At 45.7% G+C, this 63391-nt stretch overlaps 1 protein-coding gene across 1 annotated transcript; it reads left to right on the top strand.

The window, feature by feature from the left end:
- Positions 1 to 31813: 31813 nt before the first annotated feature.
- On the top strand, positions 31814 to 42419 carry FGF6 (fibroblast growth factor 6; the record flags this gene model as incomplete). Its single annotated transcript, XM_082849889.1, has 3 exons — positions 31814 to 32159; positions 33107 to 33210; positions 42243 to 42419. 3 exons carry the CDS (start codon positions 31814 to 31816, stop codon positions 42417 to 42419), a joined length of 627 nt encoding a protein of 208 aa, XP_082706015.1.
- Positions 42420 to 63391: the final 20972 nt, after the last annotated feature.

Below are 63391 nucleotides of genomic sequence, written 5' to 3'. Positions count from 1 at the left end.
TGTTTAAAATGCCCCCCAAGTGTAGTGCTGAAAGGCTATCTGGGGTTCGTAAGTGCAAGGAAGGTGTGCTGTGCCTTGTGGAGAAATACAGGTGTTACGTGAGCTCTGTCCACTTAGGCATCAGTTGCGGCGCGGCTGGTCGTGAGTTCAGCGTTGATGAGTCAACGATCTGTATTAAATAGGAGTCTTTAGAAAGGAACACACATAAGAAAGGTTATGTATTGACTGGCAGTGAAAATGCGATGAGAGGCTTGCAGGATTTGCTAACTCAGGGTCCACAGCGCCAGAGTCGACTGTCTGCCTGTCTTCTCTCGCAGGCAGGAGAGCATGACGAGCTCTCTGCGGATGCCTTTGGCACATAGAGAATGAAACCCAGAACACAGTACCCAAGAAGCACGCAGATCCTTTCTGGAGATGTCGAGGGATGAAGCAGAAACCGTGCAGTTTCGGTGTGACACCTGTGTTAGTGGGTCTCTCCCTCCCTCTGTGTTCTCTTCTGCTTTCTATCCTTCTTTCCTTTTCTTTCTTTATGGGGAAGTCCTGGTTCCTTGTTATCTGCTCCTCTGTGCTCAAAACTCTCAGCGTGACAGTCTGACATCAGAGATGGGAACCCAGTTAAACAAATCTGCCTCAAAGACTGCCTCCCTGATTTACTTGCCATGGCTTGTCTCCAGGCGTATTAGCTACCCTCGGAAGCGTGTTTCCTCAACTGTAAGCTAGGAAACATTAATAATAGTATCTACCTCACTTAGTAGTTGGGAGGATTAAAGAAGAAAGCGCACACGAGCTGGCATATAACCATTCTATAAATATGTGCTGCTATTATCCTTCCTTCCTTTCTTCCTTCCTGTCTGACCTTTCTCCTCTTTTCCTTCTTTCCTTTCGCTGGATTGTAGGGACACGAAGTCACTTACCTCACTGCGTCCTGAGGCAGCGTGCAGCCCAATTGAGTTGGGACGAGAACTCAGGGTAACTCGCAGGACCAGTCCGCACACAGGAAGGTACACAGTCAGTGCAGAGTGCGATGCACATAGTTGGCTGTGGACGTCCAAACAGAAACATGAGCAATGCGTTGGGCCAAGAGGGATGTCGAGCCCCTTGGGAGCAGACGGCCTGGCCCTTTCTCTCTCTGGCATGGAGTGCGTGTCCCCTGGAGCTTTCATCCCTCTCGATGGGCGAGCGCAGATCTGGCAGACACACAACGCCACCTGTGCCAGGAGTGGCAACAACTTCAAAGGGCGGGGGGGGGGGGCAGGTGAGAGTGTCAGGAGGAAGTCACAGGGTAGGTGACTGACCCTGTATTTGATGGAGCAGGAAGGACTCTCACATTTTTGTCGGGTGAATCTGGATTTTGGACGTAACGATAGTGTGAAGTAGTTCGGAGGTTTAAAGCCCGCTGCCCCCGGAGCAGGAGCACGGAATTTGCCCCTGTGATGCTTTCTTCCCTGGTTCGTCCCTGAGGATCTCCTGTCTGTGAGCTGATCAGCTATGTGCTGTTGTGCAGATGACTCACTGAGGCCAGAGGATTAAATACTGGCAAAGGATTCAGTTCCAGGACGGTTAGGGAAGACGTCCCAGGGATGAGAGAAGAGAATGTGAACTCAGAAATCCCTGGTCCACTCCTTCGGCTCTGCGTGTGGTGACGGTGAAGTAGGGAGGGGGCACGAGAGCAAGTTCATCTGTTTGTTCTTCTCTAAAACCCTCTAGGCCACCTTGTCTGGTGTGGCACATTGGGCGTTTACTCTTCTGTGTAAATTTTCTTTGATTGTGAAATACTTCACACATACAGAGAAGCTAGGAGAATTAGACAACAAATCCTCATTTCTCTACTACCTATGTGCAATCTCAACATTTTGCTGTGTTCGCTTCGGGCCTCTCTTAAGACATAAAACATCAAAGACACAGTTGAACCCTTGTCCCTTTTGCCCCTCCTGCATTCCGTGCTCCTCCTAGGTCAGCTATTTCTCAGTAACAGACCACCTGGAAACTTAGTGGCCGCAACAATAAGCCCTGTTACTCCTCATGACTCCTTGGTCGCCTCGGCTGCTCTGGTCTTACCCGGGCTCCGTCTTCAGATCCGCTTCAGGAGGTCAGGTGGCTGGCTTTGATGATCTTGGCTTGTCTCTCTCAGGTGGTTGGAGGTCAGCTGGCTGTAGGCTGGAATAGGCTGACCTCAGCTGGGACACCTGGACTGTCCTTCACTGGGTCTCCTCCTGCAGGAGGCTGGCCCCAGCCTGCTCAGGTGCGTCAGTAGTTCGGAAAAGACAGAGGGATCGTGCGATGCCTCCGAGGCCTAGACTCAGAACTGACACACATCACTTGTATACCACATTCCGTTGGTTAAAGCAAGTCCCAAAGCCATCGCATATTCCAGGAGTGAGGTAATAGGCTCCCTGTTTGGATGAGAAGTGCTACTAAAGTCCCATAGCGAAAAGCATGGACACAGGGTGGGGAGAAAATGTGGGAATATTTCTGCTACCAATGTGTCAGTCTGTCCTCAGTAGTGATTGCTGTCTTAACTCTGATGTTCTTCATTCTCCTGGGTTTATTTATAGTTTCAGTGCATATCTGTATAGTGTACATCCATGTCTATATAGTGTAGCCATAAAACGTGTCGTATTGAGATGTGCCAACGGTGTCATACTGAAAGCATTATCTTCTGCATGTCACTCAACAACTTGCTTTTGCTAAACCCCATATCATGCTTTTGAGATTTAACCATACTGATACAGACAGAGCCACTTCGTTCATTTTAGCTGCTATATACTACTTCTGAGTACTCTGAATTATATGCTTACGGCCCAGTTTGTTTATTTGTTTACTCTCCTGTTGATGGACAGTGAGACACTTTGCATTGTGCATGCACGTTAGCTTCTCCAGGGTGTGTCTCTGTGAGTGGAATTGGTGGATTCTACAGTATTAACAACTTCGAATTTGTTAGTTCCAAATTTAACTCCAACGTGTTTGTCCCAAATAACCCTCCCACTGACAGCATATGAACACTCCTTTTTTCCTCCATATCCTTGTAGAAACCAGGTAAGAACGTTCAGAAATTTTAATTTTTGCCATTCCAGTAAGAAATAGTGCCATTTGGTTTTGCATTTCTGTTGTCACTGGTGATGTTGTGTAGCATAGCATGTTCGTTGGCCATTTTGATTTCCCTGGTCATGAACTGTTTGAATAACTTTTGAGGAACCTCCAGACTGTTTTCCACAGTGACTGCACCTGTTTACATTCTCATGAACCGTGCACAAGGGTTCCCTTTTCTACACATCTTTGTCAACACTTGTTGTCTCTTGTCTTTTTGATAGTAGCCATTCTAACAGGTGTGAAGTGATATCTCATTGCACTTTTGATTTGCATTTCCCTGATTATTAGTGATATTGAGCATCTTTTCATGTACCTATTGGCTATTTGTATGTCTCTTTGGAAAAATGCCTATTCAGTTCCTCTGCCGAGTTTTTAATTGAGTTGTTTCTTTTTTTTGTTATTGAGTTGTATGAGTTCCTTATATATTTTGGATAATAACCCCTTATCAGATACATGATTTGCAAATATTTTCTTCCATTCCATACATAGGTTGCGTTTTCATTTTGTTGATTGTTTCCTTTGCTATGCAGAAGCTCTTTAGTTTGGAATAGTCCCACTTGTTTATTTTTGCTTTTGTTGCCTTTTAGTGTCAAATCCAAAAAATCATTGCCAAGGCCAATGTCAAGGAGCTTATGCCATACGTTTTCTTCTAGGAGTTTTATGGTTTCAGGCCTTAACATTCAAGTCTTTAATACATTTTGAGTTGAATTTTGTGAGTGGTTTAAGATGAAGGTTCAGTTTTATTCTTTTGCTTGTGACTGTCCAGTTTTCCCAACACCATTTATTGAAGAGCCTGTCCTTTCCCCATTATATATCCTTGGCTCCTTTGTCATAAATTAATTGACCATTTGTGTGCGGATCTATTTCTGGGCTCTCTATTCTGTTTCACTATTTTATGCCAATACTATACTATTCTGAGTACTATGGCTTTGTAATGTAGTTTGAGCAAGAACTGTGATGCCTCCAGTCTTATTCTTTCTCAAGATTGCTTTTGCTATTCAGAGACTTTTGTGGTTCAATACAAATTTTAAAATTATTTTTTCTATTTCTGAGAAAAATGCTGTTGGACTCTTGACAGAAGACTACATTGAATCTGTAGACTGCTTTGGGTAGTATGGAATTTTAATAATATTAATTCTTCCAATCCTTGAGCACAGAATATCTGTTTATTTATTTGTATCTTCTTCAGTTTCTTGCATCAGTGTCTTAGAGTTTTCAGTGTAGAGATCCTTCACCTTCTTGGTTAAATTTATTCCTAGATATTTTATTCTTTTTGATGTAATTGTAAATGGGATTCTTTGCTTAATTTCTCTTCCTGATAGTTTGTTGTTAGTGTGTAGAAATACAAATGATTTTTATATTGATTTTGTATCCTGCACCTTTACCAAATTTGTCTATTGGTTCTAACTTTTTTGGTGGACTCCTTACAGTTTTTTAACATATAATACTATGTCAATTTTACTTTTTTTTTTTCTTATTTGGACACCTTATTTTTTTTCCTGCCTAATTGCTCTGGCCAGGACTTCCAGTGCTATGTTAAATAAAGGTGGCAAGAGCAGGCATCCTTGTCTTGTTCGTGGTCTTAGAGGAAGAGCTTTCAGCTTTTCACCATTGAATATAATGTTAGCTGTGGGCTTGACATGTATGCCTTTTTTGCATCTATTGAGACGATCAAATGATTTTTATCTTTCATTTTGTTAACGCAGTCTATCATGTTGATTGATTTGTGGATGTTGAACCATCTTTTCATCCCTTCAATAAATCCCACTTGATCGTGGTGTGTGATCCTTTTTATGTATTCCAGTTTGCTAATAATTTGTTGAGGATTTTTGCATCTATGTTCGTCAAGGATATTGGTCTGTAATTTCCTTTTCTGATTTGTTATCAGGGTAATGTTGGCCTCATAAGATGAGTTTGGAAGTGTTCCCTTTTCTTCTATTTTTTCGGAAGACTTTGAGAAGCATTGGTGTTAATTCTTTAAATGTTTGGTAGAATTCACCAGTGGGGCCTTCCTATCCTAGGCTTTTCTTTGTTGGGAGATTTTTGGTTATGGCTTCAATCTCCTTACTATTAATTGATCTGTCTGAGTTTTCTATTTCTTTATGATTCAGTCTCAGTAGAGTGAATGTTTCCAGGAATTTACCATTTCTTCTAGGTTGTCTGATTTTTTTTGTATATAATTGTTCATAGTAGTTTTTTATGATTTTTTGTACATGTGTAGTATTAGTTGTAATGTCTCCTCTTTCACTTCTAATTTTGAGTCTTCTCTCTTTTATTCTTGGTAAGTCTGGCTAAAGGTTTATCCATTTTGCTTATCTTTTTTAAAAAACAGCTCTTAGTTTCACTGATCTTTTCTATTCTCTTTTTAGTGTCTATTTAATTTATTTCTACTCTGAACTTTGTTATTTTCTTACTTCTGCTAACTTTGGGCTTATGTTGTTCTTTTTCTAGTTCCTTGAGATGTAAGGTTCAGTTGTTTATTTAAGCTCTTTCTTTTTCCCTTAATGTATGAATTAAAGACCATTCAATTATCTCAGGTTCTTAGGAATCTATTCTGTTTATGGAGTCTGCATGTTCTCATACACTGTTGACTGTGTCCTTGTTTGCTTTGTAATTTTTTATTATGAAGTTACCTTCATTGGATCTTTGTAGTAAGTCTGTATAAACTGGTTTGAGAATTTGTCCCTCCAGAAAGGTTTAATGTATTTTTCTTTTAGGCTACCCAAGGATATTCTTAGCCTAGGACCAAATTTTATGTTAGTTTATTAAAAACTGGTTGTTCCCAAAACACATGGATAGTGTAAACTTGAACTCCAAACCTACTCATGATATGGACTTCTTCCCCACTTTCAAATCAAGCTATGTCCATGTTAATGAATGAGGCTTAACAGAAACATGCAGATTATACTTACCAATATCTTACCAGTATTAAACACTTACTCTCTTCTAAGCCCTACGCTCCTTTACCTACTGCATAAGTTTAAGATATAAATTCAACTTCTGTGACCAAGTATCAAGGTTATGTTGGTGAAGGAAAGATACAATTTTACTTTACTTTTATATTCAAGTCCAAGTTAGAGTGCCAGCTCTGCTCTGGAAAGGTATCAGTGTTCCAGGACTTCATCTTTTGTTCAACTATCACTAAGGTGCTGCTCTTATTTCATGGCCCAAGAGATCCTGCCACTATGTCTGCATTCCACTCAGTAAGAAGGGGAAAGTGGTAACGGGATACAATCCAAAAGTCGTGCATATCACTGCCACTCACATCCCATTGGCTAGAACATAGTTACATGTTCACACCTACATGCAAAAGAGTTGGGAAATTGAGTCCCTTTTTTGGGTGCCATGTCCCAAATAAAAACTGGTATTCCTATGTCTATAGAAGAAGAAAACAAATATTAAGGACAACCAGCAGATTGCCTTACCTACATTATATCATTTTAATCTTTAAGCAAGCCTATGAGATAGATATTGTATCTGTTTTATATCTAAGGAAAAGTAATTTGCCCAAGGTAATACAGTTACTAGAGAGGAGTTTAGACTCAAAGCCAGATGTCTGTGACACCAAAATTCTTCAAAGTGCTGTTGAAAGTCAGACCTGAATGCATGGCTGGTTACATTTGATTAGAGCTCTCTGTCAAAATATTGAAGGAGACTTTGGAGTCAAAAAGACCTGAACTGATCCACCAGCAGGGCCAAGGCTAAGAAGAGGTAAACAAAATGCCAAGAGTGAAATATATAAGAAAGCATTCACTCTCAGGGTGTGCAAGCATTCACAACCCTGAGAGTAAATGCTCCTTAAATTTGGTCCGTAGCCATCTCACTTGCCTCACCCTACTACCAACCCTACTCATCATTTCCATTACTAACCAGATATGGCCTTGGACAAATATTTCATGTCTTTGACTGTTTGTTTACTTGTCTCTAAAGTACATTTTCCCCCCTCTCAACTTCATAAAATCAGGCAAGAAAAGAAAAGGAAATGTGAGAATGCTTTACAAATTATAAAGTTACGAAAAGATAAGATTTAATTTGATTCTTGAGAGCCAAAGCCATTTTTGTATATGAGGATCTTAATATCTTTTGGGGGGTGAGGCAGGACCTGGATGGGTGGGTGCGAAGATGGAAGGAAATTAAATAAGTGAATAAGTATGTGTTGAGTATGTCATAAACTGTTTTAAATATAGAAATATTACATAAAGGTGAACAAGACACATCATCTCATCTCCTGTCCAGTAGGAGAGCTATATTAGATCAATAAACAAATACATATGTAAGCGTATGGGAAGATAAGGGGAACATAAATGATATGACAATAAGGGAAGGCTTTTAGGATAAAATGACATTTAAGCTAAGACCTGAAAAGTTAATATTAGTTAGCCAGACAGAGTACAGGAAGATGCTTTCCCAGGTTGAGGAAATAAAATGAAACAAATAAACAAAAATTTTAAAAACAGCAGTTGCAGTAAGTACACTGAGTAGGGAAACTAAATTCCCAGATTTCTGGTACAGGGAATGTACCAGGGAAATCATAGAGAGAGAGAAGTTGAAACCTACACCATAAAATAGTTGATGAGCTCCTGGGCTTCCTCCAGAGATGTGCCAGCATGGACCTGATCCTAAACCTCATACTAAAAACTTTGAGAATGGAACGACGTGATAGACCACCACCCAGATTCCAGGCTGTCCACTGAGAAGCACCATGCAAGAAAACTTCTAATAGCACTGCAAAGACTTTGAAAATGGAACTGTCATTCAAACCATAACCCACAACATGTTTGTCTGAACTTGTGGCCTGAAACAAACCGGGTTGATTTCCTGCTAGGAGAAAAATATCAACATTCTCCATAGGAGTTGAACAAAACCTAGAATCTGATAACATAATGTTTTAAATGCCCTGAATACAATCTAAAAACACTTGCCGTACAAAGAACAAGAAAAATCTCAACTCCCAAAAGACAATCTAAGATGGCACAGACATTGGGATTACACCACAAAGCTATTAGGAAAACATGCCTTATGAAATAAGTACAGACTCTCTTGATGACTATAAAGAATTCTTAGCCAAGAAATAGATATAAAGAAGAACCACATGGAAACATTAGAGCTAAAAAATTCAGTCCTCAAAATAAAGGAATCCTGAATAGGATCAGAAGCAGAATGGAGATGACAGAGAGAGGAATTAGTGAACTTGAAGACAGATTGATAGAACGTCTTCATGCTGAACAACAGAGAGAAAAAAAGGTTGGTGAAAAAATGAGCTGAGCCTCAGGGGACTGTGAGAAAATAGAAAAATGTCCAACACTCATGTCATTAGAGTCCCAAGAGGCGAAAGAATGTGGTGCTGAAACAATAGTCAAAGAAATATTGGCTGAAAACTTCCCAATTAATGAATGATATAAACTTACAGATTCAAGAAGTTCAGTAAATCCCAAACAGGATAAATTCAATGAAATCTACACCCAGACACATCATAATCAAACTGCTGAAAACTAAACACAAACAAAAAACATCTTGAAAGCAGCCAGAAAATAACAATGCATTACCTACAGGGCAACACCAATAGGAGTGGCAGTAGATTTCTCATTAGAAACCATGGAAGCAGGAGGAAGTGGAAAAAGACCGTCAACCCAGAATTCTACCCAGTGAAAACATCTTCAGGCATGAAACTGAAATAAAGACATTCTCTGATGAAGAAAGACTAAGAGAATTTGTTGCCAGAAGACCTGCTTTAAAAGTATTGCTAAAGGAAGTTCTTCAGACATTAGAAGTTCAGGAGGAAACTTGGGGCATCAGGAATGGAGGAAGAGCCACAGAAATGGTAAATGTCGTGTACATATGATAGACTATTCTCCTTTTGAGTTCTTTAAAATATACTTGACCGTTGACAGCAAAAATTGTAACATTGTGTAATGAGCTTTTCAATGTATGTAGATGGTATGCACAAAACAACTACAATGTGAAGGGACCTATATGGGGATAAGGTTTCTACATCCCATGAAAGTGGTAATACTGAGCCTAAGCAGACTGTAAAAACAAACAAATCCTGAGACAAGGAATTTGATGCATTCAAGTAACGAATGCAAAGAAGTCAAATTTTACCGAAGGGCTATTGGGTCATGATTGCTTATTCCTCATCTTAGAAAAATTCCAAATAGAAGCTTTGCCTCATAGCCCATCCTCTCACACACCCTCATATCTAATCAATCACCAAATCTTGCGTATTTTTCTCAAATGTTTCCATTTCTCTCCATCCCATTGGTGCCTTTATAGTCCAGGGCATTATTTCTTACCTGTATACCATCCCCGCAACTGTCCTCCCTAAGCCAGTTTTGCTTCTTCTCCTCTCTTCATCCCACCCCAATTATCTAAAATTCAAATATCATCACGTTGTGTTCCTGCTGAAAAGACATCCGTCCCTCCCTCCTAACTTTTAAAATAGTGAACCCTTTAGCCTGGTTACAAGGCCTTTCATTGTCTGCCTCCCGGTCACCTCTCCAGCCTCATTTCCTGGCACTCTCCAATCTCTCCCCTGAACCACAGTCTCTCGACCAGCATAGTAAATGTTTTAGGCTTTCTGGGCCATATGTCCTCTGTTGCAATGACTCAACTCTAGCTGTAGCACAAAAGCAGCCATAGGCAATATGTAAATGCATGGGTGGAGCTGTGTGAACATAAAGCTTTAATTACAGAAACAAGTGGCTGGCCGAACTTGGCTCTTGAGCCACTACGTGGTGACCCCTGCTTTAGACAACTGAACTACATGTGGACGGGGCATTTTCTTTCCTCTTTTGAGCACTGCACAGTCTACTGTCTGGAATGCCTGTCTCCTTTGTCTGGCTACCCTTATTCATCACCAGGTCTCAAGCTGGATGCCACCTCTTCGAAGACTCCCTGGACTCCCTACCCTCTACCTCCATTGTTGCACTTACCGCACTAATGTATTTACCTGCTAGCATATTTACACAGATACTTGTCTGTCTTCTCCCACGTGTCTGTAAGCCTCTGGAGGGCAGAAACTATATCAAGCCCACACTTTAATCCCTAGTGCCTGGAAGAATACTTGGCACATGTACGAACGAATAAAACTTTAATTTTTTCCATTGAGTGAATGGAAGGCCAGTAGCTCTCTGGCTGGCCCAGCCCCAGTCTTCAAACTTCAGAACTGGGAAAACACTGCCTGGCTAGATGGTTGCATCGTCATGGAAGCTGTGGTCTGTTTTGTGTAAGCCATCCCTTCCCTTTGGCCTGGCTTCCTCTTCCAGGGAAGCAGAGGTCCAAAATTAAGGGCCAACCCCTCTATCTCCTCTCAGACAGCACCCATCCCATCCACCGGCAGCTCAGAGCTGTCTGACCCCACTTCTGGCAGGCATTCTCAGCCACTGATTTTAAAAATAAGCCCCGTGGGGGAAATTACTACATCTCTTTCCAAAGACTGTTGTAGATGCCAAAGTGGTGGTCAATGAACAATTTGTGGTTAAGGGTGGAGCAACGACCATTCAACCAGGCATCCTGGGGACTCTCCCTGCCTGTTCAGCATCCTCCCTTTCCAGCCCATCACCAATGAAATGGGAAAGGGCAACTTTCTCTGCTAAGCCATCAGGTAACTAGAGTAAGTTCCCTATGTTCTGAGAGCGTGTTCATAAGTTCAGTGTGTTCATAAGTCCAACAAAATTAGCCTAGGTACCCAACTAACACAATCAGCTATATAATACTATACTATAATAGGTTTATAATGCTTTTCACACAAATAATACATAAAAAACAAACAAACACAACAAATATAGAAAACATTTTTAATCTTGCGGTACAGTACCTTGAAAAGTATAGTAGTACAGCACAAGAGCTGGCGTACAGGGGCTGGCATCGAGTGAACAGGCAGGAAGAGTTACTGACTGGAGGAGGGAGAGGAGGTGGGAGATGGTAGAGCTGAAGGATCGCCAGCAACAGGAGACGGAGGAAGCTGCAGTTTCACTCACGCCTGACGTTGATGGCGCAGGTTCTGGTTCCTTGCTGGGCTCAATTCTATCTATAAAGATACTGTACTATACTCTATACAGTACTGTACAGTAAAAGCACAAAAGCACAACCACTTGTAGAGGATGCATGCACATGACAGTGTACGCCAGACATGTGAACTAACTTAACGTGATTGGACACGCAAATGCACATTCACACCTTCGAAAGTTCACAACTTGAAGGTTCGTATGTAGGGGACTTACTGTAGCTGAAGGGTCAACCAGGTATCCTGTTCTGATCCAGTGCTAAATATCAAGTGAAGACCTGGACCCTTCCTGCAGGACCTTACAGTCTAGTTGAAAAAACAAGACAGGCACATGTGAACCATTTAGAGATTAGGGAAATGCATCTATTCATTCACTTTTTTTTTTTTTTTTTTTTTTTGCGGTACGCGGGCCTCTCACTATTGTGGCCTCTCCCGTTACGGAGCACAGGCTCCGGACGCTCAGGCTCAGCGGCCATGGCTCACGGGCCTAGCCACTCTGCGGCATGTGGGATCTTCCCAGACCAGGGCACGAACCCCTGTCCCCTGCATCGGCAGGCGGACTCTCAACCACTGCGCCACCAGGGAAGCCCCACTCATTCACTTTTAAAGGTGGCTACTCAATGCCAGGCACTGTGGGATGCTGAGTCACAAAGATAAAAAGGAAGAGTCCCTTCACTCAAGGAACAGTCTACTAAAGTTTATGCCAAAGTAGGAATACCTCACGGAAAGGGGTTAGAATAGAAGAGATCCATGAAGCCTAAGGTCAGAGAAAGTTCCATCAAGGAGGAAGAACTCGAACTGGTCTTGAAGAAACTATGAGATAGAGATTTATGAACGGAAGGGCAAGAGGATTTTAGGTCGAGGAAGTGACAGGACCAGAGGTTGGAAGAACTGAGCTGAAGAGTGGAGAAGAGAGGTGAGTAGAGGGAAATAAGTCTGGAGAAATAATGAAGGATCATATTGTGGAAGACCTTGAAGACTGGGCATTTAACTCCGAGGGTGAAGACGATAATAGCCTTCTTTTAAAAAACTGAGCCCTAATTCACATGCCATAAAACTCACATTTTTAAAGCATAAGTTTTTACTGTTGTCACAAAGTCATGCAACCCTCACCATGATCTAATTCCAGAACAGATAGTATCCTTCTGAACAGAAAATGCATGGGATAAAGTTGTGTTTCAAGCAGATCACCCCAGCTACAAAAGCAGGGATGGTTACGTGAGGAGAAACAGGGCACAGAAACAAACTAAGAGGCTCAGAGGCATGGGGACCTGGACAGGATATGACATAGTGCCACCTCCTGCCTACAGTCTTCTCACTCCATCCAGGACAGCAGGATGTGTGACAGGATAATTCATTGAGATAAAAGGCTATGTCTTCTTTCCTTTGTATCTCCCTCCCTCATTCCTGGATGGTGGAGACATTGTGTTCCCTCATGGATGCAGTTTGGGGGAACGAGGCCAAAAGCAACTTGCCTGTGGACAACCCTCCTGTTTAGAAATTCTGAACTCAATGTTGGGATGCTGTTGGGATGAGGGAGAGCAAGGAGACCCTTTGAGAGTAATGAGAGCTGAAACTGAGAGGGCAGAGAGAACAGAGTGGAAGATTCCCCCAAACTTTGAAGAACCAGTGATTTCTTGTTCTGACACTAGTAGGGAACTCAGAGCGGGTGATGGTGCTGCATCTTGGAAGCTTGACCCCAAGCCCTAGGGCTCCAGGGCTCCGAGCCTCCAAAGGGACTCCTGTACCCAAGGGAACGTATGAGCTCGACTAAGTGGACCAAAGACCAGAAGGGCCTCTCTCCTAAGCATTCTGTTCTGCATAAAACTCCTGGGATTTTGTCCTGCCCTGAGGAGTGAGGACCCAAAATGATGAAGGGGCCTCCATTAACCAGCATGGCAGGATGGGGCTCAGTGTCACAATTAGACAAGTTGAGGTACTGTGGACCTTCTTGAGAGCTAGCATAGCATAGTGGTTAACAGCATGGATGCTGGAGGACTGAGTCTTGGCACTGCTACTTATTAGCTGTAGAGCCTGGGCATGTTACTAAACCTCTCTGTTCCTGGGTTTTTCGTCAAAATGGGGATAATGAGAGTCCATTACCTCACGGTGGTGTCATGAGGATTAAATGAATGAACGTATGTAAAACAGTTATAACCCTGCCTGGTACATAGAAAGACTGATTGCTTGTTATTACTAACTAATGAGAGGAAAACAAATAGTTACGGGGAGAAAGGAGTTTCCCTGTAAAGGAAGAATACTATTGCATGGAAATAAGGGTGGGAAAAAGAGTAGAGGGAATAAAGAAGAAAAATTGGGCAAATTTTAAGGATGAAAGACTTAATTAAGGTAGATAACCATTTAGACATGAAGGAGAAAGGAGAGGAAATAAAAACAGGTGGATGAAGACAAATGAGGCTCGAGAAATAGACGGTTTGATAGACAACAGATAGATAGATAGATAGATGAGAGTAGATAGATAGATGGATAGTAGATAGATAGATAGATTGATATAGACAGATAAAAAAATATTGAAAAATAGGGCTTCCCTGGTGGTGCAGTGGTTGAGGGTCCGCCTGCCAATGCAGGGGACACGGGTTCGTGCCCCAGTCCGGGAAGATCCCACATGCCACGGAGCAGCTGGGCCCGTGAGCCATGGCCGCTGAGCTGGTGTGTCTGGAGCCTGTGCTCCACAACGGGAGAGGCCACAACAGTGAGAGGCCCGTGTACCGCAAAAAAAAAAAAAAAAAAAATTGAAAAATAAATAGATCACAATGAAAACGTTATAGAGGTAGAAAAGTGGTGGCAAAAAGTAACTGATTAAATTATATAAATGAGAGAGATCAACTATTATAGATGATAAACTCAGAATAAAATATAAACAATAGCATCAGATACTAAAAGGACAAAAATCATAAAGGGAAAACGAAAGGGAGGGTGGCGGTGAGGACCAGGTCGGGAGGGACTGGATGACTTAGTTTGTGGGTGGAGGGGCTGCTCTCCCTCTGCCTAGCCCTGCCCCCCTCCTCTCCACCCACCCCATTCCTACGATGCTCAGCCCGGGCTTCTCTGGTTTCCAAACCATGCTCCTCCACTTGGGAACTCCCTTTTCTCTGTTCCACACAGTTCAGAAATGGATTTTCTTCTCTCTGGTTTTCTAATTGCTTTGTGGATGCAATTCTTGTCTCCATTCCAGAAGACTATGTCCCCAAGGGGAGTAAATCCACCCCTCACTCCACTTTCTTGGTATCCCGCCCCATGTGGGGCTGAGAGAAAAATGGGTTGAAGGGAAGTCCTGGTGTAGAAGTGGGGATCGTAGGGGCAATCCAATCTCCAGCTGCCACTGTTACCACCCTGCAGGACATCATCAATCACCCCTGGAAGGTTCATCTCTAAAATCTTAACCTGGAGGAGATTGTTCAGCCTGCCCTGCACAGAAAACACGCATACAGTATCTGATGGGCCTTCTCAATTGTGCCTCTCAAGGGTCCAGTCCTCTGTAATTCAGCATTTTCCTATAAATAATTGGTCTCCCTTACAAAACTGTGAGCTCCCAGAGGGCAGATACTATGTGGATAAAGTTACAAAAATGTTACAGGATGAGGGACTTTCCTGGTAGCTCAGTGGTTAAGAATCCGCCTGCCAATGCAGGGGGCACAGGTTCAAGCCCTGGTCCGGGAAGATCCCACATGCCGTGGAGCAACTAAGCCCGTGCACCACAACTACTGAGCCTGCACTCTAGAGCCCCCGAGCCACAACTACTGAGCCTGCATGCCACAACTACTGAAGCCTGCGCCCGAGTGCTCTAGAGCCCGTGCTCCGCAACAAGAGAAGCCTCCGCAATGAGAAGCCCGCGCACCGCAACAAAGACCCAACGCAGCCAAAAATAAATAAATAAAATAATAATATAAGTAAATAAATAAAATAAAGTAATAAAATTTAAAAAAATGTTATAGGATGAGCAGGTGCTTGTATTCTGTATCCATCACTTTTAAGCATCTGAAAATTTCCACTACCGTGCAGTTAATGTGCTTCGTCCTAAGGACAGAAATTGTGTGGTAAAGAGAAGGGAAATGTTGGTATAAGAAAAGAGACAGGAGATTCTCTGTTTACATAGGTACTGAATATAGGACAGAGGCCCTGGTAGTATCCAGAGAGAGTTCTGGTCACCTCAGCCAAGTGAAACTCCCCCAGATTGATCTAAACCCGTTCCTTTCCTTCTAGACAAGAGGAAGGAAAAGTCCCATTCATAACCATGGACAAATAAAAGTCTTCCTCCCTGATTATATACAATTTACAGAAGAGCATTTCATTTGGTGCCCAGGAGCCTGTAATAGCTGGAATTACCCTTGTTCCTCTTCCTCTTTGAAGGGCCAGAGCTGAGAAGTGCTCTGTGATTATGGGTCAGGGTATGACATCTCCATGCCAAACTTACTTGGCCTGGTTTTCTGTGTGAGTGTGAGTATGAGTGTGTGTGTGTGTGTGTTTCCAGAGTAAAATTTTCCCCTCTCCTTGCATTGTTTCTCAATTCATAAGAAATGAATTAAAATATTTTTACCACGTCACGCATCCTTAGTGGAGAGAAAGAAGGAAGGAAGGAAGGAAGGAATAAGGAAAGAAAGAGGGAAGGTGAGAGGGTGGGAGGGAGGGAGGGAATGGAAAAAATAAAAAGAACCATTCCCTTACCTTGAAACCTCACATGTGGATTGAGAACTCCAGTATCAGCAGAGCAGAAGAGCTGAATTAGTTGGGCTGTGATGTGCTGATGTCTACAGAACAGGAGGTGAGACCCGGAGAGGAACAGAGTCCCTAGATTGGGAAGGTGAACACTGCCACACAAAGGTGGTTGTGACTGGTTCTCCCCTGGAGTTTTGCAACACGTATAAAATACTGGAAACCCTAATGCTGGGGATGCAAGCTTTTTCTGTTAAGGGCCAAACAGTACATATTTTAGGTTTGTGAGCCACATGGTTTCTGTCACAACTACTCAACTCTGTAGTGCAAAAGGAGACATAGACAATAAGTAGACAAGTGAGCACGGCTGTGTTCCAACTAAACTTCATTTCAAAAACAAGCAGAGGGTCGGATTTGGCCATCAAGATGTAGTTTGCTGACTCCTGCCCTGAATGATTTAATACTATGAGGACCTGGTTTTGAAAAATCTAGGAGGGAGAAGAAAAGGAAGAGGTGAAGACTAGGCAATAGTTGTTTTTAGAACAGGGACCATGTGGTGCATCTGGACTTATGGGCTGGGTGCAAAAGGATGAAAAATCGCCGTGTGAATCATTTCCGGGGGAAATTTAGGAAATCAAGAGGGGTTTTGTGTACTTGCAAGGAAAGCATTTGTGACCAAGTACTGAGGAGAAGTATTTGGGTCCTAACATAAAAAGATTTTCTCGCCGTATCCATTATCTATTTCTGTGCAACAAATTAGCCCAAAACTCAGTGACTTAAATGGTGATCATCTCCCATAGTTTCTGTGGGTCAGGAAGTCAAGAGTGGCCTGGCCAGGTGCTCTGGCTCATGGATTCCCACAAGGTGAAGTCAGAGATCAGCTTCAGAGCTGTAGCCATCTGAAGGCTTGGCCTCAGCTGGAGGACCTGCTCTACTCACATGCCTGATCAGTTGACGTGGCTGTTGACTGGAGGCCTCAGCTCTCCTCCACGTGGTCCTCTCCCCAGGGCTGCTTGAGAGTCCTCACAACACGGCAGGGACAAAGCAAACCAAGTGACCCAGATGGGAGCTACAGTCTTTTCATGACCCAGCATCAGACATCATACACCTTCACATCTACCATAGTCTGTTGGGTCAGAGTGACCTGTCCTGATTCATTGTCGGGGGAGGCTAGCCAAGGGTGTAAACACCAAGAGGCAAAGATCAATGGGGCCCATCTTAGAAGCTGGCTACCTACCACCCAAATACAAAGAGAGCTAAAAGATGTATCTCTGGTCTCAGTCTAGGATCTGCATGTTAGGATGGCTTAGGAATTTGTGTTTAGTTTGAATGCATCTGTCTAGGGAAAAAGAACAAAATAGAACACCCAACTTAAAGGTACTTCAACAATGGGATTTATTTCATTGTTGAAAGTGTCTAGATGTGGGAGATTTCAGAGTTGCTTAATTCAGCAGCTCAACGATGTCAGGCTCTTGTTCAGCCTCCTGCATTTTTCTTGGCTTTGTGGAAACTTCATGGTCACAAAAGGGTTGCCACTGCCCATACTACATGCATACACAGCTGCATGTGAAAGCAGAAAGAAAGGAAATCTGTTGGGTAGCCAGCTAACATTGCTTGTCACAGAAGCCTGATATGTATGGCCATGTGTGCCACTCTGAATTGACTAATATAAACAGTGTATTGTAACTTTCCTAGAACCACAGGATCTCAGAAATCACTATGTCCAGCTCCCATCAGATGTTTGCATCCCTTCTTTCGAATCGAGGGATTACACCAAGATTTCCTCTCCCATTAGTAAATTAGCTTGGCACCATAAATATATGACAGAGCCTTTTGGTCAAAGTGCAGAATTGCAAGAAAGGTAAAGAGTTGAGGCCAAGCTAGTTGAGGGACAATCCTTGAGCCCCTGGCTGTTAGCAGGAGCGTGGTAAGCACTAGTGGAGTCTTTTATTAGGGGCAGCACTCTGACCGCCATGGAGATGGATATCTCTCTTGCCCTGAAAGTGAGTTTCAGGAGAGGCACATCCCCCTAAATGACGTTTTCTCATAACAGTAAAACCCCAAAATTGGATAACTAAGACCCAAGGATAAAAGTCACCAGGAGAGAGTTTCCCAGTTCAAGAATTTTTAAACAATTAGAATAGACCAACAATGGATTAACTTTGTAGGGTGGTATCTGCAAGCAGCGGCTCTGTGATGAACTATAGAAGATTCTATCATAGGGGTTCCTAAATAGAATGCAAAGTTGTATAAGATGACCACCAATTTCCCTTCTAACTCCCAAATCAATTATTCTATATTTACTGCTAGGAATTTCTGAGCTTTCAACCTCTTTCATGAAGTTGTAGAATATTGGAGCTGAGGTCACCTTGGGACTGCGTATGCCTTTATTTCTCAAGTATCTTGAGTCAGTGCTCAGTCTGTTTTATCTATTCAGATAGAATCAATAATGTATGGCCTTCCTTTTATTATTTGAAATTTCAAAGTCATATTTCATCAACTTTCTTAAATATAATTTACATAGAATAAGATACAGTCCCTTGAAGTAAACTATTCAATAAGTTTTGGAAAATGTGTACCACCACAGTTAAGATATAGAAGATTTCCACACCCCCCAAAATGTTCCCTCATGCCCCATCACTGGCTGAGGACACCACTGCTCTGCCTTCTGTCATTTTAGACTTTTTGGGGGGCCTGTTCTAGCATTTCATTTTCCATAGGCAGTCATAAAGTATGAACCCTTTTGTGTAAATTAGCTTGGGCTCAGCAAATTGTTTTTCAGATCCATCCAGGTTTACTTCCTATTACAGTAGTTCCTTCCTTTTTATTATTCAGCAGTCTTCCATTGTGTGGATGGATCCAAGTTTGTTAATCATTCTCTTGCTGATGTGCGTTTGAGTTGTTTCCAGTTGGGGCAATTGTGTATAAATCTGCTAGAATTTCCACATAAAGTTTACCATTTTCATGTACAAGTTTACACTTTCAGTGTGAAACGTGTTTTCGTTTCTCACAGGTAAAGACCTCCAGGTGAAATTGCTGAGTCGAATAGTAAGTGTGTGCTTTAACTTTAGAAGAACCACACCGTGGTTGTATCATTTTACATCCCCAGCAGCAGGGTTGGAGATTTCTAAGTTGCTCCACAGCCTCTCCACCACTTGGCATTATCAGATTTTTAAATTTTAGCCATTCTAGTAGGTATGAAGTTGTATCTCCTCGTGGTTTTAATTCGCCCTTCCTTGGCAAACATTGATGTAAAGCATCTTTTCATCTGCTAATGGACCATTTGTGTATTTTTCATGAAGGTTCTGTTCAAATCTTTCATTCGGTCAGGTTATTTACTTTATAATTGAGCTGTCAGAGTCCTTTATTTCTCTTATGCTGTGGCTTGGTTTTCACTTTCTCAACATTGTTTTTGAAGAGCAGAAGTTTTGAATTTAGATGAAGTCCAATTTTAAAGTCTTTTCTCGTATGGATCCTACTTCTGGTGTTACACCTAGAAGTCATTTCCTAAGCAAGGTCATAAGTGTTTTCTCATATGTTTTCTTTTGGAAGTTTCATGGTATTGGTTTTACATTGAGGTAGTTTTTATATACGATATGAGGTATGGATCAAAGTAGCTGCAATAACAAATTACGATATATTTAGTAACTCAAAACAACACAGACTTACTCTATCACAGTTCTCTAGTTTAGAAGTCCAACACAGGTCTCACTGGGCTAAGGTCAAGACGTCCGCAGACCTGCGCTCTTTTCTGGAGGAGATGAAGGACAATCTATTTTCTTGCCTTTCTGGCTCCTAGGAGCCACCCACATTGCTTGGTTCATGGCCTATTCTCTTCATCTTCAAATCCAGTGATGTTGCATTGCTCTGTATCTTTTTTCTGTAATCACATCATCCTCTGACTCTTTTTCTGCCTCTCTCTTCTATGTTTACGGACCCTCGTAATTACATCGGGCCCACCTGGATAATCTTGGATAATCTTCCCACCTCCCCAAATCTTTCATTCAGTCAGGTTATTTATCATAACAGTGAAATAAACAATAATATCAATAATATTAAGGTCTTTAATTTAATCACATATGCACTATCTCTTTTGCCATGTAAAGTAACATATACTCAGGTTCCGGGGATTAGAACATGGGCATCTTTGGGGGTGGGGGAATATTATTCGGCCTACCACGTTTGTGGATTGTTCTGGCACCATTTGTTGAATGACCTTGGCATCTCTGAGGAAATCAGTTTTTTTTACATGTGTGAATCTATTTCTGGGCTGTATTCAGTTCCATTGATCATGTATCTGTCTCAAGCCAATACCACACCCTCTTGATTTCTGTAGCTTTAAAGAAGTCTTGAAATCAGCTGGTGTAAGTTTTCCAACTTTGTTGTTCTCTTTCAAAAAAACAATTCAGCTATTCTAGGACTTTTACATGTCTTATAAGTTTTAGAGGCAATTCATCAGCTTCTGCGAGAAGCCCTCTTTTCTTTTTAACAGGTTTATTGAGGTATAATTTGCATACCATAAAAGTTATTCATTGTAAGGGTAAAATCCAGAGTTTAAGTACTTTATAGAGTTGTACAACCAACACCACAATTCAATTTTAGCATGTTTCCATCATCCCTAAAAGATCCCTCATGTACATTTGCTATAATTCCCCTTTCCAACCCCCAACCCCAGGCAACCACTAGTCTTCTTCTGTGTTTATAGATTTGCCTTTTAGGGACATCTCAGGTAAATAGAGTCATATAATATGTGATTTTTTTTTTCTGGCTTCTTTCATTTAGGATAGTATTTTCAAGGTTCTTTTATTTTGTAGCATGTTTTGGTACTTTGTAACAGTTTATTGCCAAATGGTATTCATGTTTTGTTTCTGCCTTCACCAGTTGATAGACATTTGAAGGTTTCCACTTTGGGATAACTGTGAATGCTACTGCTACGAGCACTCATATACAAGTCTTTCTGTGGACATATATTTTAATTTCACTTTATGTTTAACTTTTTGAGGATCTGCCAAACTTGTTATTCAAGGCTGCATCATTTTACATTCCCACCAACAGTGTTGAGGGTTCCATGTTTTACCAGACTCTCACAAACTCTTGCTATTATCTGTTTTGTTTTGTTTGGTAAAGTCATCCTGGAGGGTGTGAAGGATTATCTTGTAGTTTTAAATTGCATTTCTCTGACAACTAATGATCTTGAGCATCTTTTCATTTGCTTTTTGGCTATTCATATATATTCTTTGGTAATATCTACTAAAATCTCTCACCTATTTTTAATTGGGTTATTTATCTTCTTGTAATTGGTTGTAAGAGGGCTTTATATATTCTGGATATAAGTTCTTTATCAGATATATGATTTGCAAATGTTTTTCCAAGTCTGAGGCTCCTTTTACTTTTTTTTTTTTTATACAGTAGGACCTTGTTGGTTATCCATCCTATATATAATAGTTTACATCTGTTTCTTTTACTTTCTTAATGAAAGTAAAATGAAGCACAAACACATTTAATTTTGAAGAAGTCAAATTTATCAGATTTTTAAAGTTAATTTTGCGTATGATGTGATGTTGTTCTAGAAGAATTCATGTTCTTACATATGGACATCCAACTGTCTCAGAACCATTGTTGAAAAGATTACCCACTCCCCCCACCCCGACCCACCCCAGCCACTGAATTTCCTTGGCCACTGTGTCTAAAATCAACTGACCACAAATGTACAAGTTTATTTCTGGACTCTCAGTTCTGTTCTATTGATCTATGTTTCTATCCTTATGAAAAAGATTTATTTAAAAAAAACTTACTAGAAATCGAATCTTGCAATCAAGATGGTAAGTTTTAAAATCAAGAAGTTCTCCCATTTTGTTCTGTCTCAGAAAGGTTTTCCTTTGGCTAGTAGGGGTTTTTGCATTTTAATATAAATTTTAAAATTACATTGTCCATTTCTGAAAAAAAAACAGTTGAAATTTTATAGCGATTACACTGAATCTATCACTTAGGGAAGAATTGCCATTTTAATAACACTGAGTGTTACGATCCGTGGTCGTGGAATGTCTACCCATTTATTTAGCTCTTTAATTTCTTCCAGCAGTATTTTGTCTTTTCAGTGTACAAGTCTTGAATGTCATTTGTTAAATTTATTCCTCAGTACTGTATTCTTTTTGGTGGTGTTGTTGTGAATGGAATTATTTTCTTAGTTTCATTTGCAGGCTGTTCATTGTTAGTACATAGAAATACAATTGATTTTAATACATAAACTTATGGAACTCGCTTATTAGTTTTAATGCTGTTTTGTGTGGGTTTTTTTAACTTCTTTAGATTTTCTACCTACAACATAATGATATAATGTCATCGGCAAATACGGTTTTAGTAGCTCCTTTTCAATCTCAGCACCTTTTACTTTTTCTTGCCAGGTTGCACTGGTTAGAACCTCCAACGGCAATTTTTTTTTTTTTTTTTTTTTTTTTGCAGTACGCGGGCCTCTCGCTGTTGTGGCCTCTCCCGTTGCGGAGCACAGGCTCCGGACGCACAGGCTCAGCGGCCATGGCTCACGGGCCCAGCCGCTCCGCGGCATGTGGGATCTTCCCGGACTGGGGCACGAACCCGTGTCCCCTGCATCGGCAGGCGGACTCTCAACCACTGCGCCACCAGGGAAGCCCCTCCAACGGCAATATTGAATGGAAGTGAGAGAGAAAACATGTTTGCCTTGTTCCTGATATTAGGGTGAAAGCATTCAGTCTTTCACCATTAAGTGTAAGGTTAGCACAGGTTTTCATAGATACCCTTTATCAAGCTGAGGAAGTTCCAATTTATCCTTGCTTGTTCTGAGAACTCAAAAGCTGAGGTCATTGATTTGAGATCTTTCTTCTTTTCTAATGTAGGCACTTAGTGCTATAAATTTTCCTCTAAATACTATTTTAATGGAATGCCACACATTTTGGCAAGTTGTATTACCATTTTCATTCAGTTCAAAACACTTTTAAATTTCCCTTTAGATTTCTTCTTTTACCCATGGATTGTTTAGAATTGTGTTATTTTGTTTTTAAAACATTTGGGGATTTTCCAGATATTTTCTGTTACTGATTTCTAATTTCATTGTTGTCAGAGGACATACTTTATATGACTTGGATCCTACTATCACTTGTTTTCTGGCCCATACCCTAATCTATCTTGATAAATGTACCATGTGCCCTTGAAAATAACAGTATTCTGCTGTTTTGGGATGGAGAGTTTTATAAATGTCAGCTAGGTCAGGTTGGTTGATGGGGCTGTTCACGTCTTCTCCATCCTTACTTATTCTCAGTCCCCTTGTTCTGTGAATTGTTGCAAGACAGTATTGAAATATTTGCATGTAATTGTGGGTTTGTCTATTTCTCACTGTAGTTAAATCAGTTTTTGCTTCATGTTTCCTGAAATTCTAATGTCAGGTGCCTAATAATTTATGGCTCTTACGTCCTCTTAATTAATTGCCTTTTTTCCATTATGAAATGATCTTCTTTATTTTTTATGCTATTTTTTGACATGAAATCTACTATGACTGACATTAACATAGACATTCCAGCTTTATTTTGATTTATTTTTAATGTATTTGTATATTTATAGTGGGTTTTTCCTAGGCAGCATCCTTTTGAATCATGCTTTTTTTATCCAATGTGACAATCTCTACCTACTAATTGACATACTTAAACTTTTTGCATTTAATGTGATTATTGATACAGTTAGGTTTAAATCTAACATATTGCCAATTGTTTTCTTTGCTGTTTCATTTTTTTCTTCTGCCTTCTTTTGAGTTAACTGAGTATTTTTTAGGATTCCTTTTTTTTTTTTTTTTAGGATTCCATTTTAACTCATTTGTTAGCATATTAGCTGTAACTCTTTGTTATTTTTTTTTAGGGTGTATAGGGTACATTTTTGACTTACACCCTACCTTCAAGTGATATTATCCTACGTCACATACAGCATAAGAACCTTATTGCATTTCTCTCCTCCTGGACTTTCTACTATAGTTGCCATACATTTTATGCAATGTACATTCTACATATATTATAAACTCAAAGATAAAGATAGTTGATGGATTAAACACAAATAATAACAATAATCCATCAACTATCTTTTAAAGAGATTTAAATAACAAATTTAAAAATCTTGTGTTTTTGCCAACATATTTACCATTCTGGCGCTCTTCATTCCTTTATGTAGACCCATACTTTCACCTAGTACCATTTTTCTTCTCCCAGAAGGACTTCCTTTAACATTTCTTGCAGTGTGGGTCTGCTAGTTATAAGTTCTTTCAGCTTTTGTTAGCTGAAAATGATGTTATTTTTCCTTTTTTTAAAAAAATATGTTTTGCTGACTATAGAGTTCTAGATTGACAGTGTTTTCAGTATTTTAAAGATGTTGGTCCACTGTCTTCTCATTTGTCATATTTCCTATGGGGGGGGGGAAACTGCTGTCATCCTTCCCTTTGTTTCCTGTATATAATATGTGTTTTTTCTTTGGCTGCTTTTAAGATTTTCGGTTTGTCACTGGTTTTCAGTAATTTGATTACGATTGCCTTATAGTTTTCTTTATATTTCTTGTGCTTGGGGTTTATTGAGCATCTTGAAACTGGGACTTTATAGTTTCCCTCACATTCAGAAAAATCTCAGCCATTGTTTCCTCAAATATTTTTTGTCCCTTCCCGTTCATCAGAGGCTCCAACTCCACATATATTAGGGTGCCTGAATGATGTTCTGTACCGTTTAAAAATTATCTTTTCTCTCTATGATTCATTTTGCATAGTTTCTATTATTATGGCTTTGATTTGACTAACCTTTTCTTCTGCAATGTCTAATCTGTCATTGATCCCATCCAGTGCAGTTTTCATCTTAGGCATTGTGGTTTTCATCTCTAGAAGTCCAGTCTGGGTCTTTTTTATATCGTCTGTGTCTCTACTTAACATTGTTTATTTTTTCCTTTAGCATTTGGAATTATAATAACTATTATAAAATAGAATTATAATAGCTATTTCAGTGTGCTTATCTGATAATGCTAGCATCTGTGTCAGTTCTGTGTTAGTTTCTACTTTAAAATTTTTTCTCCTTATTATGACTCTCATACTGTCCTGCTTCTTTGTATGACTGGTAATTTTTTATTGTACGCCAGACATTTGAACTTTGTCCTGTTGGGGTCCGGATAGTCTTGTATTTTTATGAATATTCTTGAGTTTTTCTGGGAGTGAATTTAAGTTACTTGGAAACAGATTGATCCTTTGGGATTTTTCTTTTAATATTTGTTCGGTATTAGAGCAGCATTTGGTCTGAGGATAACCATCTCCCACTATTAAGGTGAGACCCTTGTGAGTACTCAAACCAATGTCCTGTGAATTATTGTATAGTTCCCTCTGTCTGGTGGGAACAGGAGCTGTCTCCAGTCCTATGTGAACTCCAGCTACTGTGCTGTCTAATTCTTTGGGGGGAGTCTTTCCCCAGCCTTGGGTGGCTTATACGTGCACTAATCAGAACTCTGCTGATCCCTCAAGGGGGCTGTCCTCTGCATGTCTCTGAGTTCTCCATGCATTCTCTCTTCTCTGGAATTCTGCCCAGAAAACTCTCTTTGCCTTGGTCCCCTCAGTCAGCTTCCCCTCCTCAATTCACGGTGTCTGCCAGGCTCCACCTAGGTTTCTCCTCCCTGTGCCATGCCTGAAAACTCTCTTAAGATAGTAAGTGGGGCAAGTGTAGGATTCACCTTGCCAACTTCTAATTTCTCAGGAATCACTGTTTTTTCTCGCCTGATGTCTAATATCTGGAAAAGTGTTGTTTGACTAATCTGTTCCAGTTTTTTAGTTGTTTGGATCAGGAGGGTAAATCCTGTTATTGCCTCTTGGCTCGAGTAGAAGTCTTGAAAATGTTGGGGAGAGTCCAGAGTCTTACCCCAGATCCCATTTACCTCCACTGCTAAGGTGTGGCTCTTCTGTGCTCTCTACTGAGAAAATCTAGTGCTCTCCACTCTGACTGGTCTGAACACACACAGCCCAGTGTGAGTGCTGGAAATCATTCCACTTACAGCTGTCTGGCAGGGCTTTTCCTGGTTTCATGGAGTTTCACCCTATACTTGTGTGGCTTAGTATCCAGCAGTAGACTTAAGGGAGGATGCATACCGATTTTTGGAGCTCTTTCTCTACACACTGTCTCTTCTTTGGTACGTGATCCTGCAAATTCTGCCTGCCTCATCCTCCCCACACTCTGGTCTCTGTATCCTCAACTCAGGGGCCTGTAGGCTCTGCTTAGGTTCTTTCCTGCTCTGTGACCCAGAAGGTGCCTCCACGCAGAAAGAAAAGGTGACCCTAGGGTCCATCTCATTTGTTTCCTTCCTTTCAGGGGTCACGGTCCTGGGCTGCCTGTCACCAGTATCTAAACATTTGTTTCATCTATTTTTCCAACTTTCGCTTATGGGAGCACAAGGCCAGTACAAGTTTCTCCATCACAGTGGAAGCCGACGTCACCAGTGTAACTGTTTTTTTTTTATGACGGAAGGCAAATCGTAATATCAGAAGTGGTTTTTCAAATGAATATGCACCACCAAAATTCTGATCATACCTCCACAGAGGGCTTGGAACTTGTTTGAGAATTACTCATCTAGTGAAATCCACAGATTCAAAGCCTTTAATTCAATACCATTTATTCAAATATTTCATGAACCTTATTATGTGGCAGGTACTGTGCTCGGTTCTGAACATACAGAGACGAATAAGGCTCTATTGCTGCCTCCAAGACTTCACTATCAGAACGATTACCTAATCAGATTATTATGGTATAAGCCGGTAAAGGTAGTGATAGAGAAACATGCAAAACATTAATGAAGGGGGGAGGGAGGGGAGACAGAGGTACCAAGTCCAGCTTAGGGACAGGTGGAAAGTTGTCAGGGATTGCTTCCTGAGGTGACATTTCAGCTGAGTCTTTAAAGATGGGAAGCAATTTGCCAGGCAAAGAGAGGACAGCTTGAGCAAAGACACGGAAGCAGAAGCAGCACAAAGCGTGCCCAAGAGCCACTGGCCATTCCAGCAAAATTTCCCAAAGAGGGAGAGGCAGGGGATGGAGCAAGAGAGGTCAGGACGTGCAGGGCCTGTCCTGCCGCACTGGGGAGCCTGCCACCGAGGGCTGAGTCTTTTACATAACTCTGTACGGTGGCTGGCAGGGTGCGCTCCTGCCTCAGCCCGCAGCAGGTATTATTCGAGGATGATCATGAAAAGCAAATCTGAGAAACCTCAAAACTCTGAGCCAAGCCAAGATCCCTTATGTTCCCAGGTTCCAGAAAGTTATCTGACTCCTCTGCCCCTTTGCAAGTTCAGCTGAGGTGTTTGGCCCTGGTGGTCAACCCACCCTGAGGTGCTGCCTCCTTGGCAGTTGGCTCACGCTCTAGGCTTGTATATGAGGCTGGGGAATAGTCAGGGGGAGAGGGGAGAGGGTGGGGGGAGAGAGAGCGGGTGAGACCCAGAGAGAAGAAAGAGAGAGAGAGGGAGACTGGGAGACACAGTAGGATGGGTTTCAGACTGAAGGGGGTCGATCAGGGAGCACTTAAACCCACGGTGGTGATTTCTGGGGTGGAGAGGATGACAGGGCCCCTCCCAGCAGACTCTGCAAATCCTTGGACAACCAGGCCCCAAAGCTGAGCATCCAGCCTCACCCCTCCCCAGCAGAGGACGGCTGGGAGAGGAGCAAGGTCTCTGGTCTGAACGTATGCATCTAGACCACGGTGGGCTAGCCCCAGCAGAAGTCTATTTGCCTGAGTTTTGAGGGGCCCCCTGAGAAAGAACCCATCCTGGAGCAAAAGGGATCCCATCCTATGGGCTTGACCCATAACGAAGATTGGTCCTCTGCAGGCAAGGAGTCTGAATATAAAATCCCAAAGAGGAAATCCCCAGGGCACAAGTAGCTCTGGTGAGACATTCCTCTAACAAGCATCACTATAGGAAGGGACAGAGATACTCATCCTGGTTTTGAAACAGAACATAAAGCAGCACTGGTTCCCTGAGGGCTTGGGGTCCTCAGCTTTGGAAGGAAAAGAAATACCCATCAGCGGCCCAGCAGGAGGTGGAAGGCTGGTGGATGGGGGTCCTGGCAGATGCCCTGTGGTGGTCCCAGACAGTGCTCACCCACATGCATGAGGCGTGCTCTGGACTTCTAGAAATAATTGGGGGCCACTTATAGTGGGGGGAAGCTCCACCTAAGCTGGTAGAGGTCAGAACTAGGGAAACTTGGGTTAGACTTCTAATGGGGTCCCACTTACGCGGGTGAGACCTGGGGAGAGCTGAGTTCCATTAGGAAAGTGAAAAGTAGGGACCAGCTAGCAAGGTAAGACCTGACCCCTCCCACAGAAGTCCAACCTGGGGACCTTTGTTCTGGAAATGTTTTCTCTTGAATCTTCCCACTTGTAGCAAGTGTCACGGGCCCTAGATGTCAGCTTTGGACAGGGTTCTTCCTAGTCTCTCCCCTCTGCCCGTGGCCATCTCAGACCCATCAAGACCCCTGAGCAAACGCTACCTCTGAACACCAGGTGTGGGTGCATGGTTGTCTGAGCAAGAGAGAGGGAGAGAGCCAGTGAGGCGGCAGCCCCATTGCCCAGGTAGCTCTGAAAGACCAAGGTAAAAGACAGGAAGACGCTAAACACAGCTATTTTATTGTCTACCTGATAATTTTCTGTAATTTCCGAATTACTTTCTGTAATTCCAAAAAGGCAAATGTTGGGACTTCCCTGGCGGTCCAGTGGTTAAGACTCTACACTTCCACTGCAGGGGGCACGGGTTCGATCCCTAGTTGGGGAACTAAGATCCTGCATGCCGTGTGGTGCGGCCAAAAAATAATAATAAAATAAAAAAGAAAGAAAGAAAAAGGTAAATGTTACTTTTTCTAAATTAAATGTAAAAAGTACAAATAAGCAGTACTTTTCACAAGTTTCTGTGCTTTCCCTATGGTCACTCCTGAGGTGTTTGAAGTTCTTTATGAAAGAACCAGGAGGCGTAGAAGGCATCCTGCCTGGTTGTGACAGAAGCCGTTCGACTGGGCAGGTCAAACTTGACCAATGTCTACCGCGTGGTACCCCACCTGGGGACAAGGACCTGTTGTGGAAGGAGACGGACATTAGCATTTTTCCCCGCTCACCTCCACCGACTCTCAGCTCATCCAGAGAGAGTGATTGACAGCCCCAAAGGCTGCTGGACAGCTATTTGAAAGAGGGGTCCACAGAGAGGCCTCCTCCACCTGTTACTCTTTTCTCTATCACTTCACATCCATAGGGGTCCCTAAGCCCCGGGAGAAGGGTCAGGTGCAAATCTGGTAAACCAAGAAGCCCTAGCAGTTGTCAACTTAATTAGTCTTCAGGAAAAATCTATGGATATATGAGCACAGAGGAGTTGCTATGGAGACAGACCCAGGAGGCACATTTAGAACAGGGCCTCATCACATCACCTGATAAAAATAAGACCCAGGTTTTTTAATAGAATGAATTACTTAAGTTTTATATTTAACAGGGGACAATACCAAGGCTATTACTGGTTTTCAGAATATTTTAGGAATCCGAACTGCCTGCTTCTGCATATGTTGGCAGCCATCATAGCATATGCTTGGCTGGCCAGCATTTAGGAACTGGAAGGCCACGTGTCTCTCCCATCCTTGAGATGAGAGATGGTCCTTCTCACTTTGGGCTTGTCCTCCTTTAACTGGGTGAGTGATTTTCAATGTGTTTCTGAGAAAAGACTGTATTGTGCTCTGCATTGGCCCTTTGCATGTATTGTTGCTAATACATAATAACCCTATGTAGTAATGGTCTCATTTTGCAGATGAACAAACGAGGCTCAGAGAGGTTCAAAATTTTTCCAAGGTCACACAGCTAACAAGTGATGGAGTTGGGATTCAGAGCCAGGCGTCCCCCATTCTGAAGCCCTTTGTTTTATAAGATGCCAACCACGATCTCTGCCTGAAGAATCTAAATGAATCTAAAGAGAGTCACTATTTTTGTTGATATTTGACACGGACCTTGTCATGGTTTAATCTCTCCTCCAAAGTGGTCCCACAGTGGGTGAGTTCCAAGAAGAAATCCGCAGAGATTCTGACCCCCTGCTGATGAGCACCTCTCCAATCATTCAAGGCAAGTGTTCATTTCAGACTAACTTCTTACCATCCAACAGGCTGCCAGGCTGCCTCTTCCTTAAGTCAGAACACCAGCATCATGAACACAAGATCCCAAAGTGAACACGGGTAAGGGAGTGTCTCCGCTGCTCTTGCATGCAAGAGAATGTAAAAGTATGAAATCTAGCTGGAAATCCAATATGACGGTTCTTTTTTTGACAGTTTTGCCTTTGGATTATTCAAGACCCTCCTACTTTGCAGAGAGATGCTTTCTTATTAATTATGTTTTTTTTTTTTTACTAGTTTTCTAACGAAGGCCTACCTATGCCCATAGGGTGCCAGTCTTTCCTTGTTGTGGGAAAGATGGTGCTGGTGATGATAAAGCTGGGTGTGAGGTAATGCAGGTGACAGGGAGGGGAAAGGTGGTAGGGAAGCTAGGGGCCCAATGGTGAGGGCTATGCTAAGCAGAGGTTCGTATATTCCCTCCCCAACTCCCCACATTTTAGCAGCTGAAGGTAATGAGAGAAATCCCCTGGGCTTCAAGGGATCTGGGCAAAACGGACATGCAAGGCTTGGTGGAAATCCTAAGCAAGACATCAGTCCAATGGACCAGGCAGAGGGGCAGAAGGCAGGTAGACTCCACAGACTGGAGGCCGGGACCCAGGCCAGGGCAGGAGCTTGGAATCAGAGGGGAGGGAGTGGGGTCTCAGGGCAGGCCCTGAGCAGTGTGCCTCCTCCTAGGAGCTTCCCCAGGCTGCCCACAGCCTCCAGCACGGGTGCTGGGCGAAGCAGCCTGTGCTATTGAAATAATGCCGTGAGGACCCTTGGCATGTAATGAGCTCAGTGGACTCCCTGCAAATCGAACTTCTACATCAGACCATCACGCAGAGGTTCAAAGCACAGGCTTTGGACTCAGGCCGACTTTACACGTTCTGGCTTTGCCACTTACTAGCTATGGTTACCCAGCACCTAAGCTCAGTCACTTAAGCTCTCCCCACCTCAGCTTCCTCATCTGTAAAATGGGAATGAATGACGTCAGTCAGATGCCAAGGGTGAGCTCAGACAGGAAAATGGCCAGTGGCCACGGCAAGGGCCAGATGCAACTCCCACCCTGTTGGCTGGGTGAATTCCATGCCCGGGACGGAGAGCGCAAGACCGACCCTAGCCTCGCCTCCCTGCACGATCCTCAGGACCCTTGCATACCGCACCCCCATCTCTGTCCTCTCTTGCTAAAGGGGTTCAGCCTTTCAGCATCCCCCCAGGCTCTGTGGCCCTCAACCATGAGCTCTTTCCATGAATAGGGTAATGCGTGTGCCCCGGTCATTGCCTGCCACCAAGACTGCCCCATCCCTGTCTTTACCCTTTGCCCTCTAAATGAGGAAGCCAGCGCTGCCAGGCCAAGAGCTTCTGCCCAATTTGGGTCTTGGGTGGCCTCTGGCCTCCCTCTTCCCCGGGGCCCCTGGCCAACTCCTCCCTCCCCTCAGGGATGCTCGCTGCTCACTTCATTCCTGCTTCATAGTTGGAATGACAGTGGCTCCCAGCATCCCTGGGTGCCGGGGGTCTGGGGAGGCCGCCAGGCCCAGCAGCAGGTTAGTGTTACAGCCCTGGATGAGTGAGCCAGGCCAGCTGACGTCAGGGTGATGAAGGGCGGCGGGGCGGGCCAGGCTGCTGAACTATAAAGATAGGTCAAATCGAGCAGAACCAACTCGGGTCGGAGTGAGCGGGCCAGCTAGACCGCGTCCCCAAGCCATGGTCCGTACCGGCCGCGGCTCAGCCCGGGTCCCTCTGCTCCAGACCCGAGTGCCCAGAGCAGACTTTCGTTTCATGTCAGCAGCCTTCAACTGCCTTCCAAAAATAAGCCCCTGCCGCCATGCGGAGGGGAGGAAAACAAGAAGGGCGGTATTTTTAGGGCCATTAATTCCGACCACGTGCCTGAGAGGCAAGGTGGATGGCCCTGGGACAGAGGCAGCTCATCACTATGTCCCGGGGAGCAGGACGTCTGCAGGGCACGCTACGGGCTCTCGTCTTCCTCGGCGTCCTCGTGGGCATGGTGGTGCCCTCCCCCGCGGGCTCCCGCGCCAACAGCACGCTGCTGGCTTCGAGGGGCTGGGGCACCCTGCTGTCCAGGTCTCGGGCTGGGCTGGCTGGAGAGGTCGCTGGCGTGAACTGGGAAAGCGGCTATTTGGTGGGCATCAAGCGGCAGCGGAGGCTCTACTGCAACGTGGGCATCGGCTTCCACCTCCAGGTGCCCCCCGACGGCCGGATCAGCGGCACCCACGAGGAGAACCCCTACAGTGAGTGCCGGTGGCAACCGGTTGGGAAGCTGGGGGCTGGGGCTCAAGCAGGGATAAAGGATGGAGGGGCCTCGCCCTGGCGCCTGGAGTCCTGTTATGAAGGGGGAAGCGTTATTCTTATGGATGCCCATAAGCTTAGCCACCGCCCCTGACTCGCTTTGACCCTGCCTCGGTGCAGGCTTAAGTGTGCTGAGGTCCGAGCATCCTGGTGTCTTCTGCCATCACCCCACAGAGCCCCTGAGGCACTAATTCCTTCAGCATTACGGGCCCAGCCAGGGCCTTGTAGGACCACAGGGAACCCCCAACCTGGGGGAGCCATGAAACAAGGGTTGGGAGAACCGGTGAGGATGCTGGGACCAAATTAGACACACGCTGCTTTTTATTTAGCTCTTCTCTTTGAGAGGAAAGGCAAGTTGTTTGCAAAATTTCCAGCTGAAGCACATCCTTTTTTTATTTCAACTCGCCCCCTCTGTCCTACAAGTTGATGGGTTGCTGCCTAGATGGGCTCTCCCCAGGAGGGGGTAGGGCTGCAGGATCCAGTGTTTGCAAGATTTTTTTTGTTTGCAAGATTAGATGGGCTATTTGTTGAAACGTGAGGCGTATACATTGTTAACAAAGCTAATCAGAATTCACTTCCTTTACCCACGTCAGGGATGTGGTGTGATTAAGCCCAGATTCAAAGCTGACTTTAAGTAGATGCCTAAGTGGCCACTGCGAACTCTAACTCTGACGTCAGAACTTGCCCCTGCAGAGCTGGATTTGTAGCAGGACTGGCCGAGCCTGGCAGCCGATCTCCTACAGTGAGATCAAGGGTGGAGGTGATGGAGGGTCTGACTTTCTAGAAGCAGGGGGACGGGCCTAGATGCCCTTGGAGGGTCACCTTTAGGTTGGCGTCCTGCTCTGATTTGCACAAGCCTGGGGTAATGCAGCTCCCATTTCTTTGTCAGGCCTGCTGGAGATTTCCACAGTGGAGCGAGGCGTGGTGAGTCTCTTTGGGGTGAAAAGTGCCCTCTTCGTTGCCATGAACAGTAAAGGAAGATTATACACCACGGTGAGTTCATCAGGCCAGGGGAAGCTTCAGGCTGTACGAGGCCTGAAGATTACGCAATTGAAGAAAATAATGCAAAATCTTGAAGAGGGGCGTGAATATTTATCTAGAATGGGTCGGGGGGTTGCTGTGGAAGGAGCTGGTGCGAGTGAAGGGCTTATACCTTCTTAGCTGCACGGTGAGTCAGCCTGTGCGCTGGACCACGTCTTCCCTGATCCCACCCACCACCCCTGACTCACCTTGACCCTGCCTTGGTGCAGGCTTAGATGTGCTGAGGTCATTTAAGACAGAAACCGTAGCTCAGAGGGCTTCTGGGTCCGAGGGAAACCCACGTTCTGGCATCAAGCTGTTTGTCCAGGCTTACGGTCAGGTCCTGAGCAGGAGAGGCCCAGAGAAGCAGGCCTGTCTTTCAGCCTGGGCACGCTGTTCCCACGGCTCACCCTCCGAGGCCCCCAGCCTGGAGCACAGCAGGAGGAGAAGACACGAAGCTCTTTTCCTCGCCTTCATCAGTGCGTGGACATTTTACTTTAAGGTTTTAAGTCCTCTGGTCTCTGATCCCAAGAGCTGGAGAAGCATCCTCCCCTAGGGGATATAAGACTCTCTTGGCTGGCCCCAGATCCCACCCCCTGCCTTCTCCCATCACAGGTCATCCCTGGCGGGGCGGGGTGGGGGGTGACAATGCTAGCACTTTGGTTAACCTCACCAACTTCCATATTTACCGAAATCTCTGACCTCTCTGACCCCCTCGTTCCTGGGTCTCTCAGCCCATAATTTGGCATATTGCAAAATATGGGCTGGGAAAGCGTCCCTACGAAGGCAAAGAAACTGGGTGTTCTTTCGGCAGAAATAAGGTTAGAAAGGAAGACCTCCGAGCCGTGGTCAAGAAACAGCAGAGTGGCCATTTATGGGGAGGGTTTGGAGGGCTGTTCTACCTTTGCGTGGGGACAGACAGGATCCGAATGTGAACAGGGGCGTCTGGGATCGGTGCTGGGGTCCAGGGAGGCTGTCCCAACAGACCAGGGCTGTGAAATACCCAAACGGGGTGCTCGGGTGGCCTCGGCCTGTGATCTGCAGTGCTAACACCTCTCCATTTGGGCTCGTTTACGTGGAGACAAGACGTGCATTCGAATCAGTGGGCCTCTGGAGACAAGTGCTGGAGGGGAGGCAGGCTGGAGCTGGAACTAGGGTCCTGGTCTGTACCGCCAAGTGCTCTCCTCCTTCTGGCCTGCAGGCGTCACCTGCCGAGCCCGGAGACAGGTTTGCACACAGCCCCGATTCACCTGAGACCTGGGAGAGCCAGGGTCCCATCTGCAAAGTGAGGATAAAGGTCAGATGCACCTCTGGGGGTGCTGGGGGATAGTGTGCTCAGAAAACATCCCCAGGGCGCCTGACAAACAGGAGGTGCTCAATACAAGGGAGTCATTTATATTGTCTGAACACTGCCATAGGCTCTGCACCCCTCTTTCCTAGAGGTGGGTCTTGTGGGAGGACCATTTTCATCCACATCACCTTGGTAACTTGTTAAATGTCCAGATCTCTGGGGGCCTTCCTCAGAGATGCTTAGTCAGTAGGGCTGGAATGGGGACCTGCAAATCGGTTTGTTTTTATTTTTTAAGTTTCCCAGGTATTTCTGAGGTGCAGGCAGGCTAGGGACCACCAGGCTACCTGGCTTTCCGAGGGCAAGGAATCCTCCCTGCCCCAGGGTTACACTAGCGCTGAGGGCTGCTGGGAGATGAAACAGCCATGAGATTGGGATTCTCAGACGCCCCTTTCACCGCTCTCTGCGTATGTGATGGAGAGGACGAAGCAGCTGGAACCAAGGAGGCCCTGGTGGAGTAAGTGCCCGCTCTGTGCGGCGGGTCGCCCCAAAGAGCCCCTTCCCTGCAGCCGGCGTAGTGCCTGGAATCCCACTCGTCGCAGAGCCAGGAACGGAGGCTGTTGGCTCTGGGGTTCTGCGCAAGGTGAATCTTTTGGAAGGAAGCACAAATTACATCAACCCTTATCTCTGCCACCTTCATTAACAAGCTATTTAGTATTTTTTCTCCTTATCCCGAAAGAAGTTGAACTGTGAGCCGGGGAGAGGGTGCAAAGGGAAGGTCGATGCCTCCACGTCCCACTGGACACCTGGGGTCCCCGCAGGAGAAGCCAGGGGGCTGGGAACAGGGCGCCTCACAGCGAGAGTGCTGCAGGTGGATAGAACGTTCCAGGAGCACGAGGAAGGGGGCAACTCTGAAGTGTGGGCTGACCCCTGATGTCGGTGACCCCTGACCCCTCACTCCTGGGCAGATGACTTCAAAGGGGGTCCGCAGGGCTCACTAAAGGAGAGGAGTCCCGGAAAACGGGGGCTTCCGTAGGAGAAGCCCCGCCCACGGTCTACACCCCAATCTCCCCCCCCCCCCACACACACACCCGGGAGCATCTGGCCCAAAGGCACCTTCCTGGAGGCGGAGATTGCCCTCCCTGGCGCCCCGAGCCCGGGCACCAGGTGCTTCTGAACCACCTATCCATTCCCTGCTACGCCCCCCAGGGGCCATTATCACAGTCTAAAATCCAATGCCCCCTGATCCAAAGAGCTGGGAAAACTCCCACTGGGTGATGATTTCATTCACACTATTTCCCTTTAAGCCCCAAGAGCTGCCTCCCCTCCCTGTGGCTCAGCTGCTATGGCCCCTCAGTGGGGTTTCTCCTGGGGGGACGGGAACCATGCTGGGGGGGAAGGAGGGGGGAGCAGGGGCAAGGTAGGAAAATAAGAGCCAGGGAAACCCACCTAGGTGCCTCCCGCAGGTCTCATCCCTTGGAAAGAGGGGTGCAGAGCCTGTGGCCGTGTTTCGACAGTGTAAGTAGCTCCCCTGTATTGAGCACCTCCTGTCCATCAGACGCCCCGGGGATGCTTTCTGAGCACACTATCCCCCAGCACCCCTGGGAGGTGCATCTGGCCTTTATCCTCACTTTGCAGATGTGACCGTGGGTCTCCGGGGTCTCAGGTGAATCAGGGCTGTGTGCCAACCTGCTTCCAGGTTTAGCAGGTGATGCCCGTAGGCCGGCAGCAGAAGCGCACCTGGTGTGCAGACTGGGAGCCGGGTTCCAGCTCCTGCCCGCCCACCCTCCAGCTACTGTCTTACTTCGGGCAAAGTCTGTGACCCTCTCTGAGACCAGACCTCTCTCTGCTCTCTCTGATGTGGACCGAGGCAGGAATCAGTGAGTTCCAGTCTCCTTGATCTTTTTAAAATTTAAAAGATAAAAATCAAAGATCTCCACCTGGCAGTGGTTCTGTGAGAATCCCTGTGCTTTAGAATCAGTTATGCTTCTGAGCGATTTTGGTTTTACTAATTATAACTGTGTCTCCATCCTTTTCATCAATAGTACTATGACAACTGGCAAAGCACAGCGTTTGTTTCATCCACAGAGGCCGTTGACCATTACCTAGGACGTTACAACTGGGGAGAGGAGGACCAAGTCTTTCCCTCGCTCAGTTAGCTGCACCCCTCCCCTAGAGGAGAACGCGTTCCTGAGGGGATGAGGCAAAGGGTCCCTGGTGTTAGACTATGTGGAAGGGCCGGGAGATGGGACCCCTGAGCAGGGAGGGGCTGGTGCTACAGCGAGGGGCCCGGGGGACCCTGCAGACGGTCTCACAAACAGCTTTGTCTGCAGCCCGCCTGCTACCCAGAGCGATACAGGAATGAGGAGCCATGATAGGCCTGGTGGAGACATCTTCAGACACTTTTAAATTGCCCGTGCGATTGTGTGTTAGGAACGGGGATTGGAACAGACAGATGTCTTCAGAGCCGGGAGATGTTATTTCTCCATTTCAGCTAAGGACCAAAAAAGTAGCAGTCAGGGACTGCAGGAGGAAAGGGTCTTAGGACAAGGAGTTTTCTGATTTTTTCTCACCACCCGCCTCCTTATCCATCCACACCCCTCCGCAGCTCCCATGCACACACGCAGCCAGGAGTAACGGGGGCAAGTGGCCCAGGGCAGGCCTAGAAGGAAGAACTTTAAAGATAAAAAGACACTTTCATTAGTCCGGGTGACCTACTGACCAAAGACAAGATGGGATGGATGTCTGGTCCACCGCAGACTCTAAGGGGCATTTCCGCCAGAGGTAACTCACGCCGAGAGACACCCCTGTATGTACCCCCCTGCAAAACGCCCTTCTCCACTGTGAGAGCTAAATGCTTTGAGTTTGGGTCCTCATAAGTCTGATTAGACCTATGTGGAATTGAAGACATTGTCATGCTGGGGCTGGGGACCCGGCAGGCCCAGGCAATGTGATCTGGGGGAATTCTTTTCATTTGTTCAAGTCATAATATACGGTAGCTGCTTTTATTAACATGTCGTTCGCTTGGCTTTTCTCAGCAGAGCTCAGGAGCCAACGTTCCTGAGCCATGAGACTCAGCGCAGGGGCACAAATGGAGAGATGAATCGAGGGGCTGGTCCTGATGCCAGCTCGAGCATCCGTGTGGGCAGTGGAGCATCGGGCTGCAGGGAGCAGTTCAGGGCCATGGTCTTGGCCTCGCCCCCAGCCGCGTGGCCAGCTGAACACCAAGGATGGGGTGGAGAGGGGTGCGGGGAGGAACGGGCAAGGGCGAGGTAGAGAGGCTTCCATAGCAAACCTCACCCATTTCTCCTTTCTCACTTCAGATGGACACAGAATTCGGGGGAAGGCTAGGGGCGTGAGGTAGGCTAGGGGAAAGACACAGAGGTCAGAAACTTTTTGAAAATGTGGGGTTGGGGGTTGAATAATCAAAATCTGACGATCAGAGAGCAAAGCACAGTGTACTTGCAACCACTGTCTCGCACATTTAAACAAATGTGTTTTAGGAGACTCAGACCTTAGCAAAGGCTGGATTCTTCAACCGCACCCATTCTAGATCAGAGGATCGGGGCAAATGCCCTGAGTTTCTGGTCCCAATCGCTCAATTCCTCCCCCTCCCCCACCCCCACTCCCCCCAGGTCCTTCGCCCCAAGATCTGCATTCCTCTCTAGAGTTTGCAAACCACACGCGAAACCTCTCCCTTGACCACCATCCAGATCAGAAACGAAGTCTCCTGGAAACTGGTGGGCAGGGTGCTCTCCAGGGTCATAAACAGTTAGAACAGAGGGGAGAGAAGCAGGGGATGGACAGGGGGAAGGACAGGACCCGGGGGAGAGAACGGACCAGTCTCTGATGCAAAGGTTCTCTCACTCCATTTTCTGGCCCATCTTCTATCCTGAATTCCCTTCCCATTTTCAATAATCTACTAACATGACGAGGTAATACATGGACGTGGTTTAAAGGGGAAAACGTGCAGAAGAATATACCACGGAAATGAAGTCTCCCTCTCACTGTTGTCTTGCAGCCACCCAGACCCTCCCCAGAGCAGCCACTGTTGCCAGGCCCTGTGTACCTGCCATCCCAGGAAGTCCCAATGTCCCTGTGCATGTTCTCACACTGGCCTCAGTTTTTAAAACCACACGAACTGGGGCAGACTAGCCACACAATTTGAATCTTGCTTCTTCACTGAACAACATGCCTTGGAGACCGTTTCAAATCCGTGCGCAAGGAGGTTCTATTTCTTATGGCCGAGAGTATTCCATTGGGTGGCTCTCCCATCACCGAGCTAACCACTGCCCTCCTGGTAGACACTTAGGTTATTTTTGGTCTCTCACTATTACAAATGATGCCGCCGTACGTGACTTTTGTACCTGAGTGGGAGTGAACCAGTAAGATAAATTCCTAGAAGTGGAATTACTATCCAAAGCTGTAGTTATTATTTTATTCTAATAAATATTGTAAAATTTCTCTCTATAGCGGTTATAACAATATACGCACCAACAGACAACAAATGAGAATTCCTAGTCCCCTTGCCCTCATCAATGAAAGCCCATTGTCAAACAGTGTTCTTTTTGCAACCTGACAATTAAAAATGTGATCACACAGTTATGGTTGATGTTTCTCTGTTAGGCACATGTTCTTATGTTTAAATGCTATTTGTATTTCCTTTTCTGTGAACTGTCTGTTCATAAACGTCCATTTTTCAGTGAGTTCGGGGTTCTGGATATAGTAGCAAAATTCAGTCTATTGCAAAATATATTACAAAATATAATGCATTGTAAATATTTTAAATCCGGTTTGCTATTTATATTTTTATTTTGTTTAACGTGATTAGTCTATTCCAAGCAGAAGTCTAATTTATTCATCTTCGTTTTTAAAATGCCTTCTGGTTTTTTGTGTCCTACTTAGAAAGACCTTTCTGACTTATTTTAAGGTTCTCTTCTCTTTCTCTCCCTTATTTATTTACTTACTTACTTACTTATTGCTGTGCCCACGCGTCTTGCGGTGTCTCAGTCTCCCCACCAGAGATTGAACCCCGGCCTCGGCAATGAAAGCTTGGAATCATAACCACTCAGCCACCAGGGAACTCCCCTTAAGGTTCTCTTTTTAACATTTAAATCTTTCTTCCTTTTGGAATTTATTTTAGTGTTAGGAATAAAATCATACATCAAACTTTATTATTATTACTATTATTATGATGATTATTAAAGATAGCATCCAGTTCTTCCAACACCACGTTTCGCCAGTGATTGGAAATGCCACTTGTATGTTATGTTCATTTCAGATCCACCTTTATTTTATGTTCCTGTTTGGATTTACTTCTGGACTGCATTTTGTTAGATGATCCACACCAGACTATTAATGCATGTATCATTACTTCTACTCAACTTTTACCATTGATCCCAACTTTATTTTTCCCTTGTGCTGTTTCTCCAGAGTTTTGCCCATCGACAGCCTTAGGTCCTGTGGCTGCCCCGACCCCCCATGTCCAGAGAGGCCCCAGGGGTGCGGGGCCGGAGCCCAGTCAGCTCTGTGCCCTCCTCCCCCAGGCTCACCTCCTACTGCCACTCAGGCAATAAATGCAGGACTTAGAAGGTAAATTGTCCTGCAACCCACAGCAAGTTTTACAGGAATGATGATTCTGGGTAAGACAAAGTCTTTTAGTGCTTTTAATTTAAACTAACTCATGAATCAATTGGAGAAGCATCACTATGGCAATACAAATTATTTTTTATTTTACTGTGTGCCAGGCATTATACCAAGGACTCTCCATGCATTATTTCAATGAATGCTCCCTCCAGGGCTAGGACGGAATTATTCTCACTGTTCCCATTTTACAGATGAGGAAGCTGAGGCTTCGGAGGTAAAATCATTTGCCAAGTTCACACAGCTGTGTAAGAGGTGAATCGTCACATGCTCTTTGCCTATTTTGATGAGTTTTTTTTTTTCCTACTTTGGGACATTCCTTTCTTCATTCTACAAGTGTTTTTGAGCACCCATAACAAGGGAGATGAAAATTTGTGAAAACAGAGCTTCCTGGCATGGTCTTCAGAAGCCAGTTGATGTGGCTGGTGGAAGCTCGCAGGGTCATCTCAAGCAAATTAACATCACAGAAAGGTGCTCTGTATACAGTAACCCAGGGGCGTGAGCGGGAAAGGGGGGGTGCGTTCATTCAGCTGGGGCAGAAGGGACCAGCGACTGGTACTACCCGACGTGTCTCCTAAACAACGCCGCCTGTCCCTTGCCAGCTCTCGCTGCATCAGAGAGAAGCCACCCCTGCAGGGGCATCCGTGGGTGGCTGTGCCATTCCAATTAGACCATCATTCATTCAGCATCACGTGCTCAACAGGACACAGTCCTTGTCTCAGGGAGCCGGGAGTCCCCTGGGATGGTGCACTGTTTTCCGTGCTGCCGGACTGGTCCACTCGGAGCCCCGAGGAGCTGGCTCATCCTCCTCCGTTCATAACAGGAAGAGGCTCTCGTCCACCCTACGGCTGACAAGGCCAGGTGCTCATAGTATAATTCCTTTTAAGAAGGTCAGGCGATACCCCTAGCACAGCCGCTTAGCCACTGAGTGGGTTTTTTATAGCCGATGGCCTCAGTCGGCAGGAAGGAGTCGGGTGTTATGCTCAGCTCTGTTTCGGTTTCATTCTACATTTCTTTAATGACTAGATCCCAGGCTTCCTGGCTCCCAGGGAGCGACCCCCATCGGAAGCCCAGAAACCCCTCCAGTCCGGGGCAGTGACCCGGGTGGGCTTGGGAGGAAGTGGCTCTCTTTTCTAGGAATAAAGGAAGACTTGGGTGATTTACTGGGGCTGAACTTGTTGATGTGTCCTTGGCACTGCTGGTCACAGAGGGAACCAGGTTCTTTCCCCCATAAAAGTTGCTGCTCCTCGCCATCTCTGTCCCTGCCCTTCCCTGGCGACCTGTGGACGCCCAGGAGGCACTGGGCATGTTGTTCAGTGAAGAAGCAAGATTCAAGTTGTGTGGAGAGTTTGCTCCAGTTCGTGTGGTGTTAAAAACTGAGGCCAGTGCCCCCCATTCTGGGCTCAAAGTCAAAACCGAGAATGGGCCCCTTTAAGGGGCAGCAAACTTGGCCCTTAAACTGGGAGAGACAGGGTGAGGGAACACAAGTGGAGAGACAGTGACCATATTAAACAGATGCGCTGGGAAGGACTTAGGAAGCCATGCATCTCGCCCTCCACTCGCCGCCCCCGCCCCCGCAAACGCTCCGCAACCATATGGTTTGCAGAAAAGGGAATCAGGCTGGGAGGGGAGGCGCCTGCCCCAAGGTCACACAGCTAGAGCCACCAGGCAAACCCCAGCTCTCTATCCTGCCGCACTAGGTCCTCTCGCAGTGGACTTGAGAAAACAGCTTCTTTTATCCTTCCCTGGTCCTTTCTCTGAATAAACCATCATCCCTGTTCTTGGGAGAAAGTGTCCGGGACTGGCAGTCAGGAGAACCCCCAGCCCCCTTGTGACACAGGCTGTCCACCCCCATCCCCGGGCCTGGGCTTCCTCATCGTGAAGGAGGGGAGGGGAGGGGGCGACCATGAGAGCTAAGGCTCCCCTGTTCTCAGCTTCCATGTTTCTGCTCACCCAGGATGGCCCAGGGCTCCTGGAGGCTGTCTGACATGGGAAAGCGAGGGACCCACCGCAGACGTGCCTGCTGGGCCTCACGTATCACTGATGCTCTGCCGTTTGTCCATTTCTCTCACAGCCCAGCTTCCAAGAGGAGTGCAAATTCAGAGAGACCCTCCTGCCCAACAATTACAACGCCTACGAGTCAGACCTGTACCGAGGCACCTACATCGCGCTGAGCAAATACGGGCGGGTGAAGCGGGGCAGCAAGGTGTCCCCGATCATGACTGTCACTCACTTCCTCCCCAGGATATAAGGACCCTGAAGGAAGGCTCACAGGTGGAAAGCAATGTCTTTTCTGTTGGAATTTTGCACAAGTGAACAATTCCCCCCTCCCCCTGTGCCACCCTATTCGGGCTCCTTTTATGCCTGGGGGGACCTGAGTCGGTTCCCTTGGCCACCGGACCCCATGACACGTGACCCACCCAAGCGAGGGGTTGCAGCCGGCATCCTAGAATGGCAATGGATCCCATGCTCTGACCTCATCTGAGGAAAGACGGTCCAGAGACACTTGGGGGGTGGGACCTTGGACACAGGAGAAGGCAGGGAGGAAGCGTGTGTGTGTGCTGATGCGTATCTGTACATCTTGGTATATATCGTCAGAACCAAGGCATCTCGGAACAGCAGGCTCCTTCCTCCCGGGGTCATTGCTTCAGGAATCTGCCTGCAGGAATGTCACCTGTCAACCCAGCAGGATTGACGCGTGCTCCCATTCTGCCTCTTTCCAATCACCTTTCCATTCAGAGGCCACTGACTGCGCGGGTTGCGTGGAGGTGGGGGCAGCAGCTGTCCTCTAAGTGCAGGGAGGGCAGGGTGACAGGCAGTAAGATTTAGCTGCTGAGCAGAAGGAGTGGGCAGGTACTGAGGGCATCCTGCGTGTGAGGGCTCTGGGGACACTGGGACACATTGTCAGGGAGGCTGGGGGAGAAGGGATCCCCCTCTTGGAGGAAAGGGTAGAGCAGCGTCTCTGGCAGCGGGGGAAAACCTGCTCGAAGCAGCGGGAGAGACTGAGTGTTCTAGAGAGAGCCTTTCTGCCTGGAAGTCAGTGCTGCGCGTAGCTCGAGAACAAGCTGGGGCCAGGCTGCCTGCCCATAATTTTTCCTCACCTTGAACCAGGTCTTATTTTAACCTCAGATGACAGGGATCCTAATAATGGCAACCTCTTTGGCGAGGGGTGAGGGGGTACAAAATAGGCCACGAAGGAAGTAGAGAGGCTTTGGACTACAGATGCTAATTCCTTTCCAGCAACGTCCAGGAAACTCACCCAAGTTCTCATCTGATACTCTCACTTCCTTCTCGGGCGTCCTCTGCCACATGCGCTGGTGCCTGGGCGCAGCGGAATCGGGCATCGTGACCTCCGGAGGTTGCCCCCTCTGACCCCCCTACAGTAGGAGAGGAGCGATAATCCCGTGAAACAGAGCAGCCCAGCTGAAGCAGCTCCTTGCCGTACCATGCCTCCTTGCCTCCTGTCCTTGGAGAGTATTTAAAGAGGCGCCCCAAGCGACTATAAATGTTGTCCTCCTGGAGCCTTCAGATTCCTGAACCATTGGAACGTTCCTAAACCTGAAACAAGAGAGACCCGTATCAGAGCACAGATATTTTCAGTGTCCGTGGCTTTGCAGAATGAGCTGACACCCTCTGCGACTCTCGGGGGCCCCAGCCTGCGAGATAAGCCCTCATCTGCTGCAAATACCTTCGCCTTTGACAGACCTCTCTATTTGCAGAGGTGGCCATCTATAGATTGACCTGAGATGAGCTGAGGATAGAGGCTGGCGATCCAAGGAAGAGACGCCCTACTGGCTGTCTCCCCCGCCTGGCACGTATCAGGGCAGGTGCATGCTGGGGGAGGAAGGAAAGGCTGCACCACGGGGGGCGAAGACGGAACGGACAGTAAGAGCTCAGGACGAGAGTGGTGAAACCTTGGATAGAAACTGGACCGAGTTGAGGTCTTGGTCAAGCAGAAGGGGGAGAAAATTGGTCCATCTTGACTGTTCAGAAGATTTCAAGCATAGGTCTGCTTGGAGGCAGGGGACAAAGCTGATTGTTTTTCAGGAGGTCTTGTCCTGAGTAACTGGTCTTTTTTAACAGGGTACCTCGGAAACAGATGCTCTCAGGACCTGAGCTGCATGTCAGTTCCAGATGAGACGTGGTGGGCGTGTAGGAGGGCTGGGTGGACGGATGGACCGCGATCTGGAGAGGAGAAGAAAGTCACAGGTCCCAAGCCATTCATTCCCTTCTTCCCAGGTCTTGAGCTCCCTTGCAGGAGAGACTCTTCTAAAGAGAGTCGAGAGCCTTCGGATGGTTAGATCTTTCCTGCAACTCCCTAAAGGCTTATAAAAGTGCCCAAATCCTGACCAGGAGTTTCCCCAAATGTCCACTCCCATCTCTCGTGTTAGGAGTGAGAATGAGAAACTCTGAAATCCCAAAGCCAGCCGGGCTTGATACCCGTCGCTCTAGCATACGGGTTGTCTAAGGTTGGCATCGCTATGGGCAGCTGGGCGTCTGTTCTCACTGGTACCAGGGCCCGTGCTGTACCAGTGGGTCCATACTTTGAAGGTCACCTCTGGAGGTAGGGATGCATCACTGACTGTTTCAAATCCTTCCCACCCAAAGGAATTCTCCCAAGGGCTTTCTCTTTGACCTGTGAGTGACTTAGACTTAGGAAAAGTCAATCCCCCTCCACAGAAGTGGGTTACGGGGCGGGACCAGAGTGAGATCAGCACAGGTGTGCAGAATCCTCTCCTAGCTGATCCCCATCTGAGTTCTGAACTCACCTGTCAGCCCCATCGGACCCAAAAGGCTGCAGAAGAGATGGCAGAAGCAGGAGAACAGGGGTGCCCCCACCTTCCCGCTGAGGACGTCCTAAGAATGACTCGGGTCTTCCCTCCCTCCCCCAGATCCTGAGCTTTGACCCTGGTTCATAGAGTTTTGTAGATAACTGGCCTCTCTTCCTTCCTGAACCTTCTCTAGCAGCTCCATGCAAAGGTGGGGCTCCAGGAGCCCAGAGGCTGCCTTATTCCCTCTTCAAGGGCAAACGATGAAGAAGAGAGCAACACATGTGCACCCCTTGAGATGGCTTCCCAGCCGGGACGAGGTTAGCTCAGAACAAACTGGGGCCAGGACCACAAAGAATCGGCACCCTCCTCGCGGGGCCGTGGATAGAGCTCAGAGGAAACCAGAAAATGCCCTGCTAGTTCCTGCTGTTGACTACAGCGACCATTTGCTGCCTTCTAAGCCCTTCCCTCCCCGCTTCCCAGATGGGTTTGCACCTCCCTGGGAAAGCAGCTTATAGCTTTGTGATGGATACCCTGCGGTTCTCCTTCACAGCCTCCTCTCCGCCCCCATGTGCCCTGCACCTCCTGCGCACATAGCCCAAGCCCCTGGTCAGAGCCGTTCTATGGCTTAAGAAAAAGGGGGTTTTCTCCTTCCTCCATCCAGGCTGTAAACCTCTCTCCTTAAGACGCACTGCTTTTTCCCCAGGCCTGGAATTCTCTCCCAGCCCCGTCCGACCCGGGACAGCTGGGGTTCTCCTGCTCAGGCTGGCTCTGGTCCTCTCTTGTCCAGGACCTCGGATCTTTCACATTCTGATCCTACAAGGGTCCTGGGGGAGGAAGGAAACACAAAAGGCCGTGAGCTGTCGGTCTCCTTCTCCCCGGGGTTGGACATCCATTGCCTCGGCCCACTTTGGACCACAGCCACTAGTACAAAGCAAATGCGTCTGGCCTCCAAGACACCAGGATGTCCTCTCTGCCCTCCCGTTCCTTTTTGCCCCTTTTCAGTGGACACAAGCTAGAAAACTCCTACATATTTCTATCCCAATGCTTTCCCCCAAGGGCTCTGTGTCTGTTGCCACAGAGAAGGTATTCTCTGCCACCCGCCACTCGTGCACCTGTGAAGTGGGTCTCTAATACCTGCCCCCCACCTCTCCTCCCAGCAAGAACCCAGCCGCTCGTTCTGCTACCTCCCAGGAAAACTCCAATGGTAGGAATGTTTGGGTCAGGGCCGGAAGGATGGATAGAAACACTTCAACCTGCACTTGCCCCTCAGCTGGTGTTTGCTCTTCCCAGGACGGGAGGGAGGGGTACTCATGCCCAGAACATCCCGAATCTAGTCCCTCCTGCGGGTAGCTAACGCAGACCCACGTTTGGATGCCTCATGAACTACCAAAATTCCACCATCCGGACAGCTGCGTCTTTGCACGGGTCTCCCTTTCTGAAAATCCATCAGTACCTCAGGCTGGGTCCCAGGGCAGAGCTGTCCTCAAGCTTGGGTCTAGTGGGTAGGAAAACTCAGACTTTGTTCAGTCACGTGTTTGTAAGATGTGAGGTTTCTATTTTTTTAATATGTATGTGCTGTGCACAAACCGTATCGTGTTCCAGCAACAAAGGAAAAGCTCTTTTTATACGATCCTCTGAACTGTTTGACTCCACCCCTCTTCCTCTAAACTGTTTGACTCCACCCCTCTTCCTCTGAACTGTTTGACTCCACCCCTCTTCCTCTAAACTGTTTGACTCCACCCCTCCTATTAAAACCGACGACGCATCTCTGGGTTGTGGTCGCTTCTCACCTGGGTTCTTCTTCACCCCTCAAGGAGGCAGGCGTGTTGGAGACAGAAAGCATGATGGCACCGTGCCGTGGGTCTTTAAGGCCAAAAGTCACATGGGTCACTTCAGCCAGTGCCGTATTTTACAGAAGGGGAGTTTGGCCCAGAAGAGAGGAGGGAGATCCCGTCGACCACAGTGGGGCAGGAGCCCTGTTCCACCTTGTCAGAGACGGTTAGACACATTTCTGTGACTATCACGTTATTCACTCATCCACTTATTCACCCGTCAAGGAATAGCTCTGGAGCAGCCGTCTCTGTGCTGCCTTGCGCTAGGTTTGGGGGTGTGTGAGTGAACAAGGCAGAGACAGTCCTCTGGCCCCTCACGAACTTGCATTAAAAAATAAAAATCACCCATGAGTGTGTTAAAGTGGAGATTCCCAAACCACACTCGCAGAGTCCAGGCCTGGGTGGGCTCAGGAATCTACCCTTGTGACACACACCCCAGGCCACCCTGACGTTGCAAAGCCCTGGTCTAGTAGGATGACTGGACTCGTAGGAAAAAAGATATCTTTTCATAGGTTAAAAGAAGAAGGCCAGGGAGTTTAAGTTTCTTAGCCAGGATCGCCCAGCCAGATGAGACCCCCTTCCCTCTTCCTGAGTCCCCCTTCCCCCGCCCCACATCATCAGCCTGGGAACCCCCCCACAGTGAGCTCCTGCACCCACCACCCACCCTCTTCTACCTCGTCACGCAGCCTCTGGGGGAGATTGCAACGTGCCTTCCGCTGAGTGATGCCGGGTTCTGAATAAACCCATACGCTCTTGGAAGAGCTGCCTGGCCCCATGGCCTCTGCACCTCACTCCCATGTTTATTCATGCAATTAACATCTCCGAGATCCTACTACGTGCCAGAGACCACACTGGGCCCTGCAATATCGCTATGACAAGTTATCTGTGGGCTCATGTACTAGCAAGGAAGACAGACATTAAAGAAAGAATTCAGCAAATAGTGATAAGTGGCATGAAAGAGAAAGTCCAGGGGTAGCACAGGGGCACAGAACAGGGTCCTGATCATCTGGGTGGATAAGGCAATCCATCCCAGGGCGAGCTGAGCTGTGAGGGGCAGCAGCCAGGTGTCGGGTGGGAGCCAGCAGTCAGGGGAGGAGGGATGCTCTGGGGGACAGAGGCTGTAGCAGGTGTTTGAAGGTGCAGGTGGCTGAGCGGGGAAGATGTAGCCCCTCTGAGGCTCTGGACCAGGGAGAGCACTGAAGGTACAGAGTGAGGAGAGCTGGGCAAGACGGGCCTCGAGACAGGTCTTTAGGAGCCATAGTACGGAGTGCCTGCTGGCTAGGATGAGGTGCTTGAATAATTTTTAATTTTGCATATCATATAATTCACCCTTTTCAAATATACAATTCAATGATTCTTAAGTACATTTACCAAGTTGTGTAACCATCACCATAAACCAGTTTGAAACCTTTTTATGACTCCAGTAGGATCCTTCCTGCACATTGACTCTGAATCCCCATCTCCCCGCTTCCACCCAGGCGACCACTAATCTGCTTCTGTCTCCACAGTTTTGCCTTTTCTATTTCATGCAAGGGAATCATGAAATATGGGGTTTCTTGAATTTGCCTTCTTTCACTTTAATCTAAAAATGAGAGCTCCTTGCTGAGTTTCAGAAGTGACAGGACCGGACAGGGGTTTTAGAAAGGTCCCTGGAGCCGTCTTGTACAGAATGACTCCAGGGAGAATAGTTTGGAGGCGGCTGGAGTCCCAGGCTGGAGAAGACAGAGGCTGCACAGAGCGGTGACAGGCGATGGAAAAGGGCTGTCACTGCTCAGTCCTGACTCCCCGGGGGCTCTCTGGAGTCTCGATACCGACCAGGGGTCCTGGCCTTCCCCAATCGGTAGAAATTGACCAGAGGCCAGACAAGAAATTCAGGCAAGGCTTTATTGGGGTCCCTGCTGCAGCAGGGGGGAGCAAAAAGAAGTAACAAGTTCCTCTGCTCACTTGCTCTCTGAAGCGGGTAGAGCTGGTTCCTTATATGGGGTGAGGGCAGAGGTGTGTCCAGGGGTCGGGTTGGAGCGGCAGCTTAGGTGTTCTGCCCGCCTCTTTGTGGTGTTGAGTGCAGAGGGCATGCCCAGTGCCCTGCTTTCGCTCCCAGCTCTTCAGAAGTGGCAGTTGGGGATTTTTTTGGTCTTTTTGTATCTTTTGGTCCAGAATTTGCCTCAACTGCACATGCTCGCAGTTATTTTTAGTCCCATACGGTTTCTTTGTACAGTAAATCCCCTACATGTGAATGAGTTCCGTTCTGAGAGCACATTCCTAAGTCCAATGTGTTGGTAAGTCCAGCAAAGTTAGCCTAGGTACCCAACTAACACAATCGGCTCTATAGTACCGTACTGTAATAGGTTTATAACACTTTTCACACAGATAATACATACAAAACAAACATAAAAAATAAGAAAGCATTTTTAATCTTGCGGTGCAGTACCTTGAAAAGTACAGTAGCACCAGCACGACAGCTGGCACACAGGGGCTGGCATCAAGTGAACAGGCAGGAAGAGTTACTGACTGGAGGAGGGAGAGGAGGTGGGAGATGGTAGAGCTGAAGGGTCGCCAGCAACAGGAGACGGAGGAAGCTGCAGTTTCACTCATGCCTGACATTGACGGAACACACATTCGCATCTATGAAATTTCGCAACTTGAAGGTTCATGTATAAGGGACTTACTGTATTTTGCTGTTCCAGAAGACGTTTGTCCAGCTGCAAGCAGAGCAGCACAGGGTGCCAGGTCCCAGGCCTGTCTCAGGCTGAAGCTGATTCTTCTGAAATGCGGGAACCAGCCCTCACCATCTTCTGAAATGAGTCTCTAGAGATATCCTTCTCTCTGTCTGACACTCCAATCCCTCCATGGACCCACCAGGAGGCTCCCTTGCGGGAGTCTGTGTCGGTCACTGGGGCCCCGACGCCAGCAGGATGACACAGGCGAGAGGACCTCATTCAGTATCATGTGCTTGACCCGGACGGCTGCTACGCCTCCTTCCCTCGGGTGTGAAGAGAAAGAGCTGGAATGCCAAGACGACACACTAAGAAGAGGTGTCCAACTGCTTAGGATGTGAAAACAATATCCCAGGGCTATTCCGGACTCGGTCCACACTCCGTCAGACTCCCCTACCGCATTTCTGTCTATACTACAGAACTAACGCTTGGGGTGGAAACCCTGAGACCTGCAAAATCCTCGGTTGACAAAGGTGCTTGTGAAGGAATAAATACATGTTTTTTAAAAAGATTTTTAACACAAAACTTTGGACACTCCTCCCAAAGAGTTTCATGCTCAGTTTTAAAAAAAAATCAGCCCAAATACTCCATTTCTTGAACGTTCCTCCTTTGTTGCCCTGAAAGAGAGAAGGGAGACTGTCGACTGGCCCTCTGGGAGGCTGCAGAGCCACTCGCCAGCGGCTGCAAATACCGACCGTTAATCGCTACTTCCTCTTACGAGGAACACGAGAGACCTCCCACCCGGTTCTGGTGGGACGCCCTCCACCCAGCCGGCCAGCGTATGTCCCCACGAGGCAAGGCTACTCGGGGTTTCCAGGCACCACAGCGACAGCCTCTCCCTCCCTCTTGGAGCAGCTCCCAGCCCGTCTGTGTCTGCCCGGCTGCCTTCACAAGATGCCACGGACTCGGGGGCTCGAACAACAGACATTTGCTATCTCACTGTTCTGGAGGCTGGAAGTCCAGGATCAAGCCCAGCGGAGTCCATTGCTGGCGAGACCTCTCTTCCTGGCCTGCGGACAGCTGTCTTCTCATTGTGTTGTCACGCGGCCTTGCCTCTGGGCGCACACGTGGAGAGAGGAAGAGAGAGCATTGGTGTCTCTTCCTCTGCTTATAAGGACACCAGCCCTGCAGGATTAAGGTCAAGCCCTTATGACCTCATTTAACCTTAATCACCTCCCTAAAGGCCCCGTCTCAAAATATAGTCACACTGGGAGTTGGGTCTGCAACGTACGAATTTGCAGGGGACACACTCAGTCTATACAGTGTCCGCTGCCGCCTGGAGATGTCTGACCCCAGACATGCTGTCATCCTAACAGAATTCCAGAGGGTGATGGTCAGTCATTCCATTGACTGGACCCCAAGGGGTCTGTTCTAATCACGCCTAGCCCTAATCCGGAGGCCCAGTTTTTTTGAGCGGGTAAGATAGGCAGCGCCCTCTAAGGGAACGGTTGTAGGCTGGGGGTGACATGGCCTCTGGTAACTTCTGAAGACACTTTTGATCATTGCGAGTTGGGGTGCAGAGTGTGTAGTGCTACTGCTTCTAGCGCGCAGAGACCAGGGTTGCTGCAAGACATCCTACAATGCATAGCACAGCCCCGGACCGCAGAGAACGTTCCAGCCCTAAACGCCAGTAGTGCTGGGGTTACGAAAGCCTGCTGCCAGGTATGGCCCGCCTCTTACTTGGCCTGAAATTCTCTCTCTCTTTTTTTTTTTTCGGCCACATCACACGGCTTGAGGAATCTTTGTCGCCCTAACAGGGATGGAACCCACGCCCTCAGCAGTGAAAGCACGGAGTCCGAACCACTGGACCGCCAGGGAATTCCCTCGCTTGGCCTGAAATTCTTCACTGACTCTCACTGGAGACCCAGAAAGGCTTTTTTCAGGCAGAAGGGCTGTGAGAGGAGCATCAGACGGCGTTATCAACCTTCACACCTCCTTCCCATCTCCAGGAAATGCTGTGCAGAGGGGATCAGGCAGTGGCTCCCCCCTGCATCCCAGCCAGCGGGACTCTTCTTACAACTTTGCCCATAAATTGTTCTTGCCTATATAATCGAAGCATCTTCATTCAGTTTTCAAAGAATACTGTTTATTTTCATTTCCTCAAGATTATAAAATTAACATGTTAAATTAACATTATAAAAATAACATGCTCGCAGTAGAAAATTTAGAGACCGCAGGAAGTGAAAACAATCACCTCGTCGCTCATAATCGCGCTCCCCCAAAGGCCACGGCTGTTAGGATTTTGTTGTTTCCCTTCAGCCTCTCGAGTATAAGACAGAGCTGGCACAAGCACGGCTGATGGGATGCTGCGGAAAAGCCGTTTTATCTTCGTCTCAAAGCCATAGGGTCATTTCAAGTTGCAAAAGCACCTTTTTCTTTAAAGGTTTTTTTTGGGGGGGTTTGTTTGTTTGTTTTCAAGTTGCAAAACACAGCTGCAATTCAGAAACTAGAACATCAGGTAACACGGAATAATCTGCACTTTGTTCTTCCTTCAGAAATGAGAGCACCCCTCCCAGCTCCAGCGTGTCGGGCCCATCTCTTCTCTCCTCCTCCGGCACCTCCTCCCTGACTTGTGGGCTGCGGTTTCTGGCCCTTCTGTGCAGAAGGGAAGCCGGGAGGAAGGGTAGGTCAGCGGCAAGGCTCTCAGCTGAGTGGCCCTGTCGTAAGCCCTCTGGGTCTAGTAAGTGCCTAAAACTGAGTCTCTCTCAGACTCTCTGTCTGTCTGTCTGTCCCTCCCTCTCTCATTAGAGGCTGCTTTAGATTTTTCAGAGACCCTCCGTCTCTGGAGACCTCTTGCCTCTAACCTGCAGGACCCAGTGAGTTCATCTTTTTTTTCGAGGGGAGCCCTTTGCCCCCTCTTCTCCCAGACCCCTTGAAAGCCAGCAGTCCATCCACAGCCCCCTTCTGCCACATCCCATTACCTCTCTAAGCATCTGTATGGGACCCGAAGTCCCCCCGCCCCTCCTGTGTGGCCCACAGCCAGACCCTGGGAAACACGCAGACAACCCTGGCCCCTCTGAGCTCTGGGGGTAAAGGGGGAGCCCAGAGCAGCCCACCTGCCCATCGCTCTTACCGCTGGAACAGTTTGGTGGCCCCTCTGTCCTGCCTGGGAGACTTTCCAGGCAGGAATTGCACAGCTGCCCTCAACCTCAGGGACAAACGTCCGGCCATCTGTGGGATCTCACCTAAATCTCTCCTTTGACTTGTTAAGGCACTCCAGGCCCACCTAAAAAGCCCCCTAAAAAGGTTACCCCTAAAACCCACTTCTCAATATCCTCTTACTTCCCGACCCTCAGTACGGAGGAATCCCATGAATTCGTGAGCCGTGGCCACCAATGTTCTCTGGCCTTTTCCATTCTTCTCCATCCGACCTGCCCGCCCAGGTTACTGCGGGGCCTCTGATCTCCAACAGTGCCAGGAAGATAACACATCTGGACATTTTTATGGTCTTCTGTTCATTGTTAATTGGAAAAACCCAGCCAAACAACAATAGCAAAGCAACGAAAAATAAATAACACATAATTCTTGATTAAAGACATTTTAAATCCGTACACAGCAATTAGGAGGGTGGAGGGAGAAAGGTAACAACATTTGGAGAGTAATAAGAAATAACATTAATTATTTTTTTTTGTTTTTTTTTTGTTTTTTTTTTTACATTAATTATATTTTTAACCCTCTTTATGGATCTAAATGTACTTTTTCCTTGATAGAATGTGTTATGCGCTTCTTGATTGGTTAATAAAATTGTGTTTGCAAAACTTAGGATGTAAATATTTTGTAAAGAAGGCGAAGAATACTCAACGGAAAAAGCTATTTCCCCATGTTTTCCAAATTTTTGAAAAACTCCTAAAGTTTTCAAAAACTTCCAAAAAATTTTTTTGGTGACTTTCATCCAATTTTTCTCCCACACTTCACATTGTCACTTACCCTTCCGGCTGAGCCCTTTTCATTTCTTTTTTGCGTTTGTTCCTGTGCCCTGCAGGGTCTCCCAGGTGAAGTCAGGGCCATCCATCGTCAGACCCTTTGGTACCGCCCCCTTGTGGTCACTTCCTTAATAACGACGGTTAAGAGCCAGTGAACACCGATGGTGAGTTGGGACTTGGATGCTACGTTTAGAAATGAATAGACCGTAGTCCTTGCTTAGAAAGAGCTCACAGTCCTGAATGGAGGAGTCACCTGCCCAGCTGACGCTGCTTTCAATCGGAATACATCTGAGGTTGCAGAGGAAAAGGTGACTCAGCAGAGGGGATGGGATGGGAAGACTTGCGGAAGAAAGGCCACTGGGGCTGGGACTGCAGGATGGCAGACACGTGGAGAGGAGGAAGGGCTGTGCTAGGCTCACAGAGGGGCCTGAGCACAGGCTGAGGTCAGGATATAATGACACACGGGAGGTTCCGCTTAGTAGGGGGTGAAAGTGTAGACTTGGGGGGCGGACAGGTGGAGGTGAGGTCAGGGCTTAGATGTGGCATTCAGAAGCTGCCCCATCTTAGGCGGGTTATTTAAGCCTCAGTTTCCTCTTCCATAAAAATGGGGAACGTGAAAATTGGGCATAACGCTAGTGCCTATCTCACAGCACCCTTGCAAAGGTTAAATGGAATAATACACGTAAAGTGCTTCGCACGGGACGCGGTGTACGGACGCGTTCAGTAGGTGGCAGCTGCGGAGGGCAAGCAGTTCAGGGTGTCCTAGAGGGTGGAGGGCGTGGATAGGTGTGGAGGGTAATGTAAGCTGGAGGCACACCTCGAAGGCCAAGCTCAGGAGCCCCAGATTAGCCATAGACAGAGGGGAACCCCCGCAGGGCTTCAAAGAAAGTGGCCTGATGAGATCCTGCCTCAAGAGGAGGATTCTGTGGTGAGGGTAAAACAGTGAAAGCAAGGAAGCTACTCATTCATTTATTACTCAAATGTTTATTGACAGCCTCCTGGCTTTAAGTCAACGCGCTTGTGCTTGTGAAGGTCACTGAGCTGCAGAGAGAGCGGCCTCTGCTGCTGGGAGCTTTCGTTCCGATGGAGACCAGACGGCCACGAAATCCCCACACAATATACCGTTATCAGACGTCAGGGGGAGGGCGACAGGGGCACGCATGCGGGGCTAGGACGGAGAACAACCCGGGGAAGTGAGTCACTTCAGCTCCTGCGCCTACCAGGCAGAATCAGTGTGCAGAGGCAAAAGACGTGATGTGTTAGGAGTTTGGGTTTAGCGGATACACACTACTATATAGAAAATAGATAATGGAAACCTGTTAAGGGACTTCCCTGGTGTTCCAGTGGTTAGGACTCTGCGCTTCCACTGCTGGGGAGGAGGGTTCAATTCCTGGTCAGGGAACTAAGATCCTACAAGCTGTGGGAAGTGGCCCAAAATAAAAATTTTTACAAAACCCAACATGTTAAGCATCTCATAACATGCTTTCATTATATTAAAATATACCAGTGTTGTTTTCTAAGGAATAATACTCCCAAAATTTTACTGGCTATTTCTTCAACTCTTTTTTGTTTGGTGGAAATAAACTGACATTCCTCCAAAAAGAAAAATAGATAAACAACAAGGACCTACTGTACGGCACAGGGAACTATATTCAATGCCTTGTAATAACCTATAACAAAAAAAGAATATGAAAAGGAATATATATGTGTATGTGTAACTGAATCACTTTGCTCTACACCTGAAACTAACACAATATTGTAAAGCAGCTATACTTTAATTAAAAAATAAAAAAGAGAGAGAGAGATGATCCCTAGAGAGGTGAGGACGATGCGCTGCCTCTTCTTTCCTGGCTCATCCTGGGCTCTTAGTGAATCTTTGAAGCCTTTGCCCCAAGGTACCCTGGCGGTTGACTCATCTGATCCCCCCTCAGGCTTTCCTGTGGCTGGAGAGAATCAGCCAGCTTTAAAATGCCATGGAAGCCAACCTCCTGTTTATGACCCTCAGCCTGGAATCCAACCCTGTTTTACATAAAGCAAAACACGTTTTTCCCATCATATACACCAAATTCTCTGACCTGGGTGTGAGTCCAGGAAGCACTGTACTTTGTTTGGTTTGTAACTTTTCAAGAGCAACTCACCATTTTGGAAAACCATCTCTTGACTGTACCACCCCTGGTACTGATTTCATCTGTTTAATGAAACCTTGGTCGCTCCCACATTCACAGTGGTTCCCTCTTTATGTACGTACACCAACATACTTATTTAACCCTTATTCCAAATGCCAAAAAGGCACATAATTTTTAGTTGAAAATTTTCTTGCTACTCTTAAATCCAAATGTATCCGTTATAAGTAGGTAGGAGCATCTCAGTACTCCAGTATATCTGTTAATGTAGCAGTGCCTGAGTATTTAGATATCGCTTTAGTATTTTAAGTTACTTTCTTTTTATTTCTCCTACAGTTGTGGCAGTATGTTGGTTTTTTTGTTTGTTTGGTTTTTTTTAGGGCAAGAAAAGGAACATGATGATAGATAGAATTCTTATTTTTAAATAATATTACATACAGGTTATTATCAATAAATTTGAAAACTTGGAGTAAATGGATATTTTCAAAGAAAACGTGAAATAATTGTCTCAACAGAAGACATAAAACACAAAGAGATCAATAACCACTGGAGAAAATAGAAATGTAATTTAAAAATTCTGTCCCTGAAAAAGGCATCAAGAAGATTCAGATGGTTTTACAAGTGATTTCTAGAAAAATGTTAAGGAAAAAAAGTGATTTCTGTTTTAGACAAACAATTCCAGATCGAGTACAGAAAGGTGAAAAGTTTTCCTACTTCATTTTACAAATTAAATATGACCATGTTGGGACTTCCCTCGTGGTCTAGTGGTTAAGAATCCACCTTCCCATGCAGGGGACATGGGTTCGATCTCTGGTCGGGGAACTAAGATCCCACATGCTGCAGGGCACCTAAGCCCACGTGCTGCAACTACTGAGCACGTGGGCCACAACTAGAGGGTCTGCGCACCTCAACTAATGAGCCCGCATGCCGCAGCAGAGGAACGCGCGTGCCGCAACGAAGATCCTGTGTGCTGCAACTAAGATCCGATGCAGCCAAAAATAAAATGAATAAATAAATATTTTTAAATATATATATATATATATATATATATATAAAACCATGTTACCAAAACTGGACAAAAATTGCAAGTTGACTAAGACAGTTATTGACAGTATGATTCAGAAATGCAGATGAAAAAATCCTAAACCAAATATTAGCCAACCAAATACAGCACTATATTAAATATATATATCTGTATGTTGATTTTTTTTGAATGGTGTGTGTAAGTTATATTAACTAGGATTTTGCATTACGATCGTAAAGACGGTGTTCTAAACTATTTGTTGTTAGAAGAGCTGTCTTCTGTGATAGGGCAGAGAACTGCTGTGTTAGTTCATGTAACTAGAGAAGGGACAGGTAAAGCTCTCAGAAATCCCAGTGACAATGACTGGGGCAGATGAGAGCTGTTGCTGAAACGATTCACCCCTGCCTCCCTGGGCTGGTGGCTTCCTTGTAAGGCTTGTCTGAGCAGGTCCGTCTGGTCTGAAGTTGGCTGGGCCCAGGCTCTTTACAGCAAGGACAAGGGAAGACATCTTATAGTTGCTCGTGAAAATTCATGCCCTGTATCCAGACCCCCGCACTCATCCACTACACTCCCAGGCTGAGACTGGGGGCAGGGAAAGCCCCCCAATTACAGGGAATGAACAGGATTCTCCTGATGGTTCCTACTGGGGACAGCACACAGGCTGTCACAGCCTTTGACCTCAGCTGAGTTGTCTGGGCTGAATTTAAGTCCCTCGGGGAACAGGCCAAATTCGTCCACAGCGAGGGAGCATTTGGTATCTTGGTTAATTCTTTCTCTGGAAGCAGGAACCTGGACTATTTATCAATCTATTAACTTCTTCATCAGCCACAAAGGATGTGCTGGCTGTTCACACGGGTCCAGCTCTGAGCCGGGCTGTATTTACACAACTTCCTTCTGAGGAGTGTTCCATGCTCCTTGAGGACATTAGCTCATCACGGCAGGGGTGGAGGGAGGAAAGAGGGACCAGGATGCTGGTGTTTCCCTCTCCCTTTAAGGCAGAGGGATGGGCCCCCCACCTCCCACCAGAGGCTGGGAGACTGGGCTCCCTGAGCCTCTGTCCAGGGTGACTCTGAGTCACCTAAGCCTCCCCGGCACTGGCACTGAACTCCTGGCCCCCACCCAGGAAACACAGCCTGAGTTTCACAGAGGCTTCACATCCACAGCTACCCGGACCCCCGCCGGCTGCAGCTCCCTCCAGAGCTCTTTTAAGGACACTGCAGGACCTCGAACTGAATTCTTTTTTAAAAACTGTGGTCAAGTATTTATAACATGAAACTTACCATTTTAAGCATGTTAAAGTGTATATAACGGTTCAGTGGCATGAAGTACGATCACATTGCAGTGCAACCATCACCACCATCCAGCGCCAGAACCTTTCCATCTTCTCAAACTGAAACTCCGCATCCATTAAACAGTAACCTCCCATCCCCCCACTTCTCCCGGCCCCTGGGAACCTCTAGTCTGCTTTGTGTCTCCAGGCATTTGACTATTCTAGGTACCGCATGTAGATGGAGTCATACAACATTCATCCTTTGTGTCTGGTTTATTTCACTTTGTCTTCAAGATTCATCCATATTGTAGCACCAGCCTGAATTCTTTTTTTCTTTTTCTTTAACATCCTTATTGGAGTATAATTGCTTTACAGTGGTGTGTTAGTTGTTGCTTTATAACAAAATGAATCAGCTATACGTATACATATATCCCCATATCTCCTCCCTCTTGCTTCTCCCTCCCCCCCTCCCTATCCCACCCCTCTAGGTGGTCACAAAGCACCGAGCTGATCTCCCTGTGCTATGTGGCTGCTTCCCACTAGCTATCTGTTTTACATTTGGTAGTGTATATATGTCCATGCCACTCTCTCACTTCGTCCCAGCTTACCCTTCCCCCTCCCCGTGTCCTCAAGTCCATTCTCTACGTCTGCGTCTTTATTCCTGTCCTGCCCGTAGGTTCTTCAGAACCTTTTTCTTTTCTTTTTTTTTTTTAGATTCCATATATATGTGTTAGCATACGGTATTTATTCTTCTCTTTCTGACTTACTTCACTCTGTATGACAGACTCTAAGTCCATCCACCTCACTACAAATAACTCAATTTCGTATCTTTTTATGGTCAAGTAATATTCCATTGTATACATGTGCCACATCTTCTTTATCCATTCATCTGTCGATGGACACTTAGGTTGCTTCCGTGTCCTGGCTATTGTAAATAGAGCTGCAATGAAACTTTTGGTACATAACTCTTTTTGAATTATGGTTTTCTCTGGGTATATGCCCAGTAGTGGTATTGCTGGGTCGTATGGTAGTTCTATTTGTAGTTTTTTAAGGAACCTCCATACTGTTCTCCATAGTGACTGTATCAATTTACATTCCCACCAACAGTGCAAGAGGGTTCCCTTTTCTCCACACGCTCTCCATCATTTATTGTTTGTAGATTTTTTGATGATGTCCATTCTGACTGGTGTGAGGTGATACCTCATTGTAGTTTTGATTTGCATTTCTCTAATGATTAGTGATGTTGAGCATCCTCTCATGTGTTTGTTGGCAATCTGTTTATCTTCTTTGGAGAAATGTCTATTTAGGTCTTCTGCCCATTTTTGGATTGGGTTGTTTGTTTTTTTGATATTGAGCTGCATGAGCTGCTTGTAAATTTTGGAGATTAATCCTTTGTCAGTTTCTTCATTTGAAAATATTTTCTCGCATTCTGAGGGGTGTCTTTTCATCTTGTTTATGGTTTCCTTTGCTGTGCAAAAACTTTTAAATTTCATTAGGTCCCATTTGTTTATTTTTGTTTTTATTTCCATTTCTTTAGGAGGTGGATCAAAAAGGATCTTGCTGTGATTTATGTCAGAGTGTTCTGCCTATGTTTCCCTATAAGGGTTTCATAGTGTTTGGTCTTATATTTAGGTCTTTAATCCATTTGTAGTTTAAGTTTGTGCATGGTGTTATGGAGTGTTCTAATCTCATTCTTTTACATGTAGCTGTCCAGTTTTCCCAGCACCACTTATTGAAGAGGCTGTCTTTTCTCCATTGTATACTCTTGCCTCCTTTATTAAAGATAAGGTGACCATGTATGCATGGGTTTATCTCTGGGCTTTCTATCCTGTTCCATTGATCTATATTTCTGTTTCTGTGATGGTACCATACTGTCCTGATTACTGTAGCTTTGTAGTATAGTCTGAAGTCCAGGAGCTTGATTCCTACAGCTCCGTTTTTCTTTCTCAAGATTGCTTTGGCTATTCGGGGTCTTTTGTGTTTCCATACAAATTGTGAAATATTTTGTTCTAGTTCTGTGAAAAATGCCATTGGTAGTTTGATAGGGATTGCATTGAAACTGTAGGTTGGTTGCTTTGGGTAGTATAGTCATTTTCACAATGTTGATTCTTCCAATCCAAGAACATGGTATATCTCTCCATCTGTTGGTATCATCTTTAATTTCTTTCATCAGTGTCTTATAGTTTTCTGCATACAGGTCTTTTGTCTCCTTAGGTTGGTTTATTCCTAGGTATCTTATTCTTTTTGTTGCAGTGGTAAATGGGAGTGTTTCCTTAATTTCTCTTTCAGAATTTTCATCATTAGTGTATAGGAATGCAAGAGATTTCTGTGCATTAATTTTGTATCCTGCCACTTGACCTAATTCATTGATTAGCTCTAGTAGTTTTCTGGTAGCATCTTTAGGATTCTCTATGTATAGTATCATGTCATCTGCAAACAGTGACAGTTTTACTTCTTCTTTTCCGATTTGGATTCCTTTTATTTCTTTTTCATCTCTGATTGCTGTGGCTAAAACTTCCATAACTATGTTGAATAATAGTGGTGAGAGTGGGCAACCTTGTCTTGTTCCTGATCTTAGTGGAAATGGCTTCCGTTTTCCACCATTGAGAATGATGTTGGCTGTGGGTTTGTCATATATGACCTTTATTATGTTGAGGTAAGTTCTCTCTATGCCTACTTTCTGGAGAGTTTTAACTTTTTGTCAAAAGCTTTTTTTGCATCTTTTGAGATGATCATATGGTTTTTCTCCTTCAATTTGTTAATATGGTGTGTCACATTGATTTGCATATATTGAAGAATCCTTGCATTCCTGGCATAAACCCCACTTGATCATGGTGTATGATCCTTTTAATATGCTGTTTGATTCTGTTTGCTAGTATTTGTGTTGCGGATTTTTGCACCTATGTTCATCAGTGTTATTGGTCTGTAGTTTTCTTTTTTTGTAACATCTTTATCTGGTTTTGGTATCAGGGTGATGATGGCCTCATAGAATGAGTTAGGGAGTGTTCCTCCCTCTGCTATATTTTGGAAAAGTTTGAGAAGGATAGGTGTTAGCTCTTCTCTAAATGTTTGATGGAATTTGCCTGTGAATCCCTCTGGTCCTGGGCTTTTGTTTGTTGGTAGATTTTTATTTTTTAATCAGAGTTTCAACTTCAGTGCTTGTGATTGGTCTGTTTATATTTTCTATTTCTTTCTGTTTCAGTCTCAGAAGGTTTTGCTTTTCTAAGAATTTGTCCATTTCTTCCAGGTGGTCCATTTTACTGGCATATAGTTGCTTGCAGTAATCTCTCATGATCTTTTGTATTTCTTCAGTTCAGTTGTTACTTCTTTTTCATTTCTAATTCTGTTGATTTGGAAGGCATCTTCTCCCTTCTTTTCTTGATGAGTCTGGCTAATAGTTTATCAAATTTGTTTAACTTCTCAAAGAACCAGCTTTTAGTTTTATTAAACTTTGTTATCTTTTCCTTCATTTCTTTTTCTTTTTTTCTTTCTTTTTCTTTTCTTTTCTTTTTTTTTTTTTTTTTTTTTTTGGCTGCATTGGGTTTTCATTGCTGCTTTCTCTAGTTGTGGTGAGCAGGGGCTACTTTTTGTTGTGGTGAGAGGGTTTCTTGTTGTAGTGGCTTCTCTTGCTGTGGAGCACAGGCTCTAGGCAAGCGGGCTGCAGTAGTTGTGGCATGTGGGCTCAGTAGTTGTGGCTCGTGGGCTCTAGAGCACAGACTCAGTAGTTGTGGCACACAGGCTTAGTTGCTCCACGGCAAATGGGATCTTCCTGAACCAGGGCTCGAACCTGTGTCTCCTGAATTGGCAGGCAGATTCTTAACCACTGCACCACCAGGGAAGTCCTTCATTTATTTCTGATCTGATCTTTATGATTTCTTTCCTTCTGCTAACTTTGGGGTTTTCTTTGTTCTTTCTCTAATCACTTCAGGTGTAAGGTTAAGTTGTTTATTTTTCTTGTTTCTTGAGGTAGGATTGTATTGCTATAAACTTCCCTCTTAGAACTGCTTTTGCTGCATCCCATAGGTTTTAGGCCATCATGTTTTCATTGTCATTTGTCTCTAGGTATTTTTTGATTTCCTCTTTGATTTCTTCAGTGATCTCTTGGTTATGTAGTAGCGTATTGTTTAGCCTCCATGTGTTTGTATTTTTTACAGTTTTTTTCCTGTAATTTATATCTAGTCTCATAGTGTTGTCATGGGAAAAGATACTTGATACAATTTCAATTTTCTTTAATTTACCAAGGCTTGATTTGTGACCCAAGATATGATGTATCCCGGAGAGTGTTCCATGAGCATTTGAGAAGAAAGTGTATTCTGTTGTTTTTGGATGGAATGTCCTATAAATAGCAATTAAGTCCATCTTGTTTAATGTATCATTTGAAGCTTGTGTTTCCTTATTTATTTTCATTTTGGTTGATCTGTCCATTGGTGAAAGTAGGGTGTTAAAGTCCCCTACTATTATTGTGTTACTGTCGATTTCCCCTTTTATGGCTGTTAGCAGTTGCCTCATGTATTGAGCTGCTCCTATGTTAGGTGCATAAATATTTACAATTGTTGTATCTTCTTCTTGCATTGATCCCTTGATTGTTATGTAGTGTCCTTTTTTGTCTCTTGTAATAGTCTTTATTTTAAAGTCTATTTTGTCTAATATGAGAATTGTGGAGCTCCCTGCAGTTGGCCATGTCAGACTCGGAGCAGAGCTTAGACTTCCTGATGGAGCAGAAGCTAATCCACATGAGGAGATCTGAAAGTGATTTTACCCTCTAACTCAGTAATTCAACTTATAGGAATCTACACAGAGGAAATAATCAGAAATGTGAATAGAATTTATGTGCAAGAATATTCATCAAAATGTTATCTGTAGTGATAAAACAACCTGAATGTCCAACAGCATGTAATAGTTAAACAAATTCTGATAAAGCTGCTGGCTGCTTAGAGTGGTTTTCTCTTGAGGTGAGAATATCAGGAATGTTCATAAACATGAATGTTTTACAGCAAGCATGTGTAAGTTTGGTGATATGGAAAAAAAGATGATAAATAATAAAAAATAATTATGACTTTGAAAAACTTTAATGGTGTGGGAAGATACAACACTGAGTAAAAAAAGGATGGTACCATACTAAATATGTCATATAATATCATTTACATATGTGGGGAGGGGATTTCAGGAAAGAAACATTCCAAAATGTTAACATTTGACATTATCTCTGGGGTATGAGATTATTGATGATTTCACTCTATTTTTTTCCTGAATTCTCCAAGGCTCTAGAATGAGCATTTTCCTCTTTTGTAATCATGAGAGAAATGAAAGTTATTATGCAAATAGATTGGTGCAAGAAGAGGAGAAAATGAAGCAAAGGCAAACATCACTGCTTATCAGGCAAGCAGGGGGAGGGAGAAGCCTGTGGCTGACCTGCAGCAGGCACTGTTGGTTGCCTTGCTATGGAGCCCAGTTTGGCTTGGGTCAGTCATGTGCCCAGCTCCAGGCAAAACACTCACTTGCTCAGCCCCTCTGTAGCCAGAAGTGGCCGTGTGATGTGTTTCTGGCCAGTGAGACATGAGCAGA

This window comes from Leucopleurus acutus (genome assembly GCF_964270905.1).
Source record: "Leucopleurus acutus genome assembly, chromosome: 11".
Classification (NCBI taxonomy): domain Eukaryota; kingdom Metazoa; phylum Chordata; class Mammalia; order Artiodactyla; family Delphinidae; genus Leucopleurus; species Leucopleurus acutus.
Note: the sequence above shows the minus strand (reverse complement) of the source record. Positions and strands in the feature narration are given on the sequence as shown.